The 70,363-nt window shown below is 52.4% G+C and overlaps 1 protein-coding gene across 6 annotated transcripts; it reads left to right on the forward strand.

Moving 5' to 3' along the window:
* The first annotated feature begins 1,730 nt into the window (after positions 1-1,730).
* Positions 1,731-59,267, forward strand: Ntng2 (netrin G2). 6 transcript variants are annotated; one of them, XM_032902943.1, is made up of 11 exons: positions 1,731-2,703; positions 6,285-6,419; positions 6,635-7,321; positions 26,469-27,112; positions 46,820-46,992; positions 48,905-48,931; positions 53,109-53,183; positions 54,912-55,013; positions 56,658-56,825; positions 58,030-58,164; positions 58,773-59,267. In XM_032902943.1, the coding sequence occupies exons 3-11, from the start codon at positions 7,109-7,111 to the stop codon at positions 59,003-59,005; spliced, it is 1,770 nt and encodes a 589-aa protein (XP_032758834.1). In that variant the 5' UTR covers positions 1,731-2,703; positions 6,285-6,419; positions 6,635-7,108; the 3' UTR covers positions 59,006-59,267. The 6 variants fall into 6 exon arrangements, with proteins under 6 accessions (XP_032758834.1, XP_032758828.1, XP_032758829.1 ...); XM_032902937.1 differs by lacking the exons at positions 53,109-53,183; positions 54,912-55,013; XM_032902938.1 differs by lacking the exons at positions 53,109-53,183; positions 54,912-55,013 and having other exon boundaries at positions 6,285-6,350.
* The last annotated feature ends 11,096 nt before the right edge of the window (positions 59,268-70,363 follow it).

Here is a 70,363-nt window from a genome sequence, read left to right on the forward strand (position 1 = left end):
CAGGGAAACTGAGGCTAAGGGCAAGGAAGAGTTCTCCCCAAAGGCACACAGCTCATTAGGTGAGGAGCCAAGAAACTCCATTGTCTTATCGCCATGGAGCTGTAATTTCAGTGGCAGAATCTTTGCATGTGTGGGTCACAAGAGCCATCCTGAAACTCACTAGGAGGACCAGTCCAGGGTCCCAATGCATCTGAACCCAGAGCTAAAAGCATCCTCCTGCACACCTTGTTGGCTGAACCTGACAGCATCCAGACACTGTGTAATGTAACAGCAGGGTACTGCTGGGGATTGATGGCCCCACCTGGGGGAGACAGCAGGCCAAAGGCCTACAGGGTCATCATTCACCCTGGGCAGAAGTCGCACAGTATGCCCTTCACCGCTGCCTGAGGTGCAGATGCTTACAATCCAAGATTCTGTGGCCTTCCTTCTGAGAGTTTCCTCTAGTTGGAGGCATTGAGGCCAGGATAGGAGCCCGTGTGTGCTGGGGGAAGGGCATTGGCCTGCATCTGCTTTCCTGGACAGCTTGGTGGAGTGGCCCCTCTTTGAAATCTGAGGACATGTTCAAGTTGGTACTCAGAAAAGGAAGGTCTTGTCATTCATACTCGACAGATGAGGAAACTGAGGCTCTGAGAGAACTTGTGTCATACCACGAATAATCCAGCAAGCCAGTGGGGCAACACCCAACTAAGAACCCAAGATCCATCTCTCAAGCCAGAATCTTCCTTGGTTGTGTGACCTTGGCCAAGTTTCTTAAGGTCTCTAAGCTCCAAGTTGAGGTTTTGCTGACAGGGGTTAAGTCACACAGATTGGGGACGAACTAGGGACCAATGCCCACGGGCCGCTTTGCATGTTGCCTGACACAAAAGGTGTCCCATAAATGCTTGCTAGTGTCATCGTCATTATTACCGATGACAACCTTTAATTCTGCTTCTTCTGCTTGCTTTGTCACAAGATTCCAAAGGTGATAACCAACAGAACAACCATCTTTTAAGATTTAGGGGAGATGTTGGGAGCAGGGAAGGGTTAAAGAGGATGTGAGCGCTGGCAATGGGGTAGGGTACTGAGGTACAAGCCTACCTTGTGACACCCTCTGTGACCTTGGACCAGCCTCTCTCTCTCTCTCTCTCTCTCTCTCTCTCTCTCTCCTCTCTCTCTCTCTCCTCTCCCCTCCCTCCCCTCCCTCCCCCCTTCCCCCCCCCCTCCCCCCCCCCCCCCTCCAGGTCTTTTGTTCTTGATGCATCCAAATGACATCTCTGTAAATACTGCAGCGCAAACCCACCCAAAGGAGGTTAGGAGCACCCTAAAAGACCCACAAAGCGCCCCTGGAAAGACCAGGAAGCAGTCCTACAGCCCCGAACGCAGCCTAGAAGGAAGCCTCCAGGGGGCTGAAGAGAGCACAGGGCTGCCCTAGCGCAGTCAACTCAGTGGCCTCTGCCCGGCCTCTGCTGGAGTCCTCCCACGTGGTCCTCCCAGGCCTGCCCCAGGGAGGCAGAGAGCTCCTTAGCAAAGGCCCTCCTGCCCCCCTACTCTGCGCTCCCTGCAGAGCTGGCTTGGCTTCTCCGTCAAAAGCAGGGCCCATCAGGCTGGAGGCGGCGATGTGTCAGCTGGTATTCAGGCTTTGGTTGTGCGCTCAGAGCGCTCCCCCTCCCCAGCTCCCCAAATCCACCCACCCACCCCTTTACCCACTGCTCAGGGCCTTCTGGGTGGCAGCGTTTCACACAGAGAGAAAGAGACAGAAACCAAGGAGCCAGCAGCCTAGAGCCCTGGCTGTGGGGGGTGGGGGCTGACTCACTTGGCCCCCTCCCTGGTGCCGATGGGGCAGCCCCCACACCCCTGGGCGCTGGCACGGAGTCAGGCCCCACAGTTGGGAAGAAGGGAGATGCAGCTCCGCTGTGCCTGACCCGAGTCCGCTGAGGATGCACCCCAAGCTCAGGGACCCGTTGGTCCTCGGGCCGACAGGCGATGAGTAGGCAGCGACCCCCCACAGCAGGCTCACTCCGGCGGCCGCCTGCTGGGGCCACCCTGGCCGCGGGCCCGCCGGGACAACCCTGTTCGCCGCGCCCCTCCCCGGGCCGAGCTCGTCCCCGGAGCTTCGCAGTATTTCCTTCCTGCACCTTTAAGAAGACCGTTGCTCCGTGGTGGGATGGTGTGTTAAAGCCACACAGAGGAAGTTACGCAGCCCGGATCAGACCGGGAGATAAAAGCCCCGATGGTGACCGTGAGTGATGGCAAGAGGATTTAGCCTCGGCATTAACTTGGAGCGGAGTGCAGGGGGGCGGTGAGGCGCCCCGCCATCTGGCCGGCGCCGCGCTAGGGGGATGCTCAGGCGCCTGAACCAGCCGCGGCGAAGCCCACCCAGACCGGGGGCTGAGTGGGGCGCGCGTGCAGGTTCTCCCCTGGCTGCACAGGGGGCCCCAAAAGTTTGCACTTGTTAGCAGCGACCTCCCAATCGTCCCGGGAGGGCGATGCGAGCGGCGCGGTTGGCCCCCTTCCCTGGCCCGCGTCTCCGGGACGGCTGCGGGCGGGCCCCCCGGCGGCCCGAGGGTTCCCCAGCCCAGATCTGACGGTGGCCACCGCAGCGACGGCCCGGGGCAGGAGTCCCTGGCTCTCAACCCTGCGGCCCCTGCGCCCACCCAGCACCCGCCAGAGGGTGGCGGTCTCCGGCCTCTGGGGGCTCGCTCCGGGAAGCTGCTCCGAGCCCGGGTAAGGCGAGCGGGGAGCGCCCGGGCGGCGGGCGGGGACGGAGGCGCCGCAGTTTCGCCAGGGTGCTTTCATTTTGAAAAGGCTTCAGTGACGGTGCCAGTTCTCCCCGGACCGGGGAGTCACTCCGAGCCTACCAGCCGAGGCTCGGACGCAAAGTTATCTGGTGGCGGCTGCTACTAAAGGAGGACTGGAGCCGCGGAAGAGGGGTGTGTGTGCGCGCCGGGTGCAGCATCTTTAAGAAGTAGAGTAGCTAGTCTTCTCTCTGGGCTCCCCGCCACCCAGCTGGTCTTTTTCTATCCTGTGCGCCTGTGTGGAGAGGGGATGGGCCGTTGCAATAACGCTGCTTACTCGTGTCTATGAAAAGTAAATTAACCCTTCTCCGCCAGCGCTCCCCTCCCTAATTTAGTCGCCTCCGGGCTCTAAAGGCGCTAGGAGAACTCTTGGCCAGGCGGGTTAGAAACTTCCTTCGGTGCTGTGGAGGGGGTCGGCAGGTGGAGAGGGGACTCCACCACCGTGGACAGTCGCACTCCAGGGGGAGCAGAGGCAGCGGGAAGGTGGGAAGTGGACCTCTGGATCTCCGGTCCATCCGCTTTGGAGTAAGTTGCGGGTCTGGGCTGGGGGTGGCGGCGACAGCGTCTCCGCGGGAGCAGGGCGCCGGGAAAAAGAATGCAAATAATTCCCTAGAGCTTTGCTCGGTGTCTTTTAATTAAGGGAGGCGATGTCAAATGAGGGGGCAGCCTGGATGCTGGCCTGGCCTTTATTAAAGGCGTGATTATTAATTGTGCCAGTGGTTTGCACCGAACTTCGGAGAGGCAAAATGCAGTGGCGGTTTGTGTTCTGTGTGCGGTGCACGCCACTGTCTACTCGCCCCAAGCTCAGCGCGGACTCAGCCAGACTCCTGGGTGTCTGCGGGTCTCAGGCTAGCCCCGCCCGTCCTCGGGGACCTACACGCGGCGGCCTCAGCTACACGTCCTCAGAGCTGGGTATTCTGCCCCGCCCCCAAGAGCCCAACTTTTTGGGGCCCTCCCCAGCCGCTGTGAGGGTGACGGGGAGAAACCAGAGTCTGGAGAAAGCTCCCTTCCCAAAACTGGGGACACCGGGACTCCTGAGCCCGAACGTCCACCAAGGCAGCGGTGAGCGTGGGGCAACCCAGGACGGGGTGGGGGTGGGAGGGAAGGTAACCGCCGGCCATGGGGTTCCTCTTTCTTTCCGGATCCTTCCTACCTCCTCCAAAGCAAGTTTCACACACCCTTCTACCCTTTGTCCAGCCTGGGTAGAAGAATTAGCCTCTGGTGGACTGCCCCCCACCCTCCCCATTACCCCCCCATCCCCAGGGACCCTGCGCCCCACAGAGGCAAGTTTCCCACAAGGAGAGCGCACAGCCCGAGACTCCGGCAAGAGCCTGTTGGCAGCCCGGCCAGCTCGTAAAAGCGCTAATTCAATAAGACAGAGAAATCTGAGTTCAGAAATCTTGATAAAATCTAATTTTCGGGTTTTAATACCCAGGCTATCAGACCCCCCCTCCCCGTTCCTGAGGACTCTTAAAAGAAAATAAAGCGCATTGATTCCATTTGTTTCAGAGAGCTGCAGTTTCTTAATAATATCAGGTGAAGATTTATTTTCCAAGGAGAAAACGATCCGCGAGGATGCAACCTCTTACTCGGAATTTCTCCCCTGCCGGCTCCTCGCTCCCTGCTATCCACCTCGTTTTTTTTCCGCGGACTCTTGCCTGAGTCCCCCGCCCTTTATTTTCTTTTTGGCAAAAAATCTACTGTAATTTTCGAGTGCCGAGCTCACAGTGCCCCCTCGATGCCAGCAACGCCCAACTGATTGACGGGTTGTAAACACATTTTCCCCTGGCAGATTTTGTTGTTGTTTTCCCCACCCCCATTTTCTAGGGAATGTGTGGTGCTTAAGCCAACAAAATTGCAAAGCAATTAATAGATTTGCAAGTTGCGCCGCTTGCTTCTCGCCGGGCTCCGGCCTCAGGGCCTGGTTGCCTCCCCACCCGGGCCGGAATCCAGCGCTGTCCCAGCCAGGAGCAGCCGCTGGCCCTGCAGATGAAGCCGGCAGCTGGGCCCGCCTTGAGAGCCGCAGCCTGGCGCTCTGGTCGTCCCCAGCCGTCAGGAGCGCCCTACCTGTTAGTGAACAGTCGGGAGCCGGCTGCTGGAAGAATTAATTAGGGGCATGCTGTTTTCTGGGCAGCTCAGAGCTTGGCTGGAAACGTCCAAACCATTGCCGGAGCCCGTGCTACTTTATTTTTACTACATTTTCTCTGGTTGGGGAAAAAAAAAATAGACGCTTGGTCACGTTCTTCCAGAGTTTTCTAGCAAGAAGCGAGCCCGGGGCGGGGTCTAGAGCAGGTTTCTGTTTAAAGTCAGAGGAAAGGTGTGAAGTGTGGTCTGACTGAGTTCTCATCCATCTATATTAGGAGTCCTTCATCCCAAGAGGGGGCAGGGGCGGTCTTAACCTAGATGGATGAGGCCCAGTGCAGCCTGCAGCAGAGCACTGGCTGGGGGCTTACCCCTGAGCAAGGAGCTCTCAGCCACCGGGCTGGACCAAAATGTCTCACCCTCCTGCTTGTCATTTGAGGGCAGGAATGTTCTGTGTCTGGGTGTCAGTGTTCTGTATAAACACAATTAACTCCTCTGGGACTTTTGGTATACAATGGCTGACAGGGGTTTCCTTCAGGTGAGAGTCAGGTGGTCTTTTGTGAGGTTTGGAGATTGAAATGTAGTAATTGTGAGCATTATAACCAGAATAATTAATAACAGACTTTATTTATTTATCTATTTATTTACTTACTTACTTCCTTATTTTCTACATCCATTGCAGTAACCTTTGCCCTGGTTGGCCGGGGGTTTTGGTGGGGAATCTCATCTGGCCGGGACTCTGATTCCCCCCTGTAGCATCCGCCTGGGAATACACTAGAGTCTGAGAGTCATGTGTTTCTAGACGCAGTACTCCTATTAGCTATATCTATTTTCGCTTTTAAATGATTACTGCTGGCTTAAAATAGATGCTACTCTCCTAAAATGATTGCAAACTGTTGGCCTTGGTCAGAGAGTCTAATACGACAAAACACTCCATCCCCGTGGAAGCTTACAGCATCCAGCCTCTCGATTTTAACTCATTGAACTCATGGTTTCACACGGTGCCGGTGACAGGGAGCGGATTGTGGGTGGCCCACACAGAGACCTCCCTATTGGGCTGTAGCAGTAGGAGCATAGTCTGCTCAGTCGGAGGCTCAGGCCTCTGTTAACAACTTGGACATTTTGACTGCTCTGGCCTAGTGTGTTAAAGCAACTGTTAAACATTGTCTCTTGGGGATGTTTTAGAAAGTTCCTGATCCTCGAGAAAGGCCACTTCCACTGAACAAACATCTCTACAGATGATGAGGAGATGCACCACATTTTTAATAGCGTGCCCATCTCTAAACAAGTAACTCAGATATTAATAAGAAAAAAATAGCCCAGCTTTCTCTGGAGACCGCACTAATGCAACCTATTTTTTGTACACATTTTGCCAGACAGCTTTTGTTCTTCTGCGTCTCTAAGTGCCCCCCCTTTAATTTGTTGCAGGTGCTGCTGCTAATGAACACATTCTCTCTCTTCTCTCTTCACGATGAAAGCCAAGCCAGAGCTCAGGTACCTGGATGAAGTGAGAGTTGAAGTCTCTGGAATTTCACAATAAGTGGCCGATGGCTACTAGCCAAGGTCAGCTGGCCCCCGTCAGAGCAGAGGCAAATGGCCTCTCCTGTTAGCATTTTAGTGGCCTTTTAATAGGCCAGTCACACAGTCATTGTCACTTTCAGCCTGTATGAAAAGAAATCTTTTTTATTAGTCTGAGAGACCAAGTCCAGTCCCAAAGAGGGGGCTGGTTTCCAGCTAACATGTACACGTCCTGATCTCATGTTATCTTCACCATGCAGGCTGTTATGCAGGCACGTGGAGCACAGTGCACATTAAGGGCCCTTTAAAGACCTGGATTGATTGGAAGGACAAAAATTAAAAGCAATCTGATCCAGCCCCATGCCGGATCCCTGCGGATTTCCTCCTTATCCCATTTCCATCCACTGTCACAATTTGAGAGTCTGCCCGATTTGATCAGCTTCACCTCCAGGGGAGGTGTAACACCAAGGTTAGGAGGACGCCAAGTTACAGGCAACTTTTTGATCTGCCCATCAGCAGCCTGAGAAACGCTGGCTCTGGATTTTCTGTCTCGGCCATTTGGAGAACGCAAGCTCCCCCGTTGGCAAACCAGACCTGCACTGTCAAATCAATGGTACAGCCCAGCCGCCATCGCCTGGTAGATGTGGCATTTCCATGCTGAGGTCCCAAGTGCCCCCTGACCCCACCACCTCTCCAGTGCCCCTCTGGGCCCCACCCATTCGGACTGCGCAGCCATGCTGCGCCTGCTGGCCCTCTTCCTGCACTGCCTCCCGCTGGTCTCTGGGGACTATGACATCTGCAAATCCTGGGTGACCACAGATGAGGGCCCCACCTGGGAGTTCTACGCCTGCCAGCCCAAGGTGATGCGCCTGAAGGATTATGTCAAGGTCAAAGTGGAGCCCTCGGGTATCACGTGCGGAGATCCCCCTGAAAGGTTCTGTTCCCATGTAAGTCATCCCACCGCTTTTCTACCACTAAATTGAGGGGTACAGGGACAGACGTGGGGTTGGCTAAGCAGAAGCAGAGGGCCCTGATACAAGACCACCTCCAAGTCCCATTATGGAAAGATGCCAAAGCCAAGCTACCCTGAGGACCCTGGGGGTTGAGTGACATTTTGTGGGTGGAAGCAGTCTTGGCCAGCTGACCCTGGCATGGTTTCCTGCCAGGATTTGCACAGCAGTCATGGTTCTTTGACTCAAAGCCAGCCCCTCCTCCTATGCAGGAAGTCAGCATTCAGACCAGAGATCTGGGTACTATTTGCAAGGTTACCCTCCAACCTGCATGGGTTCACCCCACCCCAGTGGTGCACCATCCCAACCCACCCAGTCCAGTCCAGTGCATAAGTAGCATCAGGATCCCAGCCCACACCAGGCAGCGACCAGGCATTTTGCGGAGGACAATTTCTGGGAGGCTTTGGGAGGGTTGTTGAAGGAGGAAGCATGGTGGTGGTGGGGATAGTGTAGATAGTGCAGCATCTCGGCTGGTACTGTCCCCCTAGTCAAGTGCTCAGGCCTTGTCACGTGAGCCCCAAGAAGAAGGAATCTTGGAGCTATCAGGAGCTTCAATGCTTAGGCAATGTTAACAAGGGAATAGCAGCCTTTGACAAGAGCTCGGGATGTGTGGTTGAAAGCCCAAACAGTGTTGTTCTATTGGATTTCCCCCTGGGCTCCACCAGGCTGATTCTACCTCAAACAAAGTCAGAATGTTGAAATGGGCTGAAATGCTGAAACAGTCTCAGACCACTGTCACCATCTCTGGGTTGTGCTCTTGTCAACTGTAGGGTGGGTACAGTAACAGAGTACATTAAGGAGTCAATGGCTCTGTGGATACATGTCCGAGGTCAGACTGGGTGCAGAGAAAGTGTCCCAGATGTTTGCTCCTTCTGGTCATATGGATAGGGAAACTGAGGTGGGGGTAGGGGGCTGTGGGAAAGGCCCTTGGCCAAGGTCACACAGCAGAAAGTGGTGACGCTGCTGAGTTAGGCTTGGCCTGCCGGATGCAGCAGCCTGTCCCTGGCAGAGGCTGGGCAGAGCAGCCAGAGCAGCAGGCAAGAGGGGTCCGATGTCACCCTGCAGGTGGCTGCTGCCTCTGAGTGTCCTTGGGGAAAGCTAGGTTTATTGCACAGTCAACCTGGTGTCCCCAGCCTGAAATGCCTCAGTCCCTTGGGGCGGCTTCAGTCACAGTGCAGTGCAACTAGCTCAGGAAGGTAGATCCCCACTTGGGCTTGTCAATGGTGATGAGGCTGTCACTGTGGGTGGTGGCTGGGCCTGGGCCAGCTTGGAGAAGGGGAGGGAGTGAGGGAAGGAGAAAGAGAGAAGACAGCCCAGGGCTAGGAGCCAAGATTGGATTACGTATGGACATTGTTGAGCATCGAAAGACCACACGCTGGCTCAAGACAGGCAAAGGCCATGAAAGTTAGGGCTGAGGCTGTAGAGAATCCCGTTCTGGGTCCATAGCTCCTGTGGGAACTGCCTTCACCACCCATTTCCCAGGCGGAGTCTCAACATGATTTGTCTTTTAAATATTAATCATTGCTAGGGTTGGGAGCAATTCATAGAAACAGCTTCTACTCGAGGGTGTAGGAGCTACAGATGACCACCAGAAGCAAATATGGGGCCCTCTCCTGGTTTCTGACCTTGATATTGGCTGAGCTCTGGGGTCTGGATGGGTGGGAAGTCTAGGAAGAACCCCTCAGCATTTTTCCACTTGCCTGATGGTTGCAAATGTTCCATGATTACAAGTTTGAAACTAGGGAGAAGGGAGTGCCACAGGGGCAGGTGGAGGGCAGCCCTCAGAAGGTCCTGCGAGGTACACCCCAGTCTAATCCCTTTCTAAAGATTAGAAAGATCGTCTAAGTCATGCCAAGGTCAAGGAGCTTAGCAAGCAAGCCAGAAACTTGTCTGTGGCCAGAGCGCATCTCATGCCTACCCACCAGAGTTCATGGCTTCCCTCTCTGAACCTCGGTTTTCTTCCTGTTTCAATAAAGCACGGTAATGTAGGTGTGCCACTGCTGGCAGGGAGACAGCTGGGCCAGGCACTAGCGAGCACGAGCACAGGGGAGTGCTTTAATGTGCAGTGGCCGTAATTATCTTACGTCACCATTGTTATTGCTCCCTCGGTGGCTTCCCTGGAGTATATTGCTTCACTCCAGCCTTGACCACATCCCAGTCTGCACTGCTTGTGTACAGGCAGCAGGGGGAAGGTGAACTCTATGCCAGAGCAGGTGTGGCCACCAGAGGGCACCCCGGTGGCAGCCAGACCACCCAGTGCCCTCTTAGTTCTCTAAGCTAAGGCCAGCTCACCCCTGCTCTCTGGCAATCCTCCTGCTGATGAGTGTGGGCCTGCCTGTCCCACACTGCAGACAGAGCATGAACACCCCTAGAGTACAAGACGGGACAAACGGGCCAGGGCGCAGCCCCTTCTCTCCCAGGTTCCTGTCCTTCAGCAAGGCCACTAGAGAACTGAATTGTAAATTCCAGCCTGGTGAGGAAGGGGAGGGGGATAAAAGACAAGATAAATGAATAAATAAAAACCTATTGGCTCTAAACGCGTAAGGAAGATGAATAGGGATGAGCTTTCAGACGAGGGTTCTTGGGCAAGGGCGAAATTTCAATGAGAGCTGCGGGTCACAGAGGGAGTCCAGGAGGGGAGGGGGGGAGGAGGAAGAAAAGGAGGAGGAGCAAGAGGAGGGAGGAGGAGGAGGAGGAGGAGGAGGAGGAGGAGGAGGAGGAGGAGGAGGAGGAGGAAGAGGAGGAGGAAGAGAAAGAGGAGAGGAGGAGGAAGAAGAGGAGAGGAGGAGGAAGAGGAGGAGGAGGAAGAGGAAGAGGAGAAGAGGAGGAGAAAAGGAGGAGGAAGAGGAAGAGGAGAGGAGGAGGAGGAGGAAGAGGAGAGGAGGAGGAATCCAGCAGAAAAGGCCCTCTTAACTTTACATAGGGTGGGCAGCTAAGGTTCCTAGACACCCCCCTTCCCCGCATGAGGCAAGTGAACTGGAACCTGGAGCCTCCTGCCTTCAACCTTCATTCCTTTCTCTATGCCAGGGGACAGAACCTGAGACTTAGGACAACAGGGGTGAAGGAGGAGGGACTGAGTGTGTCCAGACCTCTTGCAGCCTTATTGCCATAGTGTGGACCCTGGACTCCAGCCTCGTCTGCCTGAAAGACAGACTCCCAGGCCCTGCCCCAGACAGGCTAAGCTAGACCGTAGCACATGCAGACACAGGCAGGGTCTGGCCTATGGTGGGAAGGCTTATTCTGAAGGCTCAGGAGGCCTGCTGTTTTCTTGGGATCTCTGCAGCTTAAGAGGAATGATGCTCACTGCTCAGGAAACAGAGGAGAGAAAGAGAGAGGAACCTTGGAGTCCCGAAAGAAAGGTAGTGGGTCAGGCAGAGATCATTTGGGTTGGAGTGCACCAAGTCTAGGGTCTGCGTGAGTGAGACAGTGCCTGCTTCTAGGGCACAGACCTATTTTGGTGACAGCTAGAGAGCTGGAATCACATCTTAGCATTACTTCCTCGGGCTCTATGGTCAGGAATAAGCCATCCAAACTCTCCATACTGGGCAGTGGATGTGGCTCAGCTGCTGGAATGCGCAGCATCCACAAAGCTCAAGGGTCAGTTGCTGGCAGGTGCTATGGCAGGAGGGTCGGAAGTTCAAGGCCAGCCTGAGCCGAAGGAGATCCAATCTCAACAGGCAGAGGTGGGGCTGGAGAGATGGCTCAGCAGTTAAGAGCACTGGCTGTGCTTGCAGAGGACCCGGGGTTGATTCTTAGCCCCTGCATCATGGTTGGCAACCATCTGTAACTCCAGTTTCTGATGCTCTCTTCTGGCCTCCAAGAGCACTGCACACATGGGGTACCCAGACATACATGCAGACAAAATACAAAATATCCATGCACATAAAATACTTTTTTGCTTATTTTTCAAGACAGGATTTCTCTGTGTTGCCTTGGATGTCCTAAAACTTGTTCTGTGGACCAGGGTGGTCTGGAACTCACTCTGTAGACCAGGCTATCCTCAGAGAACCACCTGCCTCTGCCTCCCAAGTGCTGGGATTAAGTCATGCACCACCACTGCCCAGCGTAATTTTTAACTGAAAGAAAGAAAGCTGGGCTTGGTGGCACATGCTGTTAATCCCAGCACCAAGAAGGCAGAAGCAGGTGGATCTCAATGAGTTCAAGACCAGGTTATTACATGGTCAATTCCAGATCAGCCAGTATTATAAAGTCAGAGCCTTTCTCAAAAGCAAAATAACAAACAAACACCCAAAGGACAATTGTCTAGACTTCAGTTTCTCCATCTAACAGCCTACCTTGCCCATCTCATCCCCTTCCCGAATAAGGAAGCAGGTCTCAAAGCCTGCAGGTGCTCAGTCAGAACTCATCCGCCCGCTAGCCTGTAGCTCCTCTCCATCATCTTGAATTTTCCATGTTGGAAGGTGTCAACATCCAACTTGTCTAAGAAGCCTCCAGAGATACAACAGTTTGCAGTCCCACACCATTTAAGCTTCAACACAGGATGTAACTTTGAGTCCTCAGAGTGGGGCCAGTAGGAGACCACACCCAGGACACTGTCACTAGCTCAGTGCCTGACACGGGGACTTGCTTCATAGGGCTCTAACAAGAGTGCCTCCCACCATGCAGTGGGGGCATATGCATTTAATCTCAGCACTCAGGAGGCAGAGGCAGGCGGATCTCTATGAGTTCAAGGCCAGCCTGGTCTACAGAGTGAGTTCCAGGACAGCCAGGGCTACACAGGGGATCCCTGTCTCAAAAAACCAGAACAACAACAACAGTGAGTTCCAGGACAGCCAGGGCTATACAGAGATCCTGTCTAAAAAAACCAGAACAACAACAACAACAACAGAGCAACAACAACAACAACTTGTTACACAGAGACGTCTCCTGCTGCCCACAGATGGGACAGGATGGAGCTGTGCTGCCACTGAATGCCAGGCCCTGGAGGTCACTGGTGCTTCTGATGTTTCTGGTGGGAAGCATTGGGTCCAGACATCCTGAGGTGATCAACAGAACTTCACAGTAGTGAGAACACAAAAGGATCTAGGAGAGATACCTAGTCAGAGTACCAAGGACTTGGAGACCCTGAGCCTACCGCCTTTCTGAGCTCAGCTTCCTTTCTGTCCACATCCCGATTTTTATTTTTATTTGCTTTTTTCTTTTCTTTTGAGGCAGGGTCCCATAGAGCCAAACTTGGTCTTGCAGTTGCTATGCAGCTGAGGCTGAACTTAGACATCTGATCCTCCCCTCCCACCTCCACCTCACAAGTGTAGGCATGACCCACCACATCCAGTTTATGCCATGCTGGGGATCGAACTCACAGCTTTGTGCATGCTAGGTGAGCACTCTATGAACTCAGCCAGTCCACAGTTCTTACCCTTGCTAGGCAAGCGCTCTACCACTGAGCTAAATCCCCAACCCCTTACCCTAGATGTAAGAACTTCTTTTTGAGTATTTACTATGCCTTTAGGTGAGGCAGGCATTTGGTGGACAGACAGCCATGCAGGCTCTCCACTCCGTGGGCTTTGAGACTCCGAGTTTCTAGGAATGAGGTGAGACAAGAGGCCAGCATCAAAGGAATGCAGAGAGAAAGGGGGTGTTTCCATTCTAGAATTAGCTAGCAGAGCAAATGAGATAAACACAAAGAGACAACAGGCAAAAGATAGCAGGTCAGTCAAAGTGCGTGACGAAGTTGTAGGGGCAGTGGTCAGAGGTGGAAATTCCGGAAGATTCCAAAGCAGAGGGCAGGGAAAGTGGGTGGTGGAAAGGAGCAGGCTCCTGCTATGCCTCTGTAAGGCCTGAGAACAGGGAGCCACACTGCTTACCACTGCACTCTCCAGCCAGTTTCTCCTAATGTGTCTTTTAGGCCAGATGTTAGTTGACTCTCTGTGAAGGATTAGGGGGTGGGTGGGATGGCTGTGTCCCACCCCCACTCCTATCAGCTCTCCAGGTCCCCCTCTGTTCCTCTCCTTCTCCAGTTCCTCTCCTTTTCCAGTCAGTCAGGAAAGTTCCCACCTCAGGTCTGCCGTATAGTAAATACTAAGTCAATATGTACTCCCTCCAGACTTAAGAGCAATCGGACATCGTCCAAGGCCAGAGGAACCCTACTCTCTATAAGCACACTCTAATGGAGCCAACCAGTGGCTGGCCGCTGGCTGCTGGCTGCTGGTATCCCTCTGGCCCTGTTCACAAGTCCCTGAGATGTATCGCATCCCTAGCAAGTACTAGTCCCTGATGGAGTCCAAGCCCTGCAGGCACAAGGCTCTCCACCCTGGGCCTCCAGCTATCATTCACATCCTGGATTTGATCTCACACAGTGACACATGGTAGGACATGTGGGACATAAGCTGGAGGGCACCGGTAGCAGCTGAGGGCTGGAGCTGCTCCAACACAGTTAGCAGGTTAAATGTGCTCACTTTCTGGCCCGCCTAGGCAAGCCTTCCCAAACTATCACCTCTATCACCAGAGCTACCTCTCTGAACTCCATCTTGAAGGCACCAGGAGTCAGAGATCTCACTCTTAGCTCTGTCAGTAATCGCTTTCCTGTAGCAGTACCATGAGGGTATAAGGTCAGGCAGAGGCAGGATATGATGGTGGTGGGAATATATATGATCATTGAAGTCAGCACCTTTGACGGTCCTTGAAGTAGGATTCTGGGAATGTGCCCTCCATGTCACGTACTGGCCATCTCCCCTGGCACTATACATATTGTGCCTGTTTTTATACTTGATGTATGTAAACTTTTCACCCTCTCCATAAAATTGCCACACAGATGAGGGAAGGGACATTTAGGTAGGTGGAGACACTTAGCCAAAGTTGCACAACCAAAGCCAGGATCCTCCTCAGAACCTTGCCCACTTGTCTCCCCCAAGCCGTCTTCCGTGCATAGGTCTGAATGGCTGTTGTGACAGTGGGCAGCTGTAAGGAGACCTGGCTGCTAGGAAGGGGCTGAAATTGAACCCCCACTTGATAACCAGATCTAAACCCTGGCAGGGGTGTGTGTGTGTGTGTGTGTGTGTGTGTGTGTGTGTGTGTGTGTGTGTAGAACCACCCCGCCTGCAAGGAAGATTCAGTGTAGTTTGTCATATGTCTCTGGGGACGCTTCAGACCTCCTCAGCCCCCATTGCCTCTCCCTCCCACCGCCAAGTCATCTGTCCACTTGACTGGAATCACTGCCCAGGGAAATAAGTGGAAATTAACCAAGACCCTGTACACCCCGGCCACCAGGCCCACTGACGGTTGCGGGCAAAGGTGAAGAGGAGGCTGGGAGAGGCATCTACCGGGGAGGCTGCAGGCTCTTGCAGACTGCCCTCCCTCTGGGGGGTCACAAGCAGCAGGAGGGGAAAAAGGGGGGTCAGTGGTGCTGGGGGGAAGGCAAAGTGCCCCCCAGTCCAGAACCTTTACTAACAGTTGTGTGGCTGATCCTATGTTGGGCCAGCTCCTTGGGACAGGTCTGCCCTCAGTAATAGGAGGGCAGCATTTTTACTTTCCCCCAAAGAGGAAGAATCAAGAGGGGATCTGAGTGGATCCCCCTGAGGTCCCCTGCACTCCTGACTCCCTCTATCCTATTTACTGGCAGACAGAGAGGAGCATCCTCCTCCATGAACCAAAGATGACCTAGGAGAACCAAAGGCAAAACCCACTCCTGTCTCAGCTCCTGACTTACAGAACCACAGCTGCCTGAGAGCTTGTAGGGCTTTCTGGAACAGGACCCAGGCATGTGTACAAGCATTTGTGTGTGCACATATAAGCACAAGGCTATACACTGTGTGGGCATTTCCCATGTGGGACAGCCAGAGCCTCCTGTGGACCCCAGTGGCCATCAATGCAACTCTGGAGGATCCTGCTTGCCAGGGCTTTAACCTCGGGGAAGTCAGGGTGTGTCTTCCTGCTATCTAGCCATTGTGATTCCACACCCTCCATCCCATTAGAGACACATTTATTGAGTGTCTAGTGTTTACATAAACTAGTTCAACACAAAGAACATGGTAGGATATTTTAAGTATCTTAAATATGAGCAGTTTTAAGTATGAGCCTATTTTAAGTATGAGTAATCTCCTTAACTTCAGAGAGGTTAAGTCACTTGCCCAGGATCACACAGCTTCTAGCATGTTGAACTGTAGACCTGTGTCTGCCCAGGTTCCGCAACTGATGGGAGTCTCTCTGATTATCTCAAAAGGAAAGGGAGCCGGAGGTAGTTGTCGTGTGTGTGTGTGTGTGTGTGTGTGTGTGTGAGAGTGTGAGCAGAGTCCCCATCCGCCCTGGAGGAAGGAGGCTGAGGAGGGGTGATGCTGTGTGTTCCCGCCCACTGCTCTTTGAGCTGAGATGGAGCCTGCTAATCCACTCATTTGATAACTTGCTTGCTCTGCGTCTATTTGGAAGCATGAGCGCTCCCACGCACCAGCTCCAGCAAAAGCGAGGTGGCTTTGCTTAGAGGAACCTGATCTGCCTTTCTGGGGATGGAGTGGTGAAACTATACCCACCAGTGGGCAGTAATGGGCCTAAAAATAGAGGGTGCAGGGAGTGGCGGGGGCGGGGAACGTTCCGGGTCTGACTGGCACTCCTGCCTGCCTGCTCACCTGAACTCCGGAGCACTTAGGATCCTCTCGGCTTGGAGAAAGGTATGGGAATCAGGATGGTGAGGAGACAGAAGGTCCCACTGATGCCACCGCCCGCCTCAAGATGGGAAGTCATCCCACCATCTGAGGTCTGGAGGCAGTAGCCCTGCCCTGGGCACCCTGGAACTTCCTGGGGAAGTCCATTGCCAAGGAAAACCCCAAGATTTGTGCTGTGTGGTGGGTGTGGGGATCCCCGGGCTTTCCACTGTGGGGTGGGCAGAGAGTGTCTGTGCTATCCTTCTGACCAACCATCTCAGCGTCCCAAATCCAGCTGCATGCGTAGGTCTTTCTTTAACTGGTGTATTAGCTGCTTTTCTTTTTGCTGTGACAAAAATAGCTGATGAAACAAACATGTTTGGGATCGCCGTTTGGGGGTACAGTCATCATGGTTGGGGATTCATAGTGGCGAGAGTGTGAAATGGCTGCTCACTCCACCCCACGGTCAGGAGCACAGAGAGAGGAACACTAATGCTCACGTCACTGGTCCACTCTGCAGCTGGGACCAACGCTCATGGCGTGGTCCGTAAAGAACACGGGCTTCCTTCTTCAGTTAAACCTTCCTGAAAGCAGACATGCTCAGACATGTATCTCCTAGGGGATTTCAAATCCTCTTCAGTCCACGGTGAAGATTAACTCTCACAGCTGTTCAGTTGGTTGGGTGACTAATTGGTCTATTGGTTAGCTGGTTGGTTAGCTGGCTAATTGGTTTGCTGGTCAACTAATTGGCTAGTTGATTAGTTGGTTAATTGTTTCTTGGTTAGCTAGTTGGCTGGCTGGTTAGTTGACTAATTGGTTTATTGTTTAGTTGGTTGGTTGATTAGCTGGTTGGCTGGCTGGTTAGTTGGTTTGTTGGTTGGTTGGCTATCTGGTTGTTTGGTTAGTTGGTTAGTCACACCCCCCCCAGATCTCTGAACTTAAGACTCATGAACACTGCTGCATAGCCTTTCCTTTTGTCTGATGTCTGAAGCTGCTTCTGCAGAGTGACATTTGAGTGGCTGACAATGGCTGATAAATGCATAGAAGAATAAATCTGTACCTCTGGCCCAACCCTGATCCAAGGCTTCACCTCCACAGCCTGCAGCTGCCTGGGTGCACCCTACCTTGTCGCTCTGCCACATCTCTCAACTCCCCAAAGAGAAGTAGGAAATCACCATGGCCCTCTGAGCAGCCATTCCAATCTGTTTGGATGCTCCGTCATGCCTAAGACTTTTTTCTGGCTGCTGAGGTCCCCAGAGAGGGGACCCACTGAAGAGGCTCTCGCTCTGCAGCCCTGAGTGCATTGCATGGGCCACACTCTGTCCTGTCTTCTCAGAGCCCCCTGAGCAGGTCGTGAAGCTTGCTGTTAACCAACGATGTCATTCTGTGACACTGTGGTCAAGTGTACAAATAGGCAGCTGGGACAGAGCCAGGGAGGTGTCCTGAGGTCAGGGAAGTGCTGAGGGATGCTCGTTCAGATACTTGCCACTGGGTGGCACCCTGAGATAGAAGTGCCCCAGTCTGAGAAGAGAGGTGGAGAGGCTGGTGGGGTGGCTCAGCCGGCAAAGTACTTGACAAGGAAGCTGAGGACTTGAGTCCTCCCTCACACACCAGTGATCCTGGCTGTGGGGAGGCAGAGATAGGTGGATCCCTGAGGCTCACTGGCCAGACTTCGGACTCACTGGCAGATGTCCTCTACTATTCGGAAAATTCAAGGTCAACGAGAGACTGTCTCTCATTGTCTGAGACTCATAACTGAGGCTGTCTTCTAAGCTCTACAACCTAATACACACACACACACACATACACACACACACACGCACACACACACACACACACACACGCACGCACGCACGCACCTTCCCCAATCCCCCAAAAGAAAGCAGAGACAAACTGGAGAGAGGCTAGAGAAGAGAGAGAGATGAGCTGTGTTGGAGAGAATGGGCAGGACTAGGGTCCAAGGCTTGGGCTCATGAAAATCTCAGGTGCTGAACTTAAGAGGGCAAGGCATCCACTACATCACTTCACACGAGGTGGCTGATGTCAGGTGGAGGATGGGCTGGGGAGAGGAAGCTAAGAGACTGGTGGTGTCTCCTGCGGGAACAGGACGGTGCTGGGACAGAGTTACCAGTGAGTTAGTGATTATGCTGCCCCTGTGGGTGCCTTGCCTTTGACTCTGTCTGTCCCAGGCCCCAACCCTATTGCCCTACTCTTCGGCAAGCAAGCCCAGGGCAGCTGCCACCAGCAAGTGGAATGACTGGGGCTCTAAAGGCCCCAGGGCTATCTGGAGGGGCCATGCTGCCCAGCCCTTACCCCACCCTGCACTGGAATCCTCAGTCTGCCTTTTCCCCTGGTGATGAAATATTCATGTGAAGAGAGTAGGTCCTCTCTGGGAAAGATGCCTGCGTCTAGCTTACGCCCTGCACAAGCTTTTAAAGAACGGGATGCTTTTCCTACCCTCTAAGCATTTTCTGAGTCTCCGATCAATAATGCACTTTACCAGTGGCTTCCTCTTCTCCAAGCCCTATTCCCAGCCTACCCCTTCCTCCCTCTTCCTCTCTTTCCTCCTCCCACCCCTTTTCCTTTTCTTTCATTTACTTGTAAAAAAAAATTTTTTTAAGTAAATATCTTGATTCACTCCCGTGCTGAGCATAGCCCCTAACAGGGAACGAAGTGGGTAGGAGGGCGAGCCACCCAGAGTGTGAGCTCAGAGAAGGGGTGCGCAGATGCCACAGGTGGGAAAAGAGCTAGAGGGAAATCTCTGAGCCCTGCTGAGCTCCTGGTGGAGAAGCGGGAAGGCTCGGATTTGAGTTTGTATCAATTGCTGGACAGGTTGCATAAGATGCACATGAACCCTGGGATCGATCCCCTGCACTGCATGAACTGGGTGTGCTGGCACTCACCTGTCATCCTAGTGCTCAAAGTAGAGGCCAGACGGTCAGGAGTCAAAGGTCAACCTGAACTATATAGGGTGTTTGAGACCAGTTGGGATATGAGAGACCCCCTCTTAGAAAAAGTCAGGAGGGCCAAGTTTGGTCTCACGAGGCCCCCTCTCTCACCTTCCTCTAACGAACTGGAAATTTTTGACGTCATAATGAGAGTAAAAAGGGGTCCTGGAACAGGCATTGTAGAGCATGCGCAAGGTAGACAGCCTACGTGTCTCCGAACAGAGCACTCCAATCAGGGAGGCCTGCCTTTTTTGTAGTAGTGAGCACCCTGTGCCTAGATGTATGCTAGCACAGAGAACCATCCTCTTCCGAGGCCGGGGCTCACATGTGTCTGCTTGGTAGGTGGTACATTGAGGGCCTGGAGCACATTCATCGCATGTGGGGGCCGCACGGCTGGGTGCCAGGCACGCTTCAGAACTGGGAAAGAGTTTCCCACCCCAAACATTCCTGGAAGTCTGGCTGTGGGAAGAATTCACATATGCCCAGGGCAAAGCAGAATGGAGCCTTTTTTTTTTTTTTTTTTTAAAGATGATTTTGAGTTCTTGGAGAGATTAACCCTCATGTAGTCACTGCCTTGGCAAAACTCTCACCCCCACTCCCTGTGGCTGCTCTGTTGGTGGAGAAAGCCAGCCGTGCTGGGCTATGTCCCTGCAGGCAGGGCGAGTCTGAACAGGATTTGGCTTTCCGCTTTAAGCCAACACAGCACCTCCTGGATGTCTCAGCCACACGCACAGCCCTGCGTCCTGAGGTACTCTGAAGGGCTGTTGAGGTGGTCTTTAGGGATGAGAAAAATGACACGTTGCTAAAGCCAGCAACCCCGAACAGACTGAAGGTCTTGGGGCTGGCATCTCAACTGCTGCTTAGCCCTCAGCCTGCACACAACTCTCATGCACAGGGTGAGAGTCCCTGCTTGGTTGTTCAGTGCCCCTACATAAAGCCATTGCTGGGTGATCCTAGAAGGAGGACAGTGGTGGGAAGGTTTGAAATGAAAGGGCCCCCGTTGTCTTCCTCCAAAGCTTCCCTGCGTAGTGAAGGATCATGAAGTGTTTTTGCTGACTCGGGCTAAAGCCAGGACAGGCTTGGAAGGTGGCCTGAACACAGTCACTGAAGGGGAAGAGGACAATTACTAAGACTCTGGATGGCACTCTGCTAGGATAAAGGGTTGAGGATCAGCCCCAGCATAGATGGTTTGTCCTCCATGCCTGCAGAATTGACAGAACATGAGAGAATTGTCCCCACAGAATAAGTGTCCCTGGACGGTTGTCCCTCTGAGTGGGTTTCTGCTGATTCGTGAGAGTGAAGCAGGTGACCTTGCTGTCGGCTGGGGCAGAGGAAGAAGATGGGATAAATCAATGAACCCACAGAAGGATACGGAGAGCTAGCCAGAGGTGGAGCTCAGCGAGGGAGGAGGGAGCTAAGGAGACAGGGCAATCCGAATTAGGACCAGCAGCACAATCTCCGTTTCCGTCTTGTTAATAATTCATCACCACTGCAACTTTTCTTACCAAGAAATAGGAAATAATTTGTTAGGGCGAATTCCCCCAGCACTTGGCTTTCTCCCTGCCACTGGGGAGGAGGGCATGGCTCTGTTCCCTTCCTACTAAGCCACCAGGGGAGTGAAGACTATGAAGAATTTGAAATTCTAGGATAGTGATCGCACAGCTGACCTGCCTGCTCCCCGCTCTATCAGTTCCTGAGTAGGGAGACTGAGTATAGACAGAGCCAGGCTCAGCCCTGGATTGCACAACACTGGTGCTAGGGAAAAGGCACCCAGGAAGTCAATGTGCTTATTGCCTTCTAGACTGTCCAGGCCAGGACAGTCTCTCCCCAAGTCCGAGGAGAAGGAAAAGGCTTGTTTGACTGCCTTTGGGTTCTCCACCACCATCCCAACCTTCACTTCACCCCTAAATCCCAAGTCTTTGTAAGAATAGTAGTTGGTGTTGTGTCCCCTCATCTCAGCACCCCATGCCCTGGCTTACTCCTTGGGAGTCTCCTGCCTCCCACCTGGGTCACAGAAAGTATCTTCAGCCCCCATTGAGGCTGACAGCTTGGCAGCCAAGTTCAAACAGAATCTGTCAGCTGCTGACTGTTCAGGGCCCGCCCACACAGCCGGTGGCAAAAACACGGCTGTCTGCCTCCTGGGTGTGGGGTGAGTGGCACGGGCTGGGGGTGGCTATGTCCTTTCCCTCTTGGCCAAATGGGAGTTTTCCTAACTCGTCTTAGAGCTGGGTATTGGGCATTGGAGACTCTGACCCCTGGGAAGCAAACAGGTAATTGTGCCGCTGGGTTGGGACAGGCACATACATGGTGGCCCCAGAATGGACGTCTTGCCTACATCCAACATCCATGAGCATACATTACACAGACTCTTGTCTTGTAGTATAAAGTCAGGGTCTCACAGGGTAGGCCTGGCTGGCCTGGGGTCCCTTGTGTAGATGAGTTAGACCACCATGCCTTTCCCTCACCCACTCTGTCTGCATGTGAGACCCATACAAAAACCAGAGGCTGAAGAGACAACTCCAGGCTGGTTTTCCACAAGACTCAGGTTTGATTCTCAGCAGCACACAGCAGAGCCCAGCATCTATAACTCCAGTTCTAGGGTGTCAGTGTCTTCTTATGGCTTCCATGGACAGCAGGCACGTGCATGGTACCCAGACATCTATGTAGTCAAAACACATAAACAGACAGACAACTTTAAGGGAAAGATCAGGAGACTGGAGGTGTGGGTCAGCGTTAGAACACTTGGGCAGTGTACACAAGTCCCTAGGTCCGTTCCCAGCACCAGGAAGACAGAGGGGAGGAAGGAAAGGAGGAAGTAAGAAAAACATAGATTAAAAAGAGAAAAGATGGGGTTGGGGATTTAGCTCAGTGGTAGAGCGCTTGCCTAGCAAGCACAAGGCCCTGGGTTCGGTCCCCAGCTCCGGGAAAAAAAAAAAAGAGAGAGAAAAGATGTGCTTAGTTTAGGTTTTGTGTGACATATGAGCCTTCGTAAAGACTAGGACAGAGTGAGTCTGTGTGTTGTTAAAATAACTTGAAGTTCTATTTACTATTACTGTGTATGTGGGTGCATGATCTGTGGTGAGGCTGGAGGAGAACATCGTGGAGTTGCTCTCTCCTTACGCCTTCACGTGGGTTATGGAGCCTGAACTCTGCTCTGCAGGCTTGCACAGCAATGCCTTCTTGTGCTGCTGTATCCTTGTGTGAGCAAGAAGATGAAGCCGTGACACAAGGGCTGTTTATGACCCAAGAGGCTTGTGAAGAGACTCACATGGCTGGACGTTCCCAGATGAGGGTTGCTCCACTGGGCAGCTCACTTCCTGTCCCATGGTGCTTTTGACCTGGAGCTTGCCCGGTGCGTGTACCAACCTCTGACTCCTGCCCTGAAAGTAACAGAGGAGCAAAATCACTAAAGAGACAAAAGAGAACAGTTTCTCCACAGGCTGTCCCATTTAGAGAGACCCGCCATGCCACCCTACCCCACTCTGGTGCCTGTGAAGCTGGTTCAGGGCTGCTGCACTGCCTACCCTCCAGGTGACTTGCTTGGGGTGTGTGGAAAGAGGAACACTGCAGAGATCCTGATTCTCCAAGGTCAGTTCCGTCATATCCAGGGGAGCGACATTGGGCGGGTACATAGTGACCATAGCAACAGCGTCTGCCCCTGGCCCACTACTGTGCTCCTCTGGGCTAGCTGTCACTGAAGCAGTCTGTGTTCAAGGTGGTATGCGTCATGGAGTCCCTGGGTTCTCAACATCTCCCGGACTCCGCCTTCCCACTCCAGCTGACACGCACAAATCGGCTGTGTACAACTGTCACTGCTGGATGGTGACGTCTCCCCAGTTTCTCATGCCATAGCTAACAGAACTCAGGACAAGAGAATAGAGGCTCAGAAAAGTCACATGGCTTTCTCAAGGTCACGGAGCCTCTAGAAGGTCGAGCTGAGCTGAGTAGTGCTTTTAGACCATAGAACCAGTTTCCTTTATGGCCCCAGACTTAAACAAGTAGTTCGAACTCTTAGTCCAGAGGAGGCCCCTAGAAATTATATGGGAAATGTACATGGTGGGTGACTGCAACCGGGAGAGGGGGGCCGCCAAGGCTTTTGTGTATGTAGTGTGTGCATGTTTTTGTGTGAATATATGAATGGAGGCAGAGGTCAACCTTAGGCACCATACACACCTTGGTTTTGAAATAAGGTGCCTCATTGGCCTAGAAGTGGCCAGTCAAGCCCAGCAGGCTGGCTGCCGATCCCTGTGCATATTTCAGCCTTAGCCACCACAGTATTAGAGTTTTAAGTGGGTCTCTCACCTAGCGCCTTTTTTCTTTTTTTACTTTTTATTGATTCCTGGTGAACTTTACATCATACACCCCAACCCCACTCATCTCACTGTCCCTCCCCAACAAACAAAAACATCTCACCATGGAAGCTTCGATGTGTCACAGTGTGCCACACGGTGCACACATCTTTACTTGCAAATGTTCATTGCAATGAGTCATTGGCCCAGTTCAAGGCCTCCGGCTTCTGCTGTATAATCAATACTGGAACCTCACAGGGTCCCCTTGGATGGACGTCCTATTGTCGCCCTGTGTCATGGAGATCCTGCAGCTTTGCATCTGCAGGACTGACCCCTTCACACACTCCAGCAGCTCGTAGATGGGATAGTTGTTTCGTGGGACAGCTCACAGCCCTGGATCAGGGCCTGGGAGATAGCTTTGGTCAGCCCACAGTTCTCTCAAACTTCTCCACTGCCTGCAGCTGTCCGGCACCAGGACCAGCCTCCAGAATTGCCCAGGCTAGCTCACCCAGTGCCACAGCTGGCAAGTTCACCTGGCTTTTGAGGCTCAAACTAGTGTCTCTACAGCAAGCACTCTGCTGACTGAACCATGCTCCAAGAACCTAAGGCTTTGATAATAAGAGGTGTGTGCATTTGTTCTGTTTTGGGGTGCTGACCATTAAATGGTCAGAGAACAAGTGCTAGTTTTGAAAGCATCAATGCTTAGCCTGAGTTCCCTTCTGCAAGGTAGAAGTGTGTCCAAAACTCCAGCGTTGGCTGTCCTTGTCTGGCTGTTTTCATTAACAGGTAATCTGCTCTGTAGTCTTGGATGCTAGAGACCCAGAAGGCTGGCAAAGCCACTATACTATATGGATATAGGGGCTCTGCCAGGGGCTGGGGACCCCAGCCTGATTCAAGATCCTTGCTGCCCAACCTGTAAGGCCCTGCCAGCCTCACCCCAGCCCCTGGGAAGCGGATGGTGAGCCACTAATGAATGAGCCTGTGTGTTTACCAGCCTCATGCCGGCTGCAGAGAAGGCTTTGCCAGCTACAAGCACAGCAAATGCTCCCAAGCCATGGCCAGCACAGTCCCCCCAGCTTCTTCACACACCTCACAGCCACCCCAAGATCTGAGTCCTGCCTCACCACGGAGGCATGGGCTGTGTCCTCACTGAGCCAGCTCCCTTCTGAACATTCATTGGTTCAGGCCCTGGCTTGCTGTTCATGCCACTCTAGGGAGACCTCCAGGGGAGATCCAGCCAGCCCTGTCCCTACCCAGGTGGGACAGCTGAGGACAGTGGGAGGCTGGGTAGGTAAGGCAGGGGGCTGGAAAAGGATCCATCAAAAGGTCATACATGGTGACTCACAGCTGCTGAGGTGGGGTGTGTGTGTGTGTGTGACAGGAATATTGACAGTCAATATATGATGGGCAGACATTAATACAATTACCAGGAGGCCAGGTAGCCTACGGCAGGACATGGTTTTCAGAGGTAAGTGAGGTGTGTAAAAGAAACGAGTTTGTGGAAGAGGTGTCTCTAAGGACACCCTGGAAAACCCAGGGTCGGCAACACCTCTCTGAGCTGCTGCCCCACCCACTTGGCTCACTAGGATGAGCCTACCAGGAACTGACATTTCCAGCAGACATCTATTGTCGTCCACTGGGTTAAGACCAGGATGCTGGAGGTGCACTGCCTGCAGCTTCGCTCCGTGACCACCTCTGTGTCTCATGACCTTCCTCTGTGGGGTGTGTGTGTGTGTGTGTGTGTGTGTGTGTGTGTGTGTGTGAGAGAGAGAGAGAGAGAGAGAGAGAGAGAGAGAGAGAGAGAGCACACTCCTGCGCTCCTGGCATTTCCATGTGTGTCCTTTTTCTGTCCTTATTCAGGGGTTTTTCCCAGAAGGAGAAGGACCACCTGAGGGCCTCCTTCAACTCTGTAAGGACTGTCTCAAAACATAACCTTTAGAGGTCGCTTAGGGTTAGGCATTAACGTGTGAATTTGAAGGGACTCCATTGAGTCTCAGATGAGGCTCAGAGCAGAAGAACAAAGTGAATGAGAGAGAATCCAGCCGGAGTCAAGCTGCCCCCCAGCTCCCTCATTAACGCACAAACTTTGTCTGCCATCCCAGGGCACAAGCAGGAGCGCTTGGGTTCCGTGTTTCCCTCACACTACCTGGAGCAGAAGGTGGAGGGGTGACCTCCTGGTCAGCCAGCCCTGTTGCCTTCTTCTGGTCACTGGGCTTGGCCTCTGCTTGTCACGGAGCCTGTGGAGGTCAGTCAGAGTCTTCCATTCAGGAGTAGGCGTGAGACGAGTCACCAGTGAAAGTCACAAAAGCTTCTCCTTTGTCACTATGATTTGTAAGTTTGCCAGACACTGAGGCAGTGTCGGGCTGGGGGAAGGAAAGAAGCTGGGTGATAGGGAGGAAAACAGGCAGAGAGGAGAGCGGGGAAGAGGGAGGATGAGAAAAGAGAGGGGTGCGGAGAGGGCTTTCTTCTTTCAGAAATACCTCCAAATCCTCTGAGAAGACCTGGTTCATCTTGCCTTCCCTGGGCCTCAGTTTCCCACTCAGCAATTAGGAGCTACACTGGTGAGAAACTCCTTATAAGGTTTCAAGCCTCACCCATCCTCAGGGACAGGCAGGTGGGGTGGACACTGGCACCACAGGGCATGAAGGACAGAGTTATTTTGGTGGGTCAGGGCTTTGTGGGCCCTGCCTTAGTGAACCCCTGGGCTAGCTGTGCCCAGGTGCCCACAGAGCAGCCCTAGGCTGCCTGGGCAGCAGCCCTGGTCTGTGGAGGATCAAAGCCCGTGGCCAGTGGCTGACTGCAGTGTTGCTGGCTGCGGTGGCCAGGGGATGGTGGCAATGTGTCCACCCCCTCGGGGGCCTCATGGCTCATTAGAGAGTGAGAGGTTTTTAACTCAGATCCAAGCTACTTTGTCTCTGCACAGACACCTGAAATATTCATCAAAGTGGCCATGTGAACTGAGGCACTGTGAGGCTGTCAGTGGCAAGGTCTGTTGTTTGTTAATTAATAGGTCTACCACCTAGAATAGTTAAAGGCTTAGAGAGCACGCAGTAGAAAGTGCAGAATGCCTATGACCCCCACCCAATATCTTATTATCATGCATCTGCTGTCTGTGTGGGACAGCCATTTTCCACGCCTGCATCCAGGGCTTGGTGGTGGCTAGCAGGTGGCTAGCTTAGGCACAGAGCAAGCACATGACAGACCCTTTCCCTTGACCAGGATGGACTTCCTGACAGACTCCCTTCCCTTGCAGGAGAACCCTTACCTGTGCAGTAACGAGTGTGATGCCTCCAACCCTGACCTGGCCCACCCACCCCGGCTTATGTTTGACAGGGAAGATGAGGGACTGGCCACCTACTGGCAAAGCGTCACGTGGAGTCGCTACCCCAGTCCACTGGAAGCCAACATCACCCTCTCATGGAACAAGAGCGTGGAGTTGACAGACGATGTGGTGATGACTTTCGAGTATGGCCGGCCCACGGTCATGGTCCTCGAGAAGTCTCTGGACAATGGCCGCACCTGGCAGCCCTACCAGTTCTATGCAGAAGACTGCATGGAGGCCTTCGGCATGTCTGCCCGCCGCGCCCGAGACATGTCACCCTCCAGCGCCCACCGGGTGCTCTGCACCGAGGAATACTCACGCTGGGCAGGGTCCAAGAAAGAGAAGCATGTGCGCTTTGAGGTAAGGGACCGCTTCGCCATCTTTGCCGGCCCTGACCTGCGTAACATGGACAACCTGTACACGAGGATGGAGAGCGCCAAGGGCCTCAAGGAGTTCTTCACCTTCACTGACCTGCGCATGCGCCTGCTGCGTCCTGCGCTGGGTGGCACCTACGTGCAGCGAGAGAACCTCTACAAGTACTTCTACGCCATCTCCAATATCGAAGTCATCGGCAGGTAAGGCCCAGAGCCACTGGGATGTCAGGTGGGATGTCATCTGTTTTCTGGAATGTTGTCACTTGGTACCTGGATGTCTCCGGGAGTATCTGGTTTTTGAGGGATATTGTATGATATTTGAGCTGTCACCTGGTTCTAGACATGTCACCTGTTACCTGGATGTCACCTGGTTCTTGAGGGTGTTATCTGATATCTGGGAGGTCACCTGGGTGCCTAGAGATCACCTCTTTCCTGGGATGTCACCCGGTACCTGAATGTCTCCTGACGGCTGGATTGTCACCTGATTCCTGGAATGTTCATGTGAACCTGGTACCTAGGTGTCACCTTGTTCTCAGGATGCCACCTGGCTTCAAGAAGACACTTGGTCCAGATGTTACCTGGTGCTACAGCCAAGAACTGCCCGTGCAGTCAAGATCCCCAAGCTTCACTATTGGGGGAGCCTGTGCAGGTGGTAAACGTGTGAGAGGGCAGAGGTTCTGCACTATCCGGGAACTTTGTTCATTAATAGACACCATGCAGGCTTTGCAAGAGGTCCTCATTCCCAAGCCACCTGTGGACCTCAGGGTGCTCAGATGAGTCAGACTTGGCAGAGCTCACAGTGATGCTCAGCATGCAATAAATGCTTTTTTAAAAAGGTATTGAACAAAGTGAATGCTAGCCCAGGGGATGGCCCCAGAGGGCCAGAGCAGGCTGGCAGTGAAGCCTGGGGGTGTTGAGGGGCTTTTGTATGTCTCTCCATTCCAGGCTCTGTGCTGCCTAGGGTGTAGCACTGACATCTGGGGGAGGTGGGGGGAGCCATTAATTGCCCCATGTGTCTGATTAGGTGGTTTTTCTTTTGCTATTGTTTTGAGCTTTTTTTTTTTTTTTTTTTTTTTCCTGAAATGTATACACAGAGACTGTATTTGTATACAATGTATACAATGTATACACAGAGACTTTTTTTTTTTTTTTGTATACAATGTATACATAGAGACTGTATTTGTATACAATGTATACAATGTATACATAGAGACTGTATTTGTATACAATGTATACAATGTATACATAGAGACTGTATTTGTATACAATGTATACAATGTATACACAGAGACTGTATTTGTATACAATGTATACAATGTATACACAGAGACTGTATTTGCAGCATTTCTACCCCTTAGCCTCCCCCACACCCTACTTTTGTAAAACACACAGTATGCGAAACATGTACTTTCATATTTGACCAGGATTGGGAAGAAGGGTGTGGAGTGAGGAAAGCCTTGAGCCAGTTCCTTCCTTCTGCTTGGAGTGGGATGGCCCAGTGGGGTGGGTGGGGTGAGGTGGGGTGGGTGTGCTGGGGGAGTGGGTGGGGTGAGGTGGGGTGGGATGGGGTGGGTGGGATGGGGTGAGGGGATGTGCTAGGGTGAGATGTGGTAAAGTAGGGGTGCTGGGGTGAGGGGGGGAGGGGGTGGAGGAGGGTGGGGGGATGGGGTGGGGTGGGGTGGGGTGGGGGGGGTGGGGTGGGGTGGGGTGGGGTGAAGTGGGGTGGATGCCACTCTCTTGAGGCTGTGTGTGCATGTCCTTCTTGTTGATACTGTATGTGGATTCCAGGGATGAAGATAGAGGTGAGTCAGTCAGGAAGTAGAGTCAGGTTCAAAACTGGCAGGAAGACAGAGGCAGGTGCGCATTGGTCAGTGGCTGCCTATGATTTACAGGTCTTACCTACTTGGGACAGGGCATTTCAATCTGGCACGTTCTGGAAGCCACTGAGAGATAGCATCCCCCCTCCACCCATTACTGTGATAAAATCCCCTGAAGGGAGCGGGCGGAGAGCTGGCTCAGCGGTTAAGAACGCCGTTGCTCCTGCGCAGGACTCAGGTTTGGTTCTGAGCATCCACACGGTGACTCATGACCACCACCCATGACTCCAGTTCTAGGGGATCTGAGCCCTCTTCTGACCTCCGTGAACACATACATACAGACAGGCAAAGAAATTCTATGCATAAAAATAAGTAAACCTAAAAAAAAATATTTTAAAAACTCTGACAGAAGCACCTTAAGGAAGAAAGGGTTTACTTTGGTTCAAAGTATAGTTCACCATGGCGGAAAGAGTAAAGGGGATCAGTGGTTCTCACCCTTCCTAATGTTGTGACCCTAAAATACAGTTCCTCACATCGTGGTGACCCCCAACCATAAATGTATTTTCTTTGCTACTTCATGGCTGTATTTTAGCTACTGTTATGACTCGTAATGTAAATATCTGTGTTTTCCAATAGTCTTGGGTGAGTGACCCCCGTGAAAGGGTCATTTGACCCCCAAAAGGATTGCAAGTCACAGGCTGAGAACCAGTGCTGTCTGTATATCATGTCCCAGTTAGGGACTCGTTGCAGACAGCAATGAGTGCAGGCTGTCCGTCAGCCCCGTGTCTCCTCTTACACTGTCCAGGATCCCAGTCAAGGAGTCGCTGTCACTCACAGTGACATCCCAATTGACATGAACAAGATAATCCCCACAGGTGCTCACAGTGGCACTTTAATCCCAGTACTCAGGAGGGAGAGACAGGTGGGTATCCATGAGTCTGAGTCCAGCCTCGTCTATACAGAGAGGTCTAGACATAGAGAGACCTTGTCTTAAAAAAACAAAACAAAAAGCTAATTCACACAGGTGGTTCTAGAGGTTGTCAAGCTGTCAATGAACACAACAAAGATATTGTAATAGGAAGCACAGGCCCACACATTTTAGCATTGATGTAGCAGCCATGTCCCCAGGCCCATCAAGACCCTAGCCTGCTTTCTTTGTCCACTGCTACAAGGAACCCTCATGTCCAGTATACTCTGCCTTAGAGGGCTGCGTGCTCCCTCCTGTGATGGAGCCAGTAAGGACCAGAATATACCTAGAGCCCCTGCAGGGTAGCAGCCATGTCTCTTGTAACCTGGTTCAAGCCCCACCCCTCTACACCCCCTCTAGACCTCTCCTTTCCATCTGTGTGACAAGACTGGGACCACTGGGAGCCACTGTCTCCATGGCAGGGTGGCAGGGAGGTGAGGTGGCAGGCAGCCCCTGCACTCTTTTGGCATGCAGCCTTTGTGGGCACAGGGATCCTCTGTCATGGTGGCAAGAGTGTGGCAATCAATTCACGGGAAGAATGAGTACTCTTCAGGTGGCTTGGTTGGCAGGAAATCAGCAACTTGGTTATTGATTAATTAGGTCTAGTTAGATGGTATGAGGCAAATGTGTGAGCCAACAGAGGGAGCATCTGAAGTTTCCAGTGGTCTCAAGCTCTATGGTTTTCTCACCCCGCAGCACCTGCCTTCCTTCCCCGGCCTGCAACAAAATAACAATAAATAACCTGCAAGTTGGTGTTAAGGTTGGAGCATCCAGCAAGCTGCACTTGGCCCATGGTGCTCACCCTGTACTCTCTGCCTCCTGTTTTCTCAGCTGAGCTAAATGTCAGCCAGCCAGGATCCCAGTCTAGACTAGTCCAAGGTCAAGCAAGCCTCAGACGGCTTTCTCTAATGAGGCCCTGGCCTCTGGGTCTCCTGGGTTCTCATCCTAGCTCTGACTTCATCCCTCAGTGCTGAAGCAGTACGCACCACAAGACAATGTCCCCACCTCCTCTCCCAAGTCTAGAGTTCTTTGTTTCACTGGTGGTCCCATGCTTTGCCCGAATCAGCAATTGTATCTCCAAGGAGAGCCCAGATGGCTGCGAGGGTGGGATCAGGAGGCAGGGGCACCTGGTGTGGTGTCAGGGAAGAAGAATGGGCACACGAGGTGTGCCAGAGCTGCAACGGAAGGGTTGCACGGGTAGCTAAAGTGAATCCATCAACCAGGACCCTGGGGTTCTGCCTCCCTGCTGCCCTGTCTCCAGGGGCCCGTTCCTGGAAGGCTGGAAGGAGGTGGGAGCTATTTTCTCCTGCGTGTGGGGGAGCTCAGGTACAGAGTCTGGGCAGGAGAGGCTGGCTTGAAACTGCAGGGAATGCGGGCCAAATACTGCACTGGAGGAAGGAGGAGATCACCCAGACTCATGCGGAGCAGGGACACACAGCCTGTCCCAGCGGTCCAAGCCTCACCCTGAATTTCCAGGGGTGTTTTATACAGTAAGACCCACCACAAATTGACTTTCACCTGGCAGGTACAGAGAGGTTCTTGCACAGCCCCTCCAGTGAGCTGGGGAGAGGGGAGTCTCCAGGAAGTGAGCTGCCAAATGGAAACTTGCCTGAGCCTCAGTTTCCTCATCTGCAATATGGAGCCATAGGCCTAACACACTGGGGACAGTGTGTGAGTTGCTGATGGTGTTAGAATGTGTCCCCTTTTGTTCCTCAGGTGGCAGTGGACAAAGGAGCCAGGGGCAAAGACATAGCTGCTGGGGAAGATGTCTTGGGGACACCCAGCCCGGGTCTTGGCACCTAGAAAAAGCAAGAGGAAGTGTGCCTTTGGGCTAGCAGGGTGTGCAAGTCCAAATGGCTTCCAAGGCTCAGAAGCACTGGGAGAGAGGGGCAGTGTCTTCAGAAGCAGTAGGGAAGAGAGAAGCTTGTGAGAAATGCAGCCAGTCCCTTGCAACCCAGCAGCAAAAGAGAGAAAAGGCACACGGCAGGCACCTGTATGAAATCTCTTGCTTTTTAAGATACCAGCGTTGCCTCTCAAAGTCTATGGATTCCCTGCAGACCAGCACTGACAGCCCCTGGGCCACCTTACAGCTGTGAACAGCTGGCTGGGCTGACACACTGAGGGCTGCTACGCACCAAGTCTGGGAGTCAAAGGGAAGTGGGGGCCACCCAATTCCCACTACCAGGTCTTACCCTGGAGACCTGGAGATTTTTTTCTACCCAGAAATCTCTTACGGGCTCCAGGAAAACTGCCACACTGCACCCTCTTATACCAGGGACAGAATAGGAGTGGGCTCCCTACTCAGCTATCATAGTGCCAGGTGTTAGCTGGGTTCTGTCCTCTTTTGCCCTGAAGGGGGTCAAAACCCTTAGAAGGAGGGGACCTGCTTGACCCCAGAATCCTCACTGAGCCTATGGGCAGCTCTCTCCGTGGGCTCTGGGCCACGCCCACCCTGGTCTTCTCCCTTGACCCCGCCCCCTCTCTTGCCTCCCTGTCTTTTTCATAAACCTCCTGTGCCTATTGATCGCCAGTAACTGGAGATGCAGTCACAGGACAAGAATAGCAGTGTCAGAGAGAAGCAAACCTCTGCTGGGGCAGGCAGTGTGGGGGGCAGGGAGGGAAGGCACTTTTCCACTCACCCTAGCCTCTGTCCCCCTTGACTCCCCACTGCAAACATGGATGGGAAGAGAATCCCAAGAGGCTGTGGAGGATGGAGATGACCTTCATCAATAGTGACCATCACTTACAGAGCAAGTCTCCAAGGCTAGTGACCCCCCGACACTTCATTGAGCCCCGCCCCAGGAAGATCCATGTCCCCATTACATAAATGGGAAACTGAGGCCTAGGAGTTAAGATATGGATGGGACTGGGTGTAAGAGTACACGCCTTTAGTCAGGAGGCATAGCAGGTCGGTCTCTGAATTCCAGGCTAGTGTGGGATACATAGCGAGTTCCAGAACAGCCAAGGCTATATAGAGAGACTTTGTATTTAAAAAAAAAGAAAAGAAAAGAAATACAAAGAAATGCTGCATATACCATCAAAGGGCTATGGTAGGGAAAAAAAAAGAAAAAACACTCCGAAGTGTTGGTGAAGACTTAGAGCAATCTGCATGGCTGGTGAGAATGGTAATGCCCCAGCTCTGCTGAGAACAGTATGGTGACACCCGAAAACGTTGAATGCAGAATTAACATGTGGGCCAGTGGTTCTCCTTCTGAACTTAAAACAGGTATCTATACACCATGTTACATTAGCAGGCTCACCAAAGCCAGTGATGCAAACAGCCCAAGGGTCTTTTGGAAAATAGATAAATGCCAGGCAGTCTAGACATGTGATGGAATATTACTCAGTTGTGTAAGAGAAAAAAGCAGTGTATGGTGGAGCAGCTCTACAGCCCCTGCATTAGGGGATAAAGGAAGAAGGATTCTGAGTTTAAGGCCAACCTGGGCTCTGTAGTGGGTCTCTCTCTCTCTCTCTCTCTCTCTCTCTCTCTCTCTCTCTCTCTCTCTCTCTCTCTCTGAGCGCGTGTGTGTGTGTGTGTGTGTGTGTGTGTGTGTGTGTGTGTGTGTGTAGGCTGAAATCACAGCTCAGTAATGGAGCACTTGCCTATGACCTGGATTCTATCCTTAGAACAACACAAAAATGTAAATGGATAGGTAGATGGATTGATAGATGTATTGATGGTGGACAGATGGATGGATGGATGGTAGGTGGATGGATGGTAGGTGGATGAATGGATGGATGGATGAAAGGTGGATGGATGGATGAAAGGTGGATGGATGGATAGGAGACAGATGGAAGGATGGATGGGAGGACAGATGGATGGATGGATGATGGATGGATGGATGGATGGATGGATGGATGAGAGAACAGCTGGATGGATGGATGGATGGATGGATGGATGGATGGATGGATGGATGAAGGACAGATGGATGGATGGATGATGGATGGATGGATGGATGGATGGATGGATGGATGAGAGAACAGCTGATGATGGATGGATGGATGGATGGATGGATGGATGGATGGATGGAAGGACAGATGGATGGATGGATGATGGATGGATGGATGGATGGATGGATGGATGGATGAGAGAACAGCTGGATGGATGGATGGATGGATGGATGGATGGATGGATGGGACAGATGGATGGATGGATGATGGATGGATGGATGGATGGATGGATGGATGAGAGAACAGCTGGATGGGATGGATGGATGGATGGATGGATGGATGGATGGATGGGAGGACAGATGGATGGGTGGATGGTATGGATGGATGGATGGATAGATGGATGGGAGAACAGATGGATGGGTAGATGTTAGATGGATGGATAGATGGAAAGGTGGACAGATGGGTAGATGGATGGGCAAGTGGACAGATAGATGGTGGATAGATGATAAATGGGTAAAAAGAGACATGGATGGATGGATGGTAAATGGCAGATGGATGGACAGGTAGGTAAGTAGATAGATGAGCGGGCAAGTGGATGGATAGAGAGAGGTAGGTGGGTGTATACATAGCTATGTATGCAGTTATATGGGTGGGTGAGTAGATGGATAGCTGGCTTCCATATTGTACTGTCCAGGTAAAATTCTAGTGTCTGGTATGACCAGTTAGAACAAGAGAACTAGCCTATCTGTCCTCCTTCCCACCTCTGTAAAATGGAGACAGGGGCCATGAGCTTGTCCCTGAAGGAGTAGGAGTCAGAACCAGCTGTCGGGGGCTGGAGAGATGGCCCAGTGGTTAAGAGCACCAACTGCTCTTCCAGAGGTCCTGAGTTCAAATCCCAGCAACCACATGGTGGCTCACAACCACCTGTAATGGAATCCGACGCCCTCTTCTGGTGTGTCTGAAGACAGTGACAGTGTACTCATATAAATAAAATAAATAAATCTTTAAAAAAAAAAAAAGAACCAGCTGTCGTGGGCAACTGGAAGGAGTCCTGGGTTGCAGGAAGCCAAAAGGTTTTCTTCCTGGATTTGTGGGCTCATAGGAGGGCGGAACATCTGAAGACCCCGAAAAGTGTGTTCTTAGAGTTTGTGTGTGAGCTCTGCTCAGGAAAGGGCCCACATGGAACTCACATTAAAAGGCCTTGACCCCCAAACCTCTGACCAGTCTCTGGACAAACAATCTGGCTTCTGCTTTACATTGTCATTTACTTAATTACTTACTTACTTACTTACTTACTTACTTATGAATTTGGTATGCGTGTGGTGCGATAAAAGACCCTGATAAAAGTAATGTGAAAGAGAAGGGATTTATTTTAGCTCATAGGTCAGGGATACAGTCCATCACAGTGGGAAGTCAGCAGAAGCACAGTCACATGACACCACAGTCAGGAAGCAGAGAAAGATGAAGGCATGCTGCTTATGTAGTCCAGAATCCCTGCCAAGAGAGGTCCTGCCTACAATGAGCTGGGTCTTCTCCCATTCACGATAATCCCTCCCAGGCATCCTCAAAGCTCTTGCTAGTCTTGGTAATTGTCCACAGGTCCCTAGAGTCTTGCTTCATGGGTGATCCTCAATTCTGTCACGTTGACAACACTCAACAGGCACAGTCCTTTATCTTTAACTGTCTCTCTCACACCCTCCTGAGTGTGTATGAGAGTTGGGTAGCAGATCCATATGTACAGGACCTGTAGGCCCTGAGGCCCTCTGTTGGTGGGTTCTGTTCATGCACTGGATGGGGTGGACCCACACTCTGTAGGGGAGAACTGGAAACCTGGCTTTTGACTGGGATATCAGGACGTCCGTGAGTCTCAGAGTTGCTCTGAAGATGGGTCTCTTGGGCTGTGTATCTTGTAGCTGCCAGCTCCCTGGTCCCTTGTTTCTGGGGTTCCCCTCCGATCTTTCTTACCCCTTGTAACTACATCCATCCCTGTGTCAACGTGCCACACCCCGGGACCTTGACACCACAAGAAGAGCGTTTCCATCTTACCTTTCCAACTGAGGTGCCAGCTTCTCTGAGGCCTGGGGCAGCCTTGGCAGTCTTCATGCCATTGCAGCCGCCTCCTCCCACCTCGCCTCTCTCTGAGTCTTGCCTGGCTTTTCCCTCTGTCCTGTCATAGAGATTCTGAGCATGGGACTTAGGGCTAACCCTATCCAGGATGGCAACATCTTAATTAGTTAAGATGGCCACATGTCCATGGACGTCACATATCTGTGGGGTAGTAGGGTAATGATCTAACCTATATTGTCACCTACAACCTGCTGGATGTGAGCAGGGGCTGCAGGTGGTGCTGACACCATAAAAGAAAGAGTATTGGGACCAATCAAAGCCACACATGGGGACTGAACCATCGAAGACACAGGATAACGCTGGGACCAACTGAGAGCTGGACCTAGATAGTCAGGGGGTGGCTTCTAAGTGGCTATTGGAGGCTAAATGGGGGAGGGAGCCTCTCCCAGCAAGAGCAGCAGGTGCAAAGGCCTTGTTTAAGACAGCGCAGAAGGCACTAAGGATTCAAGACAATAGCTCAGTGACAATAGCTGAGATGTGGTGAGGGAGCACAAGAGGGGAGCAGTACATGCAGAGCTGGGTGGCTGTGGTCCCTGAAGCTAAAGGGAACAGTGGTTTTAGTCTGAGGAGAAGTGAGGTGGGGCTGTGAGCAGGCCTGGCCAGGCCTCTGATCTTAGTGAAAGGCAGAGGAAGATTCAGAGAGCACGTGAGGTCAAGCCCTATTGCAGCTATGACCCAGTCTGGTGGTGGAAGGTGGTGGTGGAAGGTGGTCGTGGAGGGGGCAGGTAACAAGCCACCTCAGGACAGCTTCCATGGGCTTGAAAGAGTTAGTGGGAGGGAGCTGAGAAGGGGGGTTCCCAGACTCCTGGGAAGGAAACCTTGAGATCTTTGAGGGGAAGGCAAAACACAGAGGTGTGGAGGTAGTTAGGGCATCTCAGAGGGAAGTGGCCCAAGGTGGGTTCACTGTCTGAGAACCCGAAGGTTAGCTTACATTGGTACAGACTGTGCTGGGCTCCAGGGAAGGAGTCACCAGCAGCTGCAGGGAGGCTTCATCTGGCTTCCTAATGGGTAACGGGATTTATCAGCGGCCTGCACAGGTGATGTATGTCGGGGCACTTAATAGAAAAGGGCTTGCACAGAAGCCCAGATTTGATTTAGCCAATTAACTCAATTGCCGGCCATCAACTCCAGGAGGAGCTGCAGCCTGCATCTGTCCCCATTACCTTGGCATCATCCAGCCCGTCCGCTCACGGTGGCCCCTCATCCTGCAGTGTAAGATCCCCTCCTCCACAGGCGCTCAGGTCTTGATTGGCAGTGTTCTTTGGTTCCAGTGTCAAGTCCCCCAGCCCTGAGACTTCTGTGTGGCCCCTTAGCAGGTTTCTTTCAGCTCCCAATGGTCATGGTTACAGATGTGTTATGCCCTCTGGACACTTGGGTCCTTCAGCTTCTCTCTTGACTTTTCTCTTGCTTTTAGTAGCCTGTCCCCAGTATCACAGAGCCCACCAAAGATTCAGACTTCCCACCCACCAATGGCCCAAGGCCACAGGTCACCTGTCTCATTATCCTGAGCTCAAAAGGGACAGAGGTGGGAATTAACATAGACCTTGAGGCCTACCCCACCCTCCACCCAGCTGTACCTCCTGCTCCCTGTAGACCTCAGGAAGAAATGCCCTGATGACTCCTTTGTCACTCAGAGCTGACACCTGGCCAGCCAACGTAGAGTTGGAGCCTGCCCTGTAATAACCAAAGGCTCATCAGTTTTTTCCCAAATAGAAGAGGATGTTCCTCTCGGTGAGAGCGGAAGGCACTGCTGTCTTAAAGAGCTAGCTTTGCTTCCAACTTTAAGGGTCAGAACCCATAACCGTGGCCTTGGCTGGACTCCTGGGTGACAACAGGTGGCCATTTGAGGGAGAGAACAGGTTTTGGGGACCTTTCTGTAGTGAGTTGCTTTATAAGGGGACAGGATGGGCTCTCCCCTGCTTCCCACATGGTCACCCCATTTTTGGAGATGTAAATGTGCATCCCTTGGGGCTCAGTCTTTGTGGAGAGCCAGATCTGGGTCCCATCCTGCCTCTCTCCAACACCCCTTGTTCCATGCTCACCCAAACTCCCTGCAACTTCCTCTTTGCCCCAAGGAGCAGGTGACATCACTCACTGGCTAGGGAGCTGACCTACATTTCCCAGCTCCCGTCTGGGAGTCGCTCCAACACCCGCTTCTCTTGCCCAGAGGAGAGAAGGGCCGGCTCACGATTTCTGTGGCACACTGGTGCCAGGCTGGGGCCCAGATGGTGCCCCTACTGGTAACTCCTGGGCATCGCCCGCCCCTCCCTGCTGGGCAGGGCACGCTCAGGCCTGGCACAGGCCAGAGCCCCTGCGATCCTCCATGTGGCTGTCAGACACCCAGCTGGGCCTGCCACGTGTCCTGAGAGTTAGGCTTGTCTGGTGTGGGCTTTCCCTGGGAGGTGAACCTGGCCCTGTCTTGGAAACGTTATGTTCTCCAGGGGCTGACTCGGGACCTGTCAGCTCCAGAAAAAGGCTGAGGTAGGCAAGACCACAGAGACTCTGCCGTCTGGGAGACATGAGGGCTAAATTAGGCAGGTGAGTGGGTGCACCCGATGGGCCAGAGCAGAGGGCTTGTCTTAGCCACATGGTAACCAAGGGTGGCAGGTGTGAAATACAGGACATCTCAGGTTCAAGCTTTAGAGGAACAGAAAATAATGCTCAGTCTCACGGCATGGAATTATGCGAACAAAAAGCATTCATTATTTACGTGAAATTCAATCCAACCTGGGGTCCTGTATTTTTGTTGTTGCTTTTAACACAGAATCATTCCGTGTTGCTGAGGCTGGCTTCAAACCTTTGACTGAAGCCAGCCTCTCGCCTCTCGGACAGTGAGAAGAACAGGTATGCCTCCCAGCTCCCAGCCAGCAACCGTGTCTTTATTCACTGTGTGTCATCCACAGAGGCTCGGGACACCCTGTGGAAGTGATCTCAAGAGGTTAGAAGCTATGCCCTCCACCCTGTAGGGGACCCTAGAGACCTCAAGCAGTCACATTTGCTCTGAAGTCTGCTAGCCACTAAGACATGGGGCTGTCCCTTGGGGCCACCAGGAATGGCTGGAAAGTACAGTTTTCTCACCCCACTGGCCTTTGTGCTTGTTGGCTGTCAACCATAGCAAGTGTTACTTTTCTGAGCCCAGCCCTCTGCATAGACTTGCTACCTCCTCCCATAGTAAGTGCCTGCTGCCAGGTCCACAGGCCACTGGCTACCCAGACACTGGCCACCATGCTTGCATAGCACTGGGGCCTCTCTTTTCTCTCCTCCCACCCTCCTCCCTCACTCCCACCCTCCTCTCCATTCCCACCCTCCTCCCTCACTCCCACCCTCCTCTCTATGCCCACCCTCCTCCCTCTCGACTCCCACCCTCTTCCCTCTCCTCTCACCCTCCTTCCCCACTCCTTCCTTCCTCTTTCCTTTCTCTGTTTCTCCTCCCTCCTTCTTCCCTCCCTCTCTCCTTCATCCTCTTCCTTCCCTCCTCCATCCTCCTCACTCCCCCCACAGAATTCAAGAGCTTCCTGGGGAGCCAGGCAGTGTGTTAGGCACTTAGGAAAATTTAATGACAAGACTGAAAATCCAAGGTCTGATCCAACCACTCCTTTCATAACTGAGACCCAGAGAAATAACTCTTCAAGGTCACACAGCAAATCAACCCCAAGGTCTGGGCTAGAAGGAAGGTAGCTGCTGAGTCAGCATTGAGAGAGTGGCCCCCCCTCCCCCATCCCAGCGGTGAGGATGGAAATGGTGTATCCACCTGCCCCTGGCAGTGTGGGCTGGCCCACCCCACACTGTCCCTTTCTTCATGATTAAATAATTTATTCTGATGGCTGAGCTGAGAAGAACTTAGTAGTAAGGGAAGGCAGCCTGGGCCAGAGTTTTCTGGTGAACTGATTTTCAAGGTCAAAACTAGTGTAGAGACCCTTGGGAGAAACGATTCCTCCATGAAGGAGAAGCATCTGAACCAAGAGTGTTGTCAGGGACCCAGGGCCACCCATAGGGTCTGGACATAGGCCCTGCCTGGAGGTCCTGCTCAGAGAGGCCAGGCCTCACAACTCTTCCACAGCCCTCTGCTGCCCCCCAGAGACCTGAGTGATGGCCTTGACCTATGGAGTTCCTGCCTTCCCACACAGGAGATGGAGGAATGGGGCCTTGTGGGTATTCTCGGGATTTGGTTAATAATGCAGGTGCTGGTGGGTAGCAAGGCTTGGAGTTACACACATGCTTGCTTATTTATTTTTCCTTACTTCAATCCCCCCGTCTTCTTTTGAGGCAGGGTCTTGTGAAGATCAGGCTGGCCTCTGACTCTATATGTGAAGAGGGTGAAGTTCTGATTGTCCTGCCTCCTTGTCCCCAGTGCCGGGATCACTCTCCTGCACTGCCTCCTGCAGAGCCTAACAGGTTAGGAAACTGAGGCAGAGTAAAGGCCAGCATTCTTTCCTATGGCCATAACAGTAAGTGGCCGGTAGGACCCAAGGATCATGGCCACCAGTTCCCAGGTGCTGCAGAAGGAAGAGAAAGAAACTAGCCCCCACGTGTGGGTACCTACTGTGTGCAGGGGGCTTTGTGTCATATAGTGATTTCCATGTGTGTGTGTACCACAGGACAGGCACCTGCTCTCTGCCCATCCATCACTCTTTCATTTATTCCCTCATGAGTGGTCAGTGTTTCCGGTCTCCTGACAACCCAAACATAAAGGGGATTTGTGTTCCCATCAAATGGATGAGCAAATGGAGACTCAGATGGACTGAGCACATGTGTACCTGTGCTCAGAAGCCCTGCCCACTGCTGTGCCGCCTCCCCATGTCTACCTTGGCTCTAGAGTGCTGGGAGATTAGCCACGGAGAGCAGCTGCAAGTCTGGCTGATGTTTGAACTCCAGCCTGGTACCACCTTTGGCCTACCCTAGGTGAGCCTCAGTGGCCTTTCCAGGCCTCAGTTTCCCCATCTGCATATTTGGGTGGGGGTGGGTTGCAAGAGCTTATAGAATGATTCTCATGCAAAGTGGGAGCTTCAAGGCCAGCTGTCTTTGCCCAGAACTTTTGAAGGCTGGAGAGAACAAGGCTCTGGTGGAACAGACACTGCCAGTGAGCCTACTCTGGGGCCACTGTCACTCCCCTGACCCAACCACACGCACACTGTCCATTCACTGACCGGAGCTCTGCTGGACGGAGTTCACCTACTGTACATGCACCCACTTAAAGTGGGCTTCAATGCCCCCTAAGAGTCATAGAGGTCTAGGGAAAAAAAGAGAAGAACAGGTTTGGGAGCTGGAGAAATGGCTCAGCAGTTAAGAGCACTGACTGCTCTTCCAGAGGTCCTGAGTTCAAATCCCAGCAACCACATGGTGGCTCACAACCATCTGTAATGGGATCTGATGCTCTCCTTCTAGAGTGTCTGAAGACAACTGCAGTGTACTTGTATACATTAAGTAAATAAATAAATAAATCAGAAAAAAGTAGAAAATTCATAGAGAGCTGGCCATGTGGCCACCAAGCCTAAGAGCGTGAGTTTGATCCTGGGTTGCACGTGGTGAAAGGAGGAAACTGACTTTTGAAAGCTGTCCTCTGACCTCCACACATGCTCTAAAACCTCCACATATATTCTGTAGCATTTGCACACACAAAATAAATATAGTAGGGCCACTCCCTGGGCCAAACATATACAAACCATCACAGAAAATGGAGGCGAGGAGCCAGTGAAGTTCCCCCACTGCACCCCCACTCCAAGAGACAAAGTCATCTAGAAGCACTTGCAAAGTCAAGAGAATAAGGATGCTCTGGGCCACTAGTCCTTGGGTAGCCCCCCTTACCCAAGTCAAGGCTCTCCAGTCCTTCATGGCAATGCAAAGACCAAGATGCCGTCTATGTTCTGGCAGAAGATAGGGAAGACTTGGGGCTGCCAGGGCGGGGCCTGAGTGAAGCCAAGGTCAGGGAGGGACCGGCTGCTTGGCCCTAGACAACTCCCTCCTGTGTCACCCAGGCCACTGGGCTCTAACAGCCAGCCTTCCTGTTTGCATGAACACAATCTGCTCCTCAGATCCAGCTGATCTCTTATGCATTTTTAATAAGCCAAGGTCAATGTTATCATCACCTAAGTTGATGGCAATCTTTTCTCTACGTAGCTGATGTCTAAAAATATCCCCTCCTCAGGCCAGAGGTGTAGAATATACTCCTGGCTTTCTACAACTGGGTGTTCCTCTCCAGCTAGCTCAGCAGGGTGTTAAATAAAAATTCACAAGAATTAAAAAAAGAAAAGAAAGCTTTGGAGGTCACACACACTTTGCAAACAAGTTTCTGTCAAAGTCAGATTTCTTTCCTGGAGGGCTTGTAGGAGACTCTGGTGCACTAGTGTGCACTGTGAGCTGGGTTGTTTGGGGGTGTCAGAGCCCCATTGCATGTTCAAGCAAAGAGGCTCAGGCATGGGACCTTCCTCTACATGGATTTCCTGGGGCCCAGTGTTCCCAAGAAGAAGAACGTACAATGCCAGCTAGTGCCCGCCATCCACCTCTGTGCCTTTGGAGGGGTGAGCTGGCTTCTTTGCGCTCTACCCTATAGCTCAGAGCTGCAGTGCGAGCCCACAGGGCCAAGCCAGCTGCAGGACAGTGTGTGTAATGATATCTGTCTGTGCGGTTTTCCCTGCTGCTGTGACAACACACTGACAAGAGCAACTTAAAGAAGGGAAGGTTGACCCTGATCCACAGGTCAAGAGGACAGTACATGATGGCAAGGAAGCCAAGGCAGCTGGTCATGTGACATCCAGTCAGGAAACAGAGAGAAATAATATGAAAGCGTGTTGCAGCTCAGCTCCCTTTCTCCAGGATCCCAGCCAGTGAATGACACCACCCACAGTGGGCAGGTCCTCCCATTTCAATTAATGCAATCAAGATCAACCCCACAGGCATCCCCAGAGCCCCCAGGTAATTCTAGATCCTGTCACATTGACAGTTAACATTACTGTCACAGTGTCTTGTCCTGGTTTCCTCTCTGTGGCTGTGATAAAGCACTGAGACCCACAGCCACTTGGGGAGGATGATTTATTTGGCTTGCACTTCCAGGTCATAGTTCATCATTAAGAGAGTCCAAGCTTGAAGTGAAGGCCTTGTTATTTCACACAACATTACCTCCAGCCAGGACTCAGGCACAGCCACAGGAGTACAGCAGAAACCGTGGAGGAGGATGCTGGCTGGCTCACACAGGCTTATACTTAGCTAGCTTCCTTATATAGCTTAGGACCACCTGGCCATCGAATGGTGCTGTCCACTATAGATGGAGCATTCTGCATCCATTAACATTCAAGACAATCCCCACTCCTATGATACAAACCATAGACCTTGGAAGGGGTTGGATCAATGTGTCACGTGTGACTCACGTTGTAAGATCATTTGGAAAAGCATTCCTATACCACCCCCAAATCCTCTGCTCTGCCAAAGAGTGTGTCAGTGTGAACCTAGGGAACCTAAAAGCCAGGATGTGATTCAGTGAGTGCAGAGCTCACCTGTTACTCATGAAGCACCGGTTCCATTCCTCACACTGCACAATCGGGTGCTGGTGCTACCCCGTGATCCCAGCACTCCAGGGGTGGAGGGAGGTAGAGGCAGGAGGATAAAAAATTCAGGGACATGTTTAAAGAGTTGAAGGCCTGGGATACACAAGACTATGTCAGGGAAAAAAACTGTCATAGAAAAAGTAGAAATCATTTGTAATCCTGTCCATCTCTCCACCACTTGCCTTTCTTTTTGGGGTTTAGGGTACTGGTTGTGTGTGTGTGTGTGTGTGTGTGTGTGTGTGTGTGTGTGTGTGTGTGTGTGTGTGTGTGTGTGTGTGTGTGTGTGGGGGTGTGGGACAGGGTCTCACAATGTAGCTCAGGCTGACCTGAAACTCACTTCATAGCCCAGGTTGGCCACAAACTTGTGGCAATCCTCCTGACTCAGTGCTGATTACAGGATGAGCTTCCCACTGGGCTATAGAACTGAGGGCTTCACTGTGTCCACTCTGGTATCTACTTTGTCATGCTCCATGCTCTATTCTGTGTGAGCCTTGTGACTTCAGAAGTTGAATTCTGATCCATGTCTTCATCTCTGAGGCTGATGCGGGAGAGTGGAATTGAGAACATTCGGGAAATGTGACTTTTTGCCCCCACATTCAAAATGTTCCTTGCGGCTGGAAGTATTCCTTGGCATGTGCATTTATGACTGAGTAATATTCCATCTCTTGGATGTACAGCACTTTAATTTACGATGGATCCTCATCTACCAAGCATCACAGCCCACCTTAAGCGCATTCCCAACATTCCCTCTGATTAGCCTGTGGCTATGTAGAATTGCCACACTTGGTGGCTTATCTATAACAAACCATGGGGCAGCTGGTGTAATTGATTTTGTTCTGTATGAGAGTGTAAACAGAACCTAGGTATGCTTCTGCTCCATCATAAAGTCAAAGATTGAAGGAGGAGAGACTATAAGTGGGGGCCTCTTAATTCCCTTGCGTGTCAGGATAACATGAAGGAAGCCACGGAAGGCAGACAGCCTGGGCAGTCCAGCAATGGGGGATATTTGGTGGGGTTTGCCTCTCATATCCCTGCCCCAAAAGGGGTCCCCTGCCAAAACTGCTTCTAGTGGGGGACACAGGCACAGGAAGAGAGAGGCAGAGACAAGACATGATGAAGGGTGACAAGAGGTGTTAGCTATGCACGGTGTGGGCGCGAGGAGACAAGCAGCCATGGGCCTTCTGGGAGGATAAAAGGAGTGGGTTGTGGGGACACAGACATCATCCATCCCAGGTTGGCAGGGGAGCTGTGGGGAGGGAAAAGAATTCAGTAGACATCTTTCCCAACCCCATGCTGGGGATAGAACCTGGGGCATGGCTGGCTACTCCCCAGATCCCAGCAGTAGTCTTTTTGGAATGGTGTTGTTCACCAGGTATTGCAGGGATCCAAGATATCTGCTGGTGCCCTGCCTGGGCCTTGTCCCCAGACACATCCATGTGCCCAGAGGAGCCACACTGTCGTAAAATGTCAACCAGCCCATTGTATCCCAGCAGGATGCTACTAGCTGCCACCATCTGAGCCTCCTCTGCATCCCAGGAACCTCCTCAGGCTCTTGATCTTTCTAGAAGGGTCCCTGCTTCTAGACTGTCCTTGGTTCGGAGAAGTTCTCCCTGGAGCTCCATCAGAGCAGAGCTCTGCCCATCTTCCTTGACAACCATTAGACTTACCTAATTCATTAAACCCCCAGCTCAAAGCCTGCTACATTACTGGTGCCCTATAAATATTTTCCTTGCATATTTTAATAAAAATAAGATTCCACTCAGCATACCAGTCGCAATTTGCTTTTTGCAAATATTGACAATATAACTTGGGAGTCTGCCCATTTCAGAATAAGGCACACTCACGTCACACACAGCAGCTCCCTGCCCCAACTCCCCACTAATTTTGTGAGTTTGGTGTAGTCTCCTGGACAGGGACTTTCTATAGCCCTGGCCAACCTGGAACTTGAGTTCCTCCTCTCAGCCTCCTGAGTACCAGGTCTTCCAGGTATGGACCACTGTGTCCAGGTCTCTCTTTTTAATTTTGGGCTGCTAAGAACTTCGCATTCACACACACACACACACACACACACACACACACACACACACACACACACACACACAAAGAGCATCTCCTGCTCCAGCCACCATCTGGGGTCCTCTTTTCCTTGGTGTCTTTGCTGTGTGGCTGTCTAACAAAAGGCCACTCTCATCTGTCCCATAACTGCACTTACAAATATTTCTGGATTTCTCTAAAAGGCAGACTCTAAGGGCTGGTTTGCAACAGCATTGTGACAGCTGACTGCACTGATGTCATAAACACCCTTAGTGCCAATTGCCATGGTACAGCTGGCATTCATTTGAGTGTGTTTCCACCAAGGCCCAGCCAGGTGCACATTTGGCCCTAGGTTGACACATCTTTGAGGTTCACTGGGGTCCCCTCCCTTCATAGCAACCGGCACTATCTGGCATCCACTTCTGAGCACCCAGGTGCCCGCTAGCACCGTATGGGCTGCATCCCACTGGGTGGTAGTCAGTTTGCTCTGTGTCCTCTGCATTGCTGGCCCCGATTTGGTTTAATTCAAGTTCCATGCCAATGTGAGCGATCTTCTAGAAAGTCCCTGCTCTGGTTGTGTCATCACTGATCTTCTGGGCTGTCATGGCTCTATGTCTGGAGCCCTCAATTCTTAGGGGTCCCCAATTCTATCATGAAATGCTTCTTTGAAAAGGAATGTGCCCTCATCAACTTTAGGTTACCCTAAGGTAGAGCTTGTGGAGGACAGGTGGAATCCACACTTATTCCTTCCCTTTATTTACCAGTTTGCACAATGACGAGGTGCCTATGAATATTTGAATAAATGGTGAATAATACATGTGTGGGTGAACTGACAGGGCTGGGAAGCTGGGGTTTTCTCTGTCACCCTCAAGTGCCTGGGTCTGCAGCTTTCGGCCAGGACTCTGTATGTACAGGACATGCTGGGGCACGGTTCACGACCTGTCTGTCACCTGTCTGCCCACCTTAGTTAAGAGGTAAGGTAGGTGTGAGGATGTGGCTTAGTGGTCAAGTGTTTACGTAGTGTGCACATAGCCTTCACCAGCACGCACACACACACACACACACACACACACACACACACACACACACACGACTTTCTCCAGCACTTGGGAAGTAGATGTGGGAAGATCAGAAGTTCAGGTCATCCTTGGCTATGTAGCTAATTCAAGGCCAGCCTGGACTTTTGTGAGATCTCTCTTAAAATAAAAAATAAAAATAAGAAGGAATTAAGGTGGTCAGGTTGCTGAAATGTCTGGGATCCGGGAGTCTCTCCTGACCCAAGAGCAGACGTCTAGGAATTCAGGTAGACAGCAGTCAGAGTCAACCTCAGGGGTCCAGAGCTCCCATGGCTGGGAAGGGTCTCCAAACCATGAGAGAGGGAGTCTGGACTCTGCACAGAGGAGGGTCTGAGTGTGCACTGCCCTCCAGGGTCTCTCTCAGGACAGCACAGCCTGCCTACTCCTGCTCCAGAACCCTTGCCTTCACAAGAGGGCCTGACCTCCCCCTCAACCCCGTCCTCTGGTCTCCTCAGGTGCAAGTGCAACCTGCATGCCAACCTGTGCACTGTGCGTGAGGGCAGCCTGCAGTGTGAGTGTGAACACAACACCACAGGTCCTGACTGTGGCAAGTGCAAGAAGAACTTCCGCACGCGCGCCTGGCGAGCTGGCTCCTACCTGCCCTTGCCCCACGGCTCTCCCAATGCCTGTACGTACGTAACCTGCCCAGCTGCAGTCCTTGTTCGGTGACCCAGCGCGGTGGCTCACATGTGCATTGTGTGCACACCACACACGCACACACGCACACACAGAGGAGGGGAGGAAGCACATGTCCACACATGTCTGCATCATGAGCACCCTTTGAGAACCCCCACCTCCTCGGAACCAGAACATGCTGCACTAAATCACAGCTCCCACAAGTCTCTAGGCTGTGAGCAGAGGAGAGCCTAGGCTAGCACGTGAAACACACCAAATGACCTGTTCCAGGCTGAGGCTGCACCAGATGCCACATGTCGTTTCCCCGAGACCTCACAATACCACAGGAGTGTCATGACTAACCCGCCCTCCAGATGAGCATCCGGAAGCCCAGACAACCCAGTGCCCTCCTGGTTCTATGGCTGGTCCCAGACAGCATAGGACCCTGTGACAAAGCCAGGGCTCACGTAGCTCCTAAGCCAACTGTCCCATCTGGCACCCTCCCTCACCCCTAAAAGATTCATGTGGCTTTAGACTGATCAAAGCTAAAAGCTGCAGCAAGGCAGACGGTGACAGGCCTAGTGCGCGTGGGCTACAGCTGGCAGTGTGACAAGCCTTTGAAGAGGTGACTTGCCAGGCACCTCGAGGCACTCAAGGGTCTTCAAAGGCACAGAAGGGGCTTGGCGGACTGCTGGCCTGCCCCCTGTCTAGCTCCCTTATCCTGGGTTACTCTCTACATCTCTTTGTACCCTGAACCTTCCTTTAGTCCTTGTTGTCTCTCGCTGGTGAGCTTGTCTCCCCTCCTTCCATCCTAAGGCCAGAACCAACCCCCAGCACTTCTGCCTGGTTCCTGCCTCAGCCCCTGACTGACTGTCACCTCCACCATCACGGACCAAGACTCCGACCTGCAGAACACCTAGGGCACTGTCCCCATGCCCTGCCTAAGCAGCAGACAAACAGACCTGAGTTGCTTTTGTGTGTCTTGTCTCCTTTCTGCTGAGAGAGCCTGCCCCCCATCTCACTCCCATTTCCCTCCACCTACCTCCACTCAGGGACCTCTGCTTCGTAATCACTGGGGCACCCCCTCCTAGGTGCCCACCACCCCAGAGCCTTGGGGATGAAACCCTAAGTTGTCAGTCCCCCAAGTACAAGGCCCCTGTGAGATCACCCTACCTTCTCCCTCCGTGTCTCCCCATCCCTCTAAGCCCGGTCTCTTGGAACTGGACCTCTCCCTCAGGGGCAGACTCTGAGAGACTCTTGCCTCTATGTCCCACTCCCAGTATCTATGAGCCCTTGCTCTCAGCTCCCACACTCCCAAGGTCTTGTACAGATCACACGCATACGGTACCTGCCAAGCTGTGTAAGACCAGAGTAGATGTCAGGAAAGTCCTGTCACCCATCCAGCCCACTGTCCTCTCCTAGGGTAAAGACTTTCTAGAGTGAAGCCATGACTGACTCCTTCCTTCTGTGACTGTGACAGTTCTACTCTGGGATGGTGACATCCTTTGTCAAACCATAACCCGGGCTTCCTCTCCAACAGAGGCACTGAATACCTAGAGAGACTTGAATTCAGCCTCTCCCACCACCACGTCTCCCAGCAGGCCACGCCTCCAATTCCCCGCTGATAACTGTCCATGAGGGACATTATACTGCCCTAGGGAGCCTGAGGGTTGAGGCTAAACAGGAGGGAAGACTTGTCACAGGGTCCTGGGAAAGAAACAGTTTATTGTGTCCCTCCCATCTGCAAAATGGACTAAAAGCAGCCTTCAGGCAGTCAGTGGCAGGAGTCCCCATAGGTATGGTCCCATCGAAGTTGCCCCTGTGACTGGACAGTCTTGGGCCCTCCTTCCTTAGTGGGGCTGGAGGACACCTCTTGGCTCCCCACTTCTTGTGTCTAACTCTGTAACCCTCTTGTGCCCCTGCAGGTGCAGCCGCAGGCTCCGCCTTTGGCAGTAAGTACCTTGCTCTGTACAAGACTCTGCAGCCGGGCCTGGAGCTCGGGCATGAAGGGGCTGCTATCTCTCGGGACTATCTCTCTATCTCTCCTCCATGTACCCTATTGTACCTAAGCACACCCATCTGCCTCTCCTGCTCATCTCAGGTTTCCTAGGAACTTTCTTATGCTGCTTTGAAAGAGGGACCGGGCTTTTGTGTGATTTGGTTCCCTGACCCCTGAGTGGACAGACCCCCCCGTCTCCTGAGTGGACAGAACCCTCTGTCTCCTGAGTGGACAGACCCCCCTGTCTCCTGAGTGGACAGACCCCCCTGTCTCCTCACACTCTGTTCTGTCCTTTGTGCACAGCCAGAAATAGGGGTCTTCTGTACTAGAGCAATGCCTGTCCCCTGAGTTTGACCATTCGGTACCTCCTCCAGGCAGCCTCTGAAGCCAGTTTGCTCTGCCATAGGCTGGAGGGGGCAAGTCTGATGCCAACCCTTCTTTGTATGTCTAGGGCATGTCAGGCTGGGGAGGGGCATCTGCAAGAGTGCAGGTGTCGTAGAAATCCCAAGGATGGTGAGGGGCTCTGTTGACTCCCATCCACTTGGTCCTCCCAAGCATGTAGTGGGGCCAGGTGGCTGTGCAGTACAGGGCATGGTAGCATCTTATTTAGCATTGCAAACACAGCCCCTGCCCCAAAGCATCTTCTACTACTCCCAAGAGTCAGCAGGAAAGGGCTTGTCAGTGTCAAACTGTGGCAGACCCTGAGCCTTAAGGATGCTTCTGAGGACTTTATCATGTTTCTGTGGAGACACACCCCGCCCCACTGCCTTGTCTCAGCCAGGCTGACCATTGCCTGGGATGCTAGCAGGCAGAAGGAAACTGGACTCTAAGCAACACTGGCCCGGACAGCAGAGTAAGGGAAGGAGTCTCTGAGATGCCCCACCCCACCCTTTCTTACTTTCTTCATGTCTTGCCAGGTACCAGCAGGTCCAGAAAAATCCCTGCTCCCAAAGCCCCTATGGCCACTGAGGCCACAAGGAGGGACCCTGTCACTTCTATTCCCTCCACATCTATCATCCAAGTCCCTAGAGCCCCAAGCACCCCACAGCCCACAGGTAGGTATGACAGTACACCAGGGATGCCCGCCCCTTCCCTTCTTGCCTCCCTCACCTGGGGAGAGCAGGCGCCTGCCTCTTAGAGTAGAAACTGCTAGCATCTAGCCCCATGAAAGCACTGACTGAGGGGGTCCCCAGGCTGTGTCAGGAAACCTTCCATCAGGAGTCCTAGCCAAGGCAACCCCTGACACTCCCAGAATTGTCTTGTTTGTCCCACCAAACATTGTAAAGAAAGGCCCAGAGGCCAGTGTAGCGGAGGGTACAGGGACCTTGTAGGAGGGTGCCGATGGCAGCAAGTCCACCCAGATATTCAGCCAGACAGTGCCTTGTCACTCAGACATGGTTTGTTGCGTGTCCATGGAACTGGCTCAGGATCTGTCCCAGCTGGTTCACCTACTGGGTCCTCTGTCCAGGTGCTGGCCAGGGGGAAAACAGGGCTGGATTCGTGGAGATCGTGAGACAGGCCCAGGCCAAATTCCTGCCTTACAGAAGAACTACATGTGCAGATACACACAGGCCTTCAGACTTGGCTGACTGTTTGCCCTCCTGAAGCAGGATTTGTGCATGCAAGTGGTATAAGTTCCTGATGTGGCCCTCTGGACTCACCTGGGAAAGTCTTACCAGGTCTGGTCCACTGCAGATGCTGGGAATCTGAAACGATTCTTCCTGCCAGAGGGTACCAGCAAGATGGTGGCCAAGTAACTTTCTCCTGGCTCCAGCAGCCCATCCTTCCCCAACCCTTTCAGGGGAGACCTGGCTGAAGCTCCTTATTCCTTGGATAGTCCTGACCTTTCTTCTCTTTCATTCATTGTCCCTGACCAGACACCCCTCGCCCCATGGTGGGCAACATCTGATAGAGATTCCTCAAGCAGTCGGGGAAGAGGTCAAACCCCACACTGTCCTGTCTGCTTCACAGGGTAGCCTCTCAGGTCAACAGACAGCCTTGAGAAAGTCACCTTCCCAGGACCACACCACAGGGGCTCTCCCTGAACCTCTCTGTGGGGAATTGTGTAGGGAGCTGAATCAGGAGATAAAGACTTTTAGGGGAAACCTTTGCTGTCTGGGATCCCTTTGAGGTGGAGGAATCTGGGCGTTGAGGCTTAGCATCCTGGGCCTCCTTCAGAGACCTTTGGACTTTACTGAAGTGATGATGGAGGGGGCAGAAATAAGCAGAAAGGGGTGGGGCCTTCCACCTGACACTGAGCAGTGGTCCTCCTAGGTGGGAGACAGGCCCTGACCGTCAGGTAGAGAAACCTTGAGCCTACCTGGAAGCTGCCTTCGCGTAAATGTTGTGGGGCAGAGAAGGCAGAGGGGGCCGGGGAGCTCTCTCCAGAGGTGGGGCCTGAGTTCTGAAACTCCCCCTGGGTTACAGAACTGGCTGATTCCGGAACTTTGCTAGTGAGCAGGAGGTATGCCCATCTTCCAGGCAAAACCAGCAAACTTTCAATGACTGTCAGATCTGCAATTCTGAGCCCCATGCTGGATGGCTGAGCATTGAGGGGAGGAAGTGGCTTCAAGGTAACAGCCAGCAGCCTGCATCTTCCGCAGCTAAGACATCCTTAGCTCCTGTGTGGCCTGTGCCCAGAGTCCCCGGGACACTTGGCATACCCTTGGTATGGGTCCTAGTTGCATGCAGGTGTCTGGCTGGTCGGACAGTGTTATCTTGCTAGTCTCACTGGAGGAGGGGACGAAAGCTTAGGAAGAAGCTGCTGCATCTATGGTATGCAAATTATACCTCGATAAAGCTGTTTTTTAAAAAGACAGAGAAAAGACAGGAGAGGAGAGAGGGAGAGGGAGAGGGACAGGGACAGGGACAGGGACAGGGAGAGGGACAGGGAGAGGGAGAGGGAGAGGGAGAGAGAGCTTCCCACGGTCCCAGGAAACCCACAATCCAAGCAGGAGCACAGGGCTGGCTCACTCCATTCACTCCCTGTCCCCTCTGCCATTCAGAGATACTGCCCTGAAGTCTCGGGTGCTTAGAGGTGATCCCACCATTAAAACCCAGCTAGCATGGGTTCTTGTCTTGGCACACAACACAGGACACCTGAGCATGTCCTAGCAAAACGCAGCCACAAGTTTTCTCTTCCTGGACCCAGCGCCTTCCACCGGGTTCTCAGGCCTCTGTAGCTACAGCCCAGCTGGACCCTGAAACCCCAGCCCCAGATGCTGTCTGGAAGGCAGTGCTCTCCTGAAAGCCAGGCTAGAGAGCCTAATCCATCCCAGCCTCCTCAAGGGGGTGGGGGGAGCCAAGCTCAGAAGCAAGATGCCTTCGGGGTGGTTTTACCAGGGCTCTAATTAAGCCCTTGCCAATTTGGGTCCTGCGGTCTTGTCTCTTCACTGAATACCGTATTAATGTCAATTTGATGTCCAAAGGCTTCAGGCTCCCAGCTGGGAATCTCCCGCCATTTTTTTTTACCTAGTAGAATTTCTTTTTCTTTCTCCATCAACCACCACGAATAATCCCTTTCCAGAGGGGAAGACAGCAACTTCCCTGACCCCCCACCCCCACAATCTTCTCCCAGTTCTGTCCTTTGAATTTGACAAAGCGAATACTGCCTGTGCTCCTTGCTCTGGGAACTGAATATTGGGGATGGGGCAGTTGGTGACTCAAGCCAAGGATCAGGAGGTGGAAGGGCAGTGATCAGAAAGGAGAATTAATTAGACATCTGAGGACACTCTGGGGAACCTTCTAGAACTTTCCTCAGTGTGTCTATCACCCTGGCCAGGACATCATCCCCCAGCACAGCATTGGAATGTGTCTTCACACACAGGACCTGTTCTGGCTGTTTAACTGGAACAGAAACCATACAAGGAGGGAAGGGTTTTCGAAAGCAGTGCCCGGTGAAGGAAGAACTATTCAAAGCCCACAGAGCCTCAGGCATGGGGGCCTCCTCTCATCAGTGTGCACACGTCCTCTGCAGCCTCAATAGTGTAGATGCTGCCTCTGTAGTGAGTTTGGACCCTGGTTCATGGCCAGTGTAGACAGAGCCTGTGGTGCTGCCTCTTACAGGAGCCTCTGAAGGGTAGGGACATCATCCCACGCATGACTTGATTTCTTCTCTTCTTCCTCCCAAGGTCAGACCAAACCAACTACTGTGGCACCCCTTGGGGACAGCTCCTTCTGGCCCCAGGTGTCTTCCAGTGCAGAAGGTATGGGGGCAGGGCCTATGGCAGGCCTGAGACCCCAGGAGCTCCATTTTAGACCTCCCCCTGTAGTAGGGTAGCGGGCTTATATGGCGGGGGGTGGGGGAGGACTGAGAGGGAGGGGGCAGAAGTTAGAGTGAAAGCACTGAGACGAAGGACCCTTACCCTTACTCCCAACTTTGCCCCTTCTCCGAGAGCCTCAGAGTGTATGGAAGGACGTTCCTCATTCCGGAACCTCTCTTCTCCCTCCTCAATATGTGGGTCACATGTGGGATACCTAGGCAGCTGGTGGGGCCCAGAGAGGGTCAGATGGACTCAAAATAGGTAATGAAGTAAATAGTAAATGAAAATAGTAAATAGTAAATAGGGAATAGTAAAGTAAATAGTAAATAGTAAATGAAGGTGGCAGAGGAAGCCTGAGGCAAAGACTTGTCAACCTAACAAAACCCTTGTCAGTGAGGGTATGAACCATGTAGAAGCCCCCGGGACTAGGTCAAGAGAATTAATTGTTCTCGAACTGTGGGGAAACACCCAGGACAGGGGGCTCGTCTGGAGCCATAGATGGATGTGGATGTACCTGGGCTAGCTTGACTCCTCTGAAAGGAAGGTTGTCCTAAGTTGTCCCTAGTTGACCTGTTCTCTGTCCTATTGTCCTTGCCCCACCCCATTCAACACCAAAAGTTCCCCTCCGTCACCCTCCCCACTGAAAGAATGAGCAGTGAGCCGGGCTTTGAGCGCCCTCTACTGGCAAATGTTTGCACAACTAGTGGGGTCAGACGTTCTTTTAGCATCCTAGAGGTTCCTCAATCAACACGTCCTCTCTAGAGATGAATACACGAGTCATCTCCTGCCCCGGCCCACTAAAAAGCCACAGAGTCCTAGAGGGAAGCACAGAGCCTGTGTTCTCTGTGATAATGGCGTGCTTACCTTCAAGAATGGACCCGGGCCCTGGTGGGATTCCAGGGAGGGAAGGATACTGCTGCTGCATTCTTGGCTTAATGACACTTTCAAGGACAGCAAAGGACCCACCCTAGCTACAGCAGAAAGATGTCCTCTGAGGGGAAGAAGATGCAGTCTTAAAAATATTTAACATACTTATTTTATGTGTGTGTTTTGCTCTCACGTGTGTATGTGCACTACGTTTGTGCCCAGTGCCTATGGAGGTCAGAACACTGGAAATGGAGTTACAGTTAGTTATGAGCTAACACCCGGTGCTGAATCCACGTCCTCTCTAAGAACAACAAGCACTCTTAAGCACTGAACCATCCATCTCTCCAGTCCCAAGATACAGTCTTTAATGCCAGGTTTAGACTGGAGATTTGACCAGGGGAGATTGGGAGACAGAGAGAAAGGGCAGAAGTGCGGTGCCATTTGCTTTCAAACAGCCACATGTCTCTCAGTGTCAGCAAATGACAAAAGTGTCAGCAAGTAGAGGGTGTTAAGAGCAGGATAAGGTAGTTGGAGGTTGCTCCAGAAGATGTGTAGGTGTCCTCAGGGAACCAGAGACAGTAGCTAACCACTGTCATGGCTACAAGATGCTTCAGCCTGGGACTCTGAGAAGACCCACACTCCACACCATGTAGTCTCTCCCTACCTCAAATGTGAACAGGTAACAGGGTTGCCTGGGACTGACCCAAGGCACTCTGAAGCCTTGATTTAGCTTCTCCCTTGGTGATAGCTTCCCTGGTGGCTGGACCATGGCAGGTATAAGAACCCATTTCTTATCTCTCTAAGCTGTGACTATCCCTGTCGCCATCCCTTCCCAAGCCAAGGACTCTACACTTTTCCAGCTCAAGCCCAGATCTCCTCAGGTGATACCCATTGAAGAGTTTCAAGGTAAGAAGACGGCCTGAGTCAGGCCTCCCACCTCCTCCCCAGGTCCCTGGAGAAAGACGATGCAGGGCAGACCTAGCTAGTAGGAACCAACTCAGAAAAACCTCCCAGAATAGCTGGGTCAAGGTTAAGCCGAGTCTCTCCAGCCCCAAGGGAGCCGAAAGCTGGGATGAGTCAGAAGGCAACTCAGGCACAGTGGGCAGGCACATGGTAGGAGAAGCAGCTGCCACAAATAGCCTGTCCTGGCTCCCCTGGGAGGTGTGGCCCAGGGGCTTGTCTTGGTTGGAATGGAATCTGGCACACCCGGGTCACTGGCAAGGCTCTTTGGGGGCATTTGGAGGATGCTTCCTGGCATCTCTGGAAGGCCAAGGTAAAGAGTCAGGTCAAGTAGAGCCATGAGTGGCTCCACCAGCTTCTCTTAGATGTGTCACAAAGATTTCTTCAGGCTCTCTTGTGCATTGACAATATGGAGACCAGGTCAGCACCACCCTGCTCATCACAAGAAAGGAAGCTGAAGCCTTCTAGGGATAGTTGCTCCAAGGGTGGCCAGCTTTCATGTCCAATGGCATGGGGCTACTGAGTCCCTTGATGGCCCATCCTGCTGAAGGAAAAGTGGCCCTCCACATTGACCTCTGCTACTCCAGATCCTAGGATCCTTGGCCTAGGCAGTCATGGGAGTTGATAGAGTTGTTTGGAAGGTCAGCCTGAGAACCTCGAGTGGCAGGTTGAATATGTGGTGTGGTTGGTAAAGTGCTTGCCTAGCACACAGGAAGGAAGTCTGCACTGGAGTCTCAGCACAGCATTAACTGGGTGTGGACGTGCATGACTGTAATTCCAGGAGGTGGAGATTGGAAGACCAGAAGTTCAAGGTCATTCTTGGCTAACTCTTGAGTCCAAGGTCAGCCTGAGCTACCTGAAACCTCCTTGGGTTTGTCTTAAAACAACAAAACCAAAATCATTTGTGGGATAGAAAGAGTAAAAGCTCCCACAATGGCTCAGAGGTGGTTTTCCTTGTTTTAAACTGAACGGTGAGATTCAGAAGCTGGGCTGAGGCCAGAGGAAGCCAGGAGATTGGTGCCCTGAGTCTTGCCGAAACTACAATTCAATGCCAATCAAACTCGTGGGACATTCGGGCCAGTGACTTGCAGAGACAGTAGCCAGCTTTCCTCTTCCAAAGCAGCATGGGAGGAAGGTTCTTTGTCCCATTTCATCATGTCCACATCATGTCCACATCCATGTGTGACTCCTCCATCCATAGGCCCTGAGGGGACTAGAGCAAGCATGGAAGCTTTGCACTGCCCTTCCGTGAATGCAGCCTACAGCATGACCCTGCCCTCCTAATCAGCCCCAGCATGTGGGCATCCTTCACACAGCACCTTGCCCTAAGACGCAGTCAGAGGTCAGCATTCCCTGGCTTCCCTGACTATCCACCCACAGGCCTCCTGGGGACTCAAAGGTCGCAGGGCGAGCTCTATCCACATGCTACAGAAATGTCCCTGACCTGAAACCCCTTCCAGATCCCCCTCCAAAGACGCTTCCTGTCACCTTCCCTGTATATCCTTGGCTATGTCCTTCTCTGTATCCCTGCTCCCCCCACTTCCCCAATGCTCCCTGACCACTGCTGTTTCTCCCACTCGGCTGGTCCAGACTGTGAGTGCTATGGGCACTCCAACCGCTGCAGCTACATTGACTTCCTGAACGTGGTGACCTGTGTCAGCTGCAAACACAACACTCGAGGCCAGCACTGTCAGCACTGCCGCCTGGGTTACTATCGCAACGGCTCTGCCGAGCTGGATGACGAGAACGTCTGCATCGGTAAGCACCAGGTGCGGGGTGGGCCTCAAACCCAGTAGAATCAGTTTTGGAGGTGCGGACACCCCATGGTAAGGCCCCCTTCATCTGAGCATCTCTAGGGGGCAGATCCACTACTAGTGACTAGTGTGTTGGCACTGGAAGCATAGGTGCTAGTTGGAGCTGAAGACTTGCTCTGCGAAGTTGCCCCGTCCCTTGCCCTCTCTAGCCCCAGAGAAAGCTGGGCAGTAGACTACTAGGTGAGCAGTTTCTATCTCTCCTCTGTTGTTGAAACTGTCCTTCAAAGAGAGTTTAGAGCCAGCCATCTAAAGCTGTGAAACTGTGCCTGCTGTCATAGGCACCCACTCTTTCTTCAGTGTTCTGGTCCACATTGGCTTTTCTGTAGAGAAGCCTCTTGGCGCTCCTTGGGCCTGGACAGGAGACAGACCCTAAAAACCAAACCCATAGCCCCCAACTGGTACCCAGTAACATAGAACGGCAGTCAGGACTCTCCATCTTCAGACCTGCTTGCAGCAGGTGCCAGACAGGTCTCAGGTCTTAGCCATCAGTCAGCAGAACCACTGCCCATCCCCCCACCACACCCCCATCCCCCACGGATCAGTTGCAAAGCTAGAGCTGTCACTCCGGATCATGGCTGAGGCCTTCAGATAATTCCATCAACTCTAAAGTGATCAAGCAGAATTGTGTTGCCAGTGTCACACAGGGCCAGCTGCAGGGACAGGGTAGAGCCAATGGATCTGATTAGAAGTGCCCTTTCTTGTCTGTCTGTGCCTCCATCTCAGGTCAAGCACTGGGCTTCAAGGACTGGGGGCCAAGGACACATGCACACTCATTCGTGCGTGTGCGCGTGTACACACACACACACACTCCACACTGAAGTCTCCTGATGAGACACCTGTCACACTCACAGTTTGGAACTGGTGGCCCCTTCAGCTGTCCAGAAAGGGATGGGGCCGGCTCAGCCCTCACAGTGGAACTAGAAAAAGTGTTGGACGCCAGGAGAGGAAAAACTCTAGAGCCTTCTCTCGCTATGTGAATGCTCCAGCAGTCCCAAGTACAGACCAGCCTTGTGGGGAGCTTCATCAAGTGCAAGAGACCCAGCTGAGAAGGATATAAAGGCGGGTTATCGAAGTTGGGCTGGGGCAGGACCCATTTATAGGTGTTCACAGGCCACTCTGGCTACACGTGTCCTCTTGTTTCCCCCCAGAATGTAACTGTAACCAGATCGGCTCTGTGCACGATCGTTGCAACGAGACAGGCTTCTGCGAGTGCAGGGAGGGCGCGGTGGGGCCCAAGTGCGACGACTGCCTTCCTACACACTACTGGCGCCAAGGATGCTACCGTGAGTAGACCGGCCCCTGAAGGCAGAGGCTTTAGACTGGGGGCGTGGTTCAGCATGGTGGGAGGGGCCTACGTGGGCCTGCTGCTGCCTGGGGTATGGGCTTTGAACACGTGACTGCCGTGAGAAGGGTCTGATGCAACCATGGGCAGGGGTTCAAAGTGTGTTGGGGGTGGTGAGCTCGAGTGGGCATTGCCGGGTCTCCAGTGACGGAGTCCGTGGCAAGTGCGAGCCAGGTAGGAGGAGAGCTAAGGATTGAAGGGGAGATGACTAAAGTTGGCTGAGAGCTCTGGAGTTTGCGCTCAAATGAAGGCTTGGGGAGATACAAGGAACATAGGTTGTCAGAGCGATCCAGGTACCCGCAGCAGAGTATGCAAAACTCTGGGGACAGACACCAAGTACTTCTGGAGAGCCGCGCCACTGCGGGGGAGGAACGGGAGAGAGAAGGGGTCACTGGCGGGAGACAGGTAGGGGCCAGGTCCCACCTTGCAGGGTTGTTTACCACGGTGTGCGTCCTAAGTACCCCCCCCACCGAGGGAGTGTCCCAGCCCCCTATTGCAGAAACTCAGTTCATCCCTACAGCTGCCTCAACTGTCCCCTCCTGTCCGCAGCCAATGTGTGCGACGACGACCAGCTGCTCTGCCAGAACGGCGGCACCTGCCAGCAGAACCAGCGCTGCGCCTGCCCGCCTGGCTACGCCGGCATACGCTGCGAGCAGCCCCGCTGTGACCTCGCCGACGACTCTGGCCCGGACTGTGACCGCGCGCCAGGCACCGTCCCGCGCCCCGACACCCTGCTCGGATGCCTGCTGCTGCTCGGGCTGGCCGCCCGTCTGACCTGCTGAGCCCGTTTTAGGGGTCCGGGGGTCCCGGGCCCGGCGGCGATACGGGTGCGGCCGAGCTGCTCCCAGGTGCTACTCGCAGAGTCCTCCTGCCCTCCCTGCTCCGCCCGCTCTCACCAGCCCCGCCCGGCACTGCCCTCGCCGGCCACAGGGGGCGCTGTGGAGCCCTGGCTCGGCGGACTGCGACTTTCAGTTTTTTATGACCTAATGTCTCTATTTTTTTCTCATTTTTCCATTTTCCCATGTTTCTTTCTTTGCTCTTTTCTTCTTCTTCTTCTTCTTCTTCTTCTTCTTCTTCTTCTTCTTCTTCTTCTTCTTCTTCTTCTTCTTCTTCTTCTTCCTTCCTTCCTCCTCCTCCTCCCCTCCTCCTCCTCCTCCTCCCCTCCTCCTCCTCCTCCTCCTCCTCCCCCTCCTCCCCTCCTCCCTCCCCTCTTCCCCTTCTTCCCTCTCCTCCTCTACTTGCTCCTCCTGTCCCTCCTCCCTTCTCTTCCTCCTTTCTTTTGCTGGTGGTGAGACAGGGACTGGGAAGAAACGCTGCTCATCACAACACCCGCAAGTCCTGCCATACATAACACAACACACAACACACACACACACACACACACACACACACACTCACACAAAGAACTCTTGTGCACACCCCAGCGCCTGTTCCTGGCTGCCACCACCAGCCAGCGGACCTGGAACTCCAGTTGCCTACAACTCTAGTCGCTGACTTGATTCTCTTTTGTATCTTTCTTTTTTTTTTTTTTTTTTCACTCACAGACCCCAGGCCCCCAAGGAGGCCTAGAGACAGAGGTACTCACTGTCTGGGGGAGGGGTAGGACAAAGGGCGGGAAGGGGCGGAAACCTTGTTTTCTAGAGAACTATTTTGTTTGTATCCACTGTCCCTGTGAGGAGGGACTCGGGTGGGAGCTGGTCACCGAGGGTGGCTGATGGTGTACAAGCCCACAGTAAAGCGACTTCACAGCTGCCTCTGCCTGCTTGCTTCCTGTGTTGATAGACATTCCAAAGGTTTGCATAAAAAAGGAGCCCACAAAAAAGGAGCCCACAAAAAAGCTTGAAAGACTCCCTATTGGGGCCACTCTTCGCAGTCTGTCCTCTCACTGTACCCTCCCCCCACTTTACCTTCAGCCAGGATGCTGGCCAGCATCTGGTAGGTGGTTCTAGAAACAGAGGTGCCCTTCCCCTTTCCTACAGCTCCTCCAAATCCAGGGTCTCTGCTGTGGAAGCCCCAGGAAGAACTCGGGGAGAATTCTTAGAATTCTGCTAAACCCCATGCTGACTTGTAACCCGCTTCTGTGGCCGTCTGGGGTAAATGTGTTGACTCAGGACCAATGTGAGTTACATAGAACTCCCGGCTGCTGCCTGCCTGCCCAGTGGGTCCCGAGGTGGGCACTACACCTGCTAGCTTAGGCGCTTTGGTATGTGAGGACCCAACAGGTCACTGAAGCTGGCCCAGTGTCTGCAGCCCAGTATCCTCTGCTCACCCTGCAGGAGGTCCAGTTTCCTTCCTTCCATCTCCAAGCATCCCCTGCCTCCTTGTCCAGGTTCCTAATTGCCCTCTGCTTCCACAAGAGTCACCTCCCTGTAGGCTATCTGCCAACTGCTCTTTCTAGCCTGGGCTATCCCCAGGCCTTTGGTCAAGTCTCCGAGGCAAAGCTAAGATTCTGCTGAACACGGGCTGGGCATGAGGGCACATACCTTTAACTCCAGCACTCGGGAGGCAGAGACAAGCGGATCTCTGAGTTTCAGCCAGCCTGGTCTACACAACCAGGACAGCCAGCATTACACAGAGCTGCTGTGTCTGGGAATTGGGAGGAGGACAGAAGACGGACTGTTGACCGACTGAGACCAGATACTGCCCCTCAGGCCACTCTCTGCTCTGATCCCCTGCCTTAGGTTTCAGGAGTCAGTTCCAAACTCCAAGGGCGGCTTCTGTCAGGTCCCTGGCCCCATACATGAACCCCAACATGCATAAGAAATAAGCAGAAATGACAGAAGGGACTTCCAGAAAGTTCCTAAAAGCCCTTCCCCCGACCCTGGTCACACTGGCTCCAGTCCCTCTTCTGCCTCTCTCCCTGGTGCTCAGTCCAAAGGGTGGAGGCAGGAGCCAGCAGGCTGAGCATGAGTGGAATGCCCCCCAGGATGGTGGAGCAGAAGCAGACATTGCCTCTGTGAAGACCCAGGCAGGCTGCAACCCAGACTTCTGAAACTGGACTTCATGTGAGGCTGTGAGAACCAAGATCTCTGTTTCAGGCAAAATGGCCGCTCCCTAAATCTCTGACTCTCCAGGCTTGACATCCAGACCCCAGAGTCCACTGAGTTCAGAGAGAAACCAAAAAACCCAGTTTACTACACAAAATCAACACCCAAGCCTGGGACATCGCTCCCCAGAGCAGGGTGGGCCTGCTCAGTAGGGATGCAGAGGGTGAGCTGATGCCAGCCCTCTTCCTGCAGATGGCTGGGATGCTGGGGTGCGGAGGAGGATCCTGCAGCAGTTAGAACCACAGTGACGGAAGCCCCTGCCCGGACGCAGAGGAACAAGGACGTGTGCACGGATTAACAAAGGTCTCAGGGAGACTCTAATAATGGAGAGAGGGGAAATGGGCCTGGGAGTAGGAAGGGCTCAGCTGTGGCCTGACTCATGGGTTGGGTGGGGCTGTGGAGCAGACAAGCTCTCCTGGCAAGGCTCTTGTCTTGAGCAAGGGTGTTGTGGTGCAGAAGGAGGCCACTGGGTCTGTTAAGGGGCTATGGGTCTGTTAAGGGGCTATGGTAACAGTGGGGCAGAGTCTCCTTCCTGCAAGAGGCCACCACATACACTTACCCCTTTAAGTCACCGGGAGTGTCCTAGGACACTGGAGGAGCCTGGGAGGAGAGGGGGACCCACTCCGTCCTTCCTGACCTCTCAGCTGGCCTTGCTGTGTCAGCATCTCTAGGAGTAGCCAGTCATCTCCAGAGCAAAAGGCTGTTATAGCTCACTGTAAATCAGAATGGCATCCCCAGTCCCTACAGACTGCTCAGGCCCTGACCTCGGCTGGAGGTCAGGGTGGAGGGGAACGTTGCCAGCAGCCATTGGGAAACTCTTTTTTTTTTTTTTGTTCTTTTTTTCGGAGCTGGGGACCGAACCCAGGGCCTTGCGCTTCCTAGGTAAGCGCTCTACCGCTGAGCTAAATCCCCAGCCCCTATTGGGAAACTCTTAACATCTTCCAGGCCATGGAGCAAAGGAGAAAGCAAAGTCACCCAAGCCAGTCACAGCTCAGCTTTTGATGCCTGGTTCCCCAAGGAACAGGCAGAGGGGGAGGCACTCTTGACCCAGCTAAGCTCATAGCAGCATCCACCTGAGCCACCATTTGGGTGTCAGGATGTTAGCCCTGCCCTTACCCCAGGGCCAGGTTTTTGCACCAGGGCTCCAGTGATGCCAGGGCCCCTACCCCAAGTGGTGACATCCATAGGCATCTCACAAACGCCCAGGCTGAGGTGCACTTGCCCTAGTTTGAGAATCACTGTGTTAGAAGGAAAGGATGGCTCATTTCACAGAGGGGCAAGTAGAGGGTAGGAGGAAGGAAGGGACTTGCCTGAAAGAATGGATGGGTGAGATTCACCCCTAAACCCTGCGTGCCTCTGCAGGCCTCTGTCTCCTCTCTGCCCACCTCCCTCTTCTACTCTGAGTAGGGGATCCCTGGGGAGCCTGGCTTCATCCCATTGACTGCTGGGAGCCAGGGGATGCTCCCTCTGCACAAAGGCTGCCTTGGCCCTGCCCCCTAAATAAACAGGACTGCTGCGTTGGCAATCTTGCCTCCAAACATGTTTCTCAGTTATGAGGCATTTATGGGCATCTGGGGAACAACTTGCATCTCTTAAAGGTCTGGGAGAAATGGGGTGTGCGGGAGGATCCAGCTAGCCTCCCCAGAGTGAGGCACCTAGCCCATCCTAGCTCATTCTAGGTGGGGATTGTGAAGGGATGGGCCCAGACGAGAAAAGCTTAACCAACTCATTTTTCCTGTTGGAAGCACACATTGCAATGTATAGGGAAGTTGGAAAGCACGAGAAAGCTAACAAAACCTATGCATACTTTGAGGTCTTGCTATGCAGCCCAGGCTGGCAGAGAACTCCTGATCCTCCTGCCTCCTCGGCCTCCTTTGTGCCAGGATGACAAACGTGTGTCAACTTCACCCAGATAGTCATTTTTGTGTTAAAATTACCCACGAGTCTCTACTCAGAGCTAATAACTGTCAATATTTCTGATGGACATTTCTAGTATTTTTTATAACAAGCACGCCTATGGGAATTAACCTCGTCTTTCCTTCCAATTCCACAGGATGCTGGGATTACAAAGGCACCCACTCTGGCTAGCTTCTGTGTGTATTCCGGAGATCCAAATTCAGGTCTTTACCCCTCTGTGACAAGTGCTTTACCCACTGAGACTTCGTTTTTTGAGACATGGTCTCTCATTGAATCTGGGGCTTACCAATCAACTGGTCAGAATGTCTGTCAAACTCCAGGATCTACCCTTCCAAGTACTGCGCCTATGGTGGGCATCGCTGCCCTCCTTCCTAACTGGGCTGCTTTTACAGCCTCATAAAGGCTTAAAAGAAAGGTTAGCACAGCTTTTGCCTGACTCCTGACCCTTTGCCTCCTTCCTCACAGCCTCAGCTGTTGGCAGGACTTCAGACCTCCACAGGGAATTGCTGTTTCTGTGTGAGGACAGGGTCTGGCCATATCCGTGTCCACCCACCCCACCACCACCACCACATGACTCTGGTGGCAAAAGAGACCTTGCCGTCCTGAAGAGGCAGGAGTCCTGCAGGCTGCCAGGTGGTTTCCAACCCAGGACAAGCAGATGACCCTGGTGACACAGCCAGAAGCTGAGATGGGCACTTTCCTTAGCTGACCAGTGCTTACATGGCTAACCAAAATAGGGAAGCCAGAGAAGATGGCAGCCCAGGGCAAGGGCCTAGGGCTTGCCACCTGCATTTGAGTCACTGGGTATCACTCAGTGTCACTCAGTGTCTTGTCTTCTCATCTGTGAAAAGGGACACGGCAAGAGTACTGCTCTCCCAGAGATATCTCTGAGTCAGTGAGTTCACACTGGTGGTGTTGAGAACATGTCTGGCCTAAAGCCAGTCGTCAGCCAATGTCTGCTGGTTTATGGATTGGTTACCCCTGCCCTGTCACCTCCATACCTGTCATGTGACACAACCTCACCCCTGCTCTCTTTCTCCCTCTTTTCCCTCATACACGAGTGTGCCGGGCTCACAGCCATAATGCACAAGCGTCCTTGGATGCCAAGGTCCAGTTTCAGCATGAGGAGGGTCCTGAGAAAGGGATGAGTGGGAGCAGTGCTGATTACGTCAGTGGTGGGCTCTCTCTCTCTCTGTCTCTGTCTGTCTCTCTCTGCTCCATCTGGTCAGAGAAACTGAACCCAGTCTTTTATTTACTAAAACTACATTATTCAGATCTTTTGATTATTGTTAATCATTTTCTTAAAAAAAAAAATCCATGGTTACATAAATTCTAAAATCCCAGATCATTACCCACAACCCCCGATTCTTTGAAATAAAAACAAAACACAAAGCAAAAGTACATTTCCTTATTGTTTGACCACAGCGTGCTCTTCACGGGCAGCTGGGCACAGTTCTTGCGATCTCCTGGTAGGGCAGACAGCAGTCGTTACAATGGCTGTTTTCATGTGAACAGACCACTGAGGTTAGGATTGTTCCTTAGGAAACGTTTAGAATCTGTGCCAGTAAGGCAGCTAGTTCTCGCCGATCTCTGGGCACTGTTCTCTCCAGCCCTTCAAGCAGCAAGGAGAGCGAGGAGAGCTTTTCAGAGGCTTCTACATCCATCTTTTTTAAAAAAGATTTTATTTCATGTACGTGAGTGCACTGTCTTCAGACACACCAGCAGAGGGCATGGGATCCCATTACAGATGGTTGTGAGCCACCATGTGGTTGCTGGGAATTGAACTCAGGACCTCTGGAAGAGCAGTCAGTGCTCTTAGCCACTGAGCCATCCCTCCAGCCTCATCTTTTAATTCTTTAGTCTTCATTTCCTTATCCTAGAAATTCCATGGCCTCATGTCCAAAACTGACCACCTCTCCATGAAAGCTAATTCCCCAGGCCAGTGTCCTTTTCCATTAATCCACACTCTCCTTCTAATACTGTTTTGAGATCATATGCACACCTTCCTCCTACAGGATAAACCCATCCATCTTTCCTTTTAATAAATCCTCCTTTTTCTATCTATGCCTTTTCTTCTCTGTCCTTGATGTCCCCAAGTTCACCCTGGCTAATTAATACAGCAGCCATTGGACCGGAGGGTACATGTGTCTCCTTATATAATTCCAAGTTTAAGGCCAAGTCACATAATGAGCGGTTTTTACAAAGGACCACACAGGTTTTTTTTTTTTTTTTAAGATTTATTTATTCATTTATTATATATAAGTACACTGTAGCTGTCTTCAGATACACCAGAAGAGGGAATCGGATCTCTTTACAGATGGTTGTGAGCCACCGTGTGGTTGCTGGGAATTGAACTCAGGACCTCTGGAAGAGCAGCCAGTGCTCTTAACCACTGAGCCTTCTCTCCAGCCCCACCACACAGGTTTTTATGGCCGCTGTGGTTATGTTGTCTAGGTCCTTTCCCATAGCCCCAAAGGCCAAGCAGAAGGGAGGCCTGTTCCTCATCCCACACAGCCTCATGACCACCACCATTCCTCATTCCTGAGAACCACATCTGTTTCATTTATTATGGAGGGATTAGCGCCGAGTAATGGGGAAAATATATTCCCCAGAAAGAGAGATTGACGTTGAAACACATGAGACAGCAGATCAGCTTCAGGGCAACAGCAACCATCAGCAGACTCGGGGATCCACAGCCTGGCGATGGATACTACAGGGGCAGGAACCGTGTCACCCCGTCCCTTTCACCACAATGCTGGACCTGGCACTTGGAGGCTAATGAGGCCCAGCCCTTCCACCTGCCCTAGTCCTTCCCAAAGTTAGGCAGCTGTTGTTGTAAAACTATAAAAATAAAAAATGTAATAATTGTCTTTTACCCCGCTAGGTCCACACGGCGGTGTCCCAAGATATCGGCTAGATATCTGGGTGGAAACACATCCCAGCCGCACACTTTCCTACACTCAAACCTTCACATAAAAGAACACACAACACAATAATCTTAGATCCAATTGATAAGATATAATTGCCCACTTAAACATACAAAGCCCGGTACCATCCATCCCTAGGAACATTGATAACAACCTGTAAATACACAGAGCAGAATATTTGTTTGTTTGTTTGTTTGTTTGTTTGTTTTTCCGGAGCTGGGGACCGAACTCAGGGCCTTGCGCATGCTAGGCAAGCGCTCTACCACTGAGCTAAATCCCCAACCCCCACAGAGCAGAATATTAACATCACCTGCCATGGCTTTTCACCCTCTCCTCTCTCCTGTCTCCTCCTTTCTCTCCTAGTCTCCTCCTCTTCCTTCAACCTTCTCTCCCGCCCATCCTTCCTTCTCCTCCAATGACAGCCCTCCTTCTATCCTGTACCTGCCTCACCTGTACTTTACAAATTCAATGGAGAGGTGGTTCTGGTGAAGTCACCTGAGTTCTGAGTACTGACTAGGCAGCTGTCCTTGGGGCAGTGGAATTAGCATCAAAATACAGATAACTTCAGGGCAAACCACAACAGGCAGCTGCCCAGCATTCATACCAACCAGGACCCGAAAGGCTCTGCAGGCCTCTGCCCACTGTGTCCAAGGGATGCCCCTGCTCCTGGACTGCCCTGCGTGTAGCAGCCAGAACGTCAGGGCAGGAGCCCTTCTGCTTACTTCTTCATGGCTGCCCTGGACCCATAGCAAACCTCCTTCCCCAGCCTTGAGTGTAAGGATTACAGATGTGAGGCTTGCTTCTTCTGTTTGCTCTCCTGCACATGTTGGGTACTTTGGGGCTTGGGACTAGCAGGGGACATTAGGCAGACTGGAGAGAGAGGTGTGGATGGGACATTGGGAATCCAGGAAATGGAGGTCATGGGACAGGAACTCCCAGGGGCTTTTCTGGAAGGCACAGATTGTCACGTGGCTGTCCTAGACCTCCCAAGCCAAGGGAAGCCCTCTGGCTGATCGCATGGCCTACCTGCCTCTGCTGACCCTCCCTGATCAGCATCACCCTTGTCCCCATCCCTTCAAGGTTCTGCTAGGCCCAAAAATTCCCAAAGAGGTATAGAGGGGCTGGAGGAAGGATATGAGGGCCAGGCAGGGCTGGCTCTAAAGGGGTCCCAGGGCCTGGCTGAACCCTAGAACCGGGTGGCAGTGGATAGGTCTGGTCTAGAATGGGTGATGGGGCTTCTAGAGAAGGCCAGGTCGTCATGCTGGGATCGCAGACTTGGGGGCAGCTTTGTCTGGGAAATGCCTTTGATCCCCAGAGGGTGGGAGACCAGCTTCCAGGACCCCTGTGCATCCAGGAGAGGAATGAGGTCACAGATGGAGGCCCATATTCATAAGCCTAGTTAAGATCACGCCAGACCTAAGAGGCACAGGCCTTTAATCCTAGCATTGGAGAGTAAAGTTGGATTCCACAGCTAGCAGACAAAAAGCCCAGAGGCTGGATGCTAGGGCCCTGGACCAGCAAGGTCAGCGGAGTCTCATGAACTCTTATCCAACATGGGGTATTTTTTTCTTAAGACTGTACAGCAATACTCAGAGATTTTTACTGTGGCATGGGAAGGGTGATGGGAGGGCGGGCACTGGCACAGGCCCAGGGGGACAGGAGGAAGCTCTCCATACTGCACAGCATGATAAGCATCCAGCATTGACAATTACTAGTTGAATACTTCAAAAGAGCTGGAAGGGAGCAGGAAAGAGTCCTAAGAACCAATCATCTCAAGGGATGAATGTGCCTCTCATCCTGACGTGGTCACTGCACACCATGTACCTGTACTGAGAGGTCATACAAATGCCACAAAGGAGCCCAGTTCCTGTGAGTCACTAAGGGTCAGGAGTAGTGATTGACTGCCTCAGTTCAATCTCAGGAGCTACACATGAGAACAGAAACAACTCCTACAGATTGTCCTCTGACCTCCGCAGGCAGTAAGTACTGTGGTGTGTGTGCCTGCACACACAAGATACAGAACATGCAATTTAAGGGCTAAGGAAGTGGTCCGATGGCTGAGAGCACTTGTTGCTCCTGCAGAGAACCTGGGTTTGATTCCCAGCACCCACATGGCAGCTCACGACAACTCCAAGGGATTCAGATCTCTATGAGCACACACATGTGGACATGACCACTGCCCCCAGCCCCATATTCACTTAACTCTGAAAAGAAGGTTTGAGGGGTTGGGGATTTAGTTCAGTGGTAGAGCGCTTGCCTAGGAAGCACAAGGCCCTGGGTTCAGTCCCCAGCTCCGGGGGCGGGTTTGAATTTCCAAATGAAAAATGGTTTTCAGCCTTTTAGATGGATAGAGTAAATGACATTAAGACAAATCCTTTGCCAGGGGCGGTGGTGGTACTCACCTTTAATCCCAGCACTCAGGAGGCAGAGGCAGGTAGATCTACAGAGGGCCAGCCTTGTCTATAGAGGGAATTCCAGGGCTACAGAGAAGCCTGTCTCCAAAAACTGGAAAGGAGGAGGAGGAGGACAAAGGGGAGAAGGAGGAAGAGGAGGGGGAGGGGAGGAGGAGGAAGAGAAGCAAATCCTCCGATATAACCAAAGATATGTATGAAAAGGCACAAAGCACAAAGCAATACAGAACACAGGAAATGGACAGGATGTGTGATTCACACCGGAAACACTGCTTCTAAAAGCAAAAACAACGAAGAGCACAGGAGAAAAATGATCAGAGAATGGGAGCCCCACTCCCCAGACGTGGTAGGTGTGCACTCTCAGCCGAAGCCTAGCCCTGCAGGCGTTGGGAGGAGCCTAGGGAGACAGAGCAGCCTTAGGCTGCACTGGTGTTAACCGGATGGCTGCAGCACCTGGCAGTCACCAGGCCACAGGCAGAGACCCTGTGGGCAGTGGAACTGCATCCTCCAGGCTAGGGGTGCTGAAGTCTTCTCTACACCCAAACTCCTTACGGTACAAGGTTTTTCATGGCCACTGGTGTACACAAACCAAACATCTGGCTGGTGAGGTGGACAGATAACTGGTGTGAGCTATTCATTTCCATTATAAAGGGTCAGCAGTTAGGACCCCTTCCTGTTCATGCAGAGAGCCTGCACGAGGTCCCTGCACCCTTGTCTGACAGCTTACAAACTGCCTGTAACTCCAGCTCCAAGGATGTCTTTATCTGCTGCCTCTGAAGTCCGCATGTACCTGCACTCACCTGCACATGCTTGTCCCCCAGATGCACACAGATACACACAATTTAAAAGTATAAAAAAAAGTCTTGGACTGGAGAGACTCAGAGGTTAAGAGCACTGTCTGCTCTTCCAAAGGTCCTGAGTTCAAATCCCAGCAACCACATGATAGCTCACAACCATCTATAATCAGGTCTGGTACCCTCTTCTGGCCTGCAGGAGCATACACGCAGGCAGAAAGCTGTATGATGTATACATAATAAATAAATAAATGTTAAAAAAAAGTCTTAATAAGTACCATTAAGAAGTACAAAGAGACAGTTAACCAGATGTCGTGGTGATGCCTTAAATCCCAGTACTCAGGAGGCAGAGGCAGGTGGACCTGAGTTCAGCCTGATCTACACACAGAGAGTTCTAGGCCATGTAGGGAGACCCTGTCTTTAAAAGGGGAGGGAAGTGCTTGCCTAGAAAGCGCAAGGCCCTGGGTTTGGTCCCCAGCTCCGGGGAAAAAAAAAAAAAAAAAAAAAAAGGGGGGGAGGGAAATCTCTGGGGGTGTGATGGATTGCTGGCCTAGTATGTGCCAGGTCCTGGGTTCAATCCCCAGCACTCAGGAGGCAGAGGTAGGCAGATCTACAGAGGGCCAACCTGGTCTACAGAGGGAATTCCAGGGCTACAGAGAAGCCTGTTTAAAAAAAAAAATGTAGAGTGAATGTCATGACTATCTAGAACAAGTGCATACACAGCTTTGGAAGTGGTGGAAACCTGTCTCCATGGTCTTATACATGTCTCCAAGCCCAGAGTGTCCAAACCCAAGAGCAAACCCTCAGGAAAATCAGTTTTGAAATGTGGGCTCCTTGTAACTAATGGGCTGTGGTGGGAGGATGGGTTGGGCCGTTTTAGTTTCCTCCCTTGGCCCTGCTGCACTGCCTCAGGGAACCTTCCCTCTGAACAGCAACTGGTGTCCCATTTACTTTTCTTGGAGGGCTACATCCAGAATCGTAGATGATGTACTGACCCCTATGGGACCCTTATTCCTGCTGACTCCACAGCTAGACTCCAAGGCT

The sequence above is a fragment of the Rattus rattus genome, chromosome 5 (genome assembly GCF_011064425.1).
Source record: "Rattus rattus isolate New Zealand chromosome 5, Rrattus_CSIRO_v1, whole genome shotgun sequence".
Lineage (NCBI taxonomy): Eukaryota > Metazoa > Chordata > Mammalia > Rodentia > Muridae > Rattus > Rattus rattus.

What these genes read in the sequence shown, in the direction of transcription:
- Ntng2 (XM_032902943.1), top strand. Translation starts at nt 7,109, where the DNA reads ATGCTGCGCCTGCTGGCCCTCTTCCTGCACTGCCTCCCGCTGGTCTCT. An exon ending in AATATCGAAGTCATCGGCAG is followed by an intron (nt 27,113 to 46,819) that starts GTAAGGCCCAGA and finishes TGGTCTCCTCAG; the next exon opens with GTGCAAGTGCAACCTGCATG. An exon ending in ACCCATTGAAGAGTTTCAAG is followed by an intron (nt 55,014 to 56,657) that starts GTAAGAAGACGG and finishes CGGCTGGTCCAG; the next exon opens with ACTGTGAGTGCTATGGGCAC.